This window comes from Cryptomeria japonica, chromosome 8, assembly GCF_030272615.1.
Source record: "Cryptomeria japonica chromosome 8, Sugi_1.0, whole genome shotgun sequence".
In the NCBI taxonomy this organism is placed as follows: Eukaryota; Viridiplantae; Streptophyta; class Pinopsida; order Cupressales; family Cupressaceae; genus Cryptomeria; species Cryptomeria japonica.
Window position 1 is genome coordinate 86413726 of NC_081412.1, and position 72089 is coordinate 86485814.

The 72089-nt window shown below is 37.2% G+C and overlaps 1 protein-coding gene across 2 annotated transcripts; it reads right to left on the reverse strand.

The window, feature by feature from the left end:
* Positions 1-21234: 21234 nt before the first annotated feature.
* Positions 21235-49088, reverse strand: LOC131038423 (uncharacterized). Of its 2 annotated transcripts, XM_057970857.2 has the most exons (7): positions 48909-49087; positions 48646-48787; positions 24549-24609; positions 24272-24407; positions 23794-24124; positions 22384-22515; positions 21235-22256 (listed from the first exon to the last, which is right to left on the reverse strand). In XM_057970857.2, exons 2-7 carry the CDS (start codon positions 48770-48772, stop codon positions 21700-21702), a joined length of 1344 nt encoding a protein of 447 aa, XP_057826840.1. In that variant the 5' UTR covers positions 48773-48787; positions 48909-49087; the 3' UTR covers positions 21235-21699. The 2 variants fall into 2 exon arrangements, with proteins under 2 accessions (XP_057826840.1, XP_057826839.1); XM_057970856.2 differs by having other exon boundaries at positions 48646-49088.
* Between the last annotated feature and the right edge of the window lie 23001 nt (positions 49089-72089).

The following is a 72089-nucleotide window of genomic DNA, read 5'->3' on the forward strand; positions in this document are numbered from 1 at the left end:
CGGGGTGCACACGGTCCTCGCAACTTTTTTCCAAATTTTCAGGGATGAAAGATATTGTGATTTTATTGTGGAATCCAAAGTTACAGCCGATTTGGAGGTGTTTTGATCAGTGAAATTATCAGTCAAAGGTTGAATCAAGAAGGTCTTAAAAATTAGGGTTTTGACATTTAACCACTTAATTTTCAGAATTAAAGCACAAATATGAATTGACAATTTGCAATAGAAGGGTAGATCTGAAACAAGCATTAACAATTAAACATTTCACAAGTTTAATTACTTAAAAAGAAAATTTTAGGGTTTTTATGCAATCAACCTCTAAAATTTGCAAAAGATCAAACATGGAAATGTAATTAAGGAAACAAAATTTTCAGATCTAACCATGAATAATCAGAATGAGGATGTTCACGTCGGGTTCACCAAAATGTAAATCGGAAAAATCGAACCCTAGTCGTTCTCCCCTCCCCAACTCCAAGGAGAGAGAAGGGAGAGTCACTAGGGTTGATGGTTTTCACTTAGGGGAGACTTTACATTCAAAAGAGGGGTTGAAACCCACAAGATCCAATCCCACGCAATGCAAGATTGGATTCTAAATGAGTTTCAAGGGTTAAGACATCAAGGATACCCTCTTTTGTAAAGAATATAGATAGAATGATTGAACTAGGAATGCATGTAAAGTAGGAAAGATTCGCTTATAAACAGAGATAGGGATATGGGATGAAGTTGCGGACCTGGAATTGGCAGTAAAATGTCGAGACGGTGCTGCTCTGCAAATTTGAGTGAAAGTTGATGGGACGATGGTGCCCGGCGTGCACACGGTCCTCCGAAAAATCCGCGAAACGAAGGGGGATCTATTCGTCTCTGCACAAGGATTCCAGATCTTCAATTACAGCCGCGTACCTGCAACCTACACACAGAAAAGAGAGGACGATTGGGGGGTTAGGGATGCAGGGTTTGCCTTTAGGTCAAACCTCGGTTTTGGAATTAACCAAGAAATGAGAATGTTGTAAATGTAAATGTTTGTAATGTAAACAAGTACTGATACCTTGTTGTAAGAATGTTTGTATTCTTACATGTGAAGGTGTAATGTATGTAGTATGTTGTATGTTGTATGTGATCTCCTCTTCAATGGTTGAATCCTTGTCTTGAATGCAACACTTAGCCTTGAATGGAGATTTAGAATGCTCAATTGCTTGAAGGAAATGCTTGAATGTCGCTTTCGCCTTTTTTTTCCATCTATCAAAATGGGAGAGGAAATGTAGTTTATATACTTGTCAATTAGGGCTGATAGACTGATTTTCCCGACCTTAGGCCAACCAGGAAACATTATTTTCCAATTTGCAAACTTAAAGACCCGAAGCCCCATAAGAGACCGGACCCAAAATAGGGCCAGGGACCAGGGCGCTGGGCGCCATGGTCCCACCTCCAAGGACAGCAGGGTGCAAGGAGGATCAGGCCAGGGTGCTGAAAAATGCAGTTTTTGATGTCATGAACAAGTTTCGGGGTCTCCATTCAGGTTCCGTGTTGCATCGCCATCGTGAAGACCCAAATGCAGTCAAAATTGCAAGTGTCGCAATTTTAGGACGCTACAATAGGAATAGAGTATGGGGGTTGATTGAAGATTTTGATGCTTTCAATATCCAGTTGGTGCCCAGGAAAGTAAATGGAATATCAGATGCATTGGTTGTAGCAGCAAGTACACTAGAACCAGTGAGTCAATCTCCTTTGAAGAGATTTTCATAGAGTTGGTCTCCACCCCTGTTGTGCCCGATAACATCAAACACTTTCAAGTCTTCAAGGATGATACACACATTATAGCTTTCCTTTCTAATTCAAGAGCTTTTGAAGAACAAATCATTGATGAAAAAGATAGATCAAATGATGTTGATGAAGAGGGTGATGAAGAAGTCATAAATTTGCCTACAAATGCCATTCCCAAAGGTATGGCACTCTAGAAAGGCTTTTTGACTCTGACCCCAGGATAAAGGAAAGGTTGACCACGGATTCAAATGATGGCAAATATGAACCACATAATATTGGTCCAGAAGGTCGGGAGAAGATAGTAGACATTGGCAAGATTTGCACTCCCACTAAAAGGGAGATAATTATACAAATCTTAAAAGAATACATTGATGTATAGCATGGGGATACGAGGACCTCAAAACTTTTGATACATCTATCATCACTCATGTTATACCTTTGAAACCCAATACAAATCCATTCAGACATAAGCAGCGACCGATCAATTCATTGATTGAACCCTTAATTTTTAAAGAAGTACAAAAGTTGCTTAATGCTAGGATTATCTTCCCAATCCGTCACTCTACTTGGGTCGCAAACTTGGTGCTAGTAAGGAAAAAGAAGGGAAATTTGGCTTTGTGTTGATTTTTGCAACCTCAATAAGGCATCAGAAAAGGACAATTACCCGATCCTTTCCTTGGAAGAGGTTCTACAAATTGTTAATGGTTCACAGATGATGTCATTCCTTGATGGTTATTCTAGATATAACCAAGTTTTGGTGAACCATGAAGACTGTATGAAAATAGCATTTACTACGAAGTGGGGAACTTATGCATACTGTAGGATGTCATTTGGGTTAATTAATGTTGGAGCAACATTCCAAAGAGAAATGTATACAACTTTCAAAGATTTGATTGGAAAATGCATTATAATATATATGGATGACCTGACAATATTCTCCAAAGTCAGGGGAGATCACCCGAACCACCTCCGCAAAGCCTTATAAAAATGTTGAAGATATGGGATATCCCTTGATCCCAAAAAGTGTGTAGTCGGGGTGGCTGAAGAGAAGCTCCTCAGTCATGTAATCTCTAAAAGAGGGATATCCATAGACCCGAATCGAGTAGATGCATTGTTAAAATTGCAGATGCCTGGAAGTAAAAAGGAGATGAGATCTTTCTTCGAGAAGATCAATTATGTCAGAAATTTTATCATTGGGTTTGCAGAGATAGTCAATCCATTAAATGAAATGGTGAAGAAGGATGCTAAGATTGAATGGACTGCAGAAGCAAGAGGTGTTCGCCCAAATCAAGAGGTGCATTGTAGAAGCCCCTGTACTGACTAGTCCTGACTATACTTTGTCATTTTATATATATTATTTTTCTTTGTTGCATTCAAGCGTTGTTGTTCTGACAAAGAGGCAAGCAAGGGACGAGAAACCCATCACATTCATGAGCACCCCTTTTAAGAGTGTTGAGGTGAGATATTATGCTCTTGAGAAACAAGCTTTTTCTTTAGTGAGAGCAGTCGAGAAATTCAGACATTATATCTTGAGGAGCAAAATATATGCAATTGTACATGATCAAGCAGTTAAGTCACTTCTTATGTAATTAGAGCTAGGAGAACGTCGAGGGAAATGGATGGCTATTTTACAAGAGTTTGATCTAGAGATGCATCCAGTGAGATTAGTTAGAGGCCAGGGTCTATCTCAAGCTATGGTGACTGATATCCCTCAAATCCAATGCCAGTAGTATACGTTGCAGTCGTTCACTCAGGACCCATGGTACACTGATTTGGTTTTTATCTTGTTGAATAACAAGTGTCCTGAGGGGTTGATAGCCACACAAAGATGAGCTTTAAGGCTCAAAAGTGCCAATTATATGATCAAGGATTCGGCACTTTATAGGAAGAACTACGAAGGTATTTACCTTCGATATCTTGATCATCAGGAAGCCCGTAAAATGATCAAGGAATTCCATGGGAAGTATGGTACAAGTCATAGGTCAGCAGATGCCACTCCACATCATATTTTGAAGGTTGGATATTATTGGCCTAGTATTTTTAAACATACTCATGAACATGTTCGTCATTGCCATACATGCCAAACCGCAACTTCCAAAGAGAGGAATCTCGCCTTGCCTCTCCAACCAGTGTTTGAAGTAAGACCATTTGCCAAATGGGCATTGGATTTCGTTGGTGTCATTAATCCTAATTCGTCTATAGGACATAAGTTCATTCTCACAGCAACGGATTATTGCACCCGATGGACGGAGGCTATAGCATGTAGGAATCTACTGTAGAGGTTGTTCTGAAATTCATTGAGGAACACACCAGGTTTGGTATGTCATTCGCTCTGGTATGTGACAACGTTCCTACTTTTACTTCTGTACAACTGATGCAATGGTCGTATGAGTATAAGGTGATATTTAAATTCTCGTCCAATTACTATTCGCAAGGTAATGGAGTAGTTGAATCCATGAATAAGAATATCTTAGATATTATCAAGAAGCTACTTGAGAAAAATCCCAGGGATTGGCACAATCAGTTAAGGTACGCTTTGTGGGCTGATCGAACTAGAGTTAAAGCCGCCCTGGCAACTTCTCTGTATTACCTTGTTTATGTCCAAGCCCTTGTTTTTCCGATCAATTTACAAATACCTGCCCTCCAGCTAATGAAAGAACTTGAAATTGAGGATCGGGTAGAAGTTCATCTCCTAAATCTATTAAAACTTGATGAGGAAAGGATTCATACCCTGCAACACTTTGCTAAGCATCAAGCAGTTGTTAAGCGATGGTTTGACAAAAGAGCCAAGGCTATGAAAGCCTTTCGGATCTCTGACTTAGTTTTGTTATGGTACAAGGCCAAGGAAAAGAAGGGTGATCACCATAATTTTGAGAAGTTGTGGTTAGGTCCTTACCAGGTTGCTGAAATTTTAGGGGAGAACACTTTTAGGTTGAACTCTTTGACTAGAGAACTTGTAACATTGCCCGTCAATGGTCAGTTCCTCAAGCACTATTTTGATTAATCCTCAATGGAGCTCAACCTATTGTACTATAGTAGATTAGTTGTTTTTGTTTTTGTTTTGTTTGCTTTGTTGCTTGTTTGAGTTTGTAGGTTTGTTGCATATTTTTTGTTTTTGTTTTGCTACGTTCCTGTTTCCCTTTCTATCATGTTTGCCTGTTTAGTTTGGTTCTGTTTCATTTTGTTGTGTTGGGACACATATTTATTCTCAAGGATTATGAAAGGTAGGTGTTCTTTGCATGACAGATATGAAAATTTTGGGAGACTTCGACTCTTTGCTCTTTACAGCTTCATTATTATTTGGTTAATTTTGAAACCTTTGTCTACACTCGTCCAAGGTGGTATATAATAGTTTAAATATGATTTGAGTTTTTGACTCTCACTTGGAAGAGGCTAACCTGATTACTCAGCACTACCATCATATTAAGTTACATCATAAAATTTTGTAAGGTATCAAATGAACTTGTTTCTAAGTTAAAAATCAGAAGTTAGGATGTTTCACGTTGTCCACCGTGGCTCCCAACCCAGTGCTTGGACTTCAATGTTTGAAATTTCTTTAAAGGTCGAAAAAAATAATCCCTTTATATTCTATGATGTTTAAAAAAAAAAGAAAGAGAAAAGAAATGATCCACTTAAAGCAACTAAACTTGGATGTATCAAGTAATCTCCACAGGGGCTATGGACGCCTGGTTGTCAGTGGAGCACTGCTTGATGGGAGCCAGAGGTATCTCTCTCGGGGCTATGAACGTCTGGCTGGCAGCAAACCTATGCCCAAGATAACCTTGCACGAAACGCATTGGTTGACTTCACCTATGTATCTTGGGCTCAATTTCCTTTGTTTGTCTTCATTATCGAGAATGATGGAATAATAAATAATGCGCACACACTTAAGAGTTAATCTCATTCAGTTCTAGACTTGGTTGTTTGTTCATTGGTTCACTCATCTTTACGCTCTTATACATCATTTTTGAATGATAGTAGCCTTAGGCGTCAGGTTATATCAAAGATTCTGAAGTTCTAAAATGCCTAGAGTCATTTTTCCCAGATAGTCATCATTTGTTATGCCTTGCATACCTAACCCCATTAGTTTCCTTGTCTTGAAAATATGGGTCCCTCTTTTTTTCTTTGTGTAGCTTTGTTTTTTAGTTTTTGCCTTGATTCATCGGAACCCCGAAATCCCGAGGTGTCCTTTGCCTGTTTTTGAAGAGCCACCCCAGAATCCCAAGGTGGGCACTTGTTTTTGGTTGTGTTTTGACCTCGGAACCCCAGATTCCCGAAATAACGAGGTAGGTTTTTGTTTCTTATGTTTTTCACAACCTCAAAATCCCGGAGTCTCGAAGTCGTGCCTTGTCTCTTTTTGTCCTTGAAGCCTCGGGAGCCCGAAGTCCCAGAATTCTGAGTTCTTCATGTTTTGCTGTTAGTCATTTCAAAACCCTGGAATCTTGAGGTGCCCCTGCTTGTTCAGACCTCGGAACCCTAAAACCACGAAGTCCCAAGGTTTGTTTGTGGTTTTTGGATTTTTTGAGTTTCACCTTGGAAGTCCAAAACCCCGGACTCTCGAGGTCGTGTTTAAGTCGACTATACGGACGGAATATCGGGGGTATAAATAGAGAAAATGAACTCTTTTGAGCTAATTTGTGCATTCAAGTTTTCCGATTTCCTTGCTCTGCCCCCTGACTTCGTGCCTTCGTATCGTCGAGTTTTCAAGGGATTTATTCCGTCAGGTTGGTGGATTTATTTGCCCTCTTTGTGTTTTCTAGTTTAGATCTTTTAGTTTTTTAGCTTAGATTTTGTTTTTCTCGTTTTACGTGTTCATTTTCTTCCCATGTCCATTAGGGTTTTCCAACCCCAGAACCCCAGATTTCCAGGCTTAGTAGTTGTTTCCACCTCGGAACCCCAAAATTTCGAAGTCTCAAGGTTGATTTTTTGTTGGATTGTGCTTTCACCCGGGAACCCTGGATCCCCGAAGTTTCGGAACCCTGGAGTCTAATATGATTACAAATCTTTATTTTCCAGCTTGAATTAGACTTTAAGATCTAGCCAAGAGAGCTAGTGTTATTCCCTGCATACCTAACCCCATTAGTTTCCTTTTCTTGAAAATATGGGTCCCTCTTTTTTTCTTTTTGTAGCTTTGTTTTTAGTTTCTACCTTGACACTTCAGAACCCCAGAGTCCTGAGGTGTCCTTTGCTTGTTTTTGAAGTCCCACCCCGGAACCCCAGAATCCCGAGGCGGGCACTTGTTTTTGGTTGTGTTTTGTCCTCGGAACCCCAAATCCCCGGAGTTCCAAGGTAGATTTTTGTTTCTTGTGTTTGTCAGAATCTCAGAACCTCGGAGTCTCGAAGTTGTGTCTTGTCTCTTTTTGTCATTGAAGCCTCACGAGTCTAGAGTCCTAGAATTTTGAGTTCTTCATGTTTTGTTGTTAGTCATTTTGGAACCCCAGAATCCCGAGGTGCCCCTGCTTGTTCAGACCTCGGAACCCCAGAGCCCCGAGGTCTATTTGTGGTTCTTTTTTGAGTTTCACCTCGAAAGTCCGGAACCCTAGATTCCTGAAGTCGTGTTTAAGTCAACTGTATGAATGGAATATCAGCAATATAAATAGAGGAAATGAACTCTTTTGAGATCATTTGTGCATTCAAATTTTTCGATTTGCTTTCTCTGCCTCCCGACTTTGCGCCTCCGTATCGTCGAGTTTTCGAGGGATTTCTTCTATCAAGTTGGTGGATTTATTTGCCCTCCTTGTGTTTTCTAGTTTCGATCTTTTAGTTTTTTAGCTTAGATTTTTTATTTTATTTTTTCTCATTTTGCGTGTTATTTTTCTTCCCGTGTCCCTCAGGGTTTTCCAATTCCAGAACTCGGTAGTTGTTTCCACCTTGGAACCCCAAAATTTCGGAGTCCTGAGGTTGATTTTTTGTTGGATTGTGCTTTCATGACCTAGCACAGTTGAATTACTATGACTAATTAGTCAATAAACTGTACCTAGTGGGATTGTAGTTCAATTGGTTAGAGTACCACCCTGTCAAGACAAAAGTTGCGGGTTCAAGCCCCGTCAGTCCCGATTAATGTTGATTGGATGTGTTGGTGTTATGTATAATAGATGTGTTGGTGTTGGCTCAGAAACTGTGTTGGTGCTCTATTCGTTAAGGAGTGCTATCCAGAAAGGATGGCACAATGGACAGATGGCCCGCTATCCAAAAAGATTCAATCAAGGACGGCAGGAGATTGGTAACTGGGATGCCCTTCAATCGAGAGAAGAAGATGGCCGCGATCAGATGGATTTTAATTGATGGCCTACCCGCAGACGATGCCTCACTGAAACAGAAGGGAGAGACAAGGATTTCTTCATTAAGATCCAAAGTAATCACTCCACCTTCATTTAATTGAAACATTGGTCTCAAGTCGGGAGGAAGAACTGGTAATAGGCATAGAACCATCCATTGTGGTTCTACATTTGTTCGAAGAAAATATTTAGCAAATCTCATACGTCTAACCAAAAGATCCTTTCTTCTTCGAAGTTTGTGAAGTTTTTGCTCCTTAAATTGAGCATATATTTTTCTATTACTAAATTGATTCTCTGGCTCCAAAAATAATATAGATATTACCTCATCTATTTCCTTTCATTCTATATATGAATGATCTATAATCATTTGCAAATCTAGACTAGCTAATTGTTCTCTGATAGCTTTTCCTCCAGTGGCAATTTCTCGCTCTTGAACTAGCCCAAAATCCCAAGAGAGATAATAAGCAATCTTTTATGCCCAGGATTCATACTTAGATGGACATAAACCCTGAAATTGCAATAAAGTTGGCTTTTTAGCTGTGGGCCTAGTAATACAAACATTTGGATAGGTTTTGCTAATCTATTTGCCGCCCCCCCCTCAAAATCGGACATGAAAGTTTCCTCTCATCCGGCTCAAGTAACTATACCGAAATGGAAAGTGATTATGTATCATTATGCAAAAAAATGTTTTTTGCTCTCTATTCAAACTAAATAGTTACTCTTTGCTCAAGTTCCAAGTGAATTCGATTATTGGTTTACAATTCGTATTATGACATAAATATGGAATTAGTGAGCAGTCTCCTCCCTTTTGAACGATACATTTCTTTGTGAAAGACCTTCAATTCATTTGAAATTCATAAGGGATTTACTTGTCTGTATCTGGTTATAATCGATCCTGTAGGTTTCTGTTTTACTTCGATGGTTACAATACTATTTGAAGCATATGTTCGATGAATAGACTCCTATAACCATATCTTCTTTTTGGTCTAGATATAAATAAAGGATAATAAAAATGAAACAGATTTTTCATTCCATTTTTTTATAATAAAAGAAGTATTTTTACGAAGTCCAATTAGCAATTTAATAATATGCAAGATATTAACCCTAGATTGATTCCTCTTTATCAACATCTTTTTAAGATGGTTTTAATTCTAAGCTTCATACTACTCTTCCCGAGGGGCGTGTCAGAGCTAAGGGCATCCCAATTAGATTGAATAGGATGACAGTTCCTACAGATCTGTATAATCGGAGCTTGTGATCAAGTCACACATCGCAGCGTTTCCATCTCCTCACATTAGGGTTGCGGCTTGATCCATGGATTCGGATAGTGATTGGCATCTATGTGATCGCTGTGTAGGCAGTGATGTTAGCAGCGAGTGACTGATCGTTGTAAGGTATAAGGGTGGGCTAGCCAACCCTTCCAATCCTACTTACTATCCAACCAATCGCAGTGATCACCAACGTCGTTTCGGTCACTTAGTCATCCAACATCACCACATAGAGTGAGGACCGGGCTCTTATATCTGAGTTGTTCGCTACTGCTCGCGATTCATTGGGTGGGTGGGCATCGATTCATTCAATTCGATCAAGCACATTCAGCATTCATATTACGTCGATTGATTCGGAAACACCAACCAATCGGTCACGATTCATTGGTCATTCGTAATAGCTGCACCCTTTCACTCGAATAGGGGTTGGGCCTCGATATGGCACTACTAGCATAGGTATGCATCCCAACCAAAGCTACTCCGGCCTGAACTACCCTTGTTGTGGATAGATACATTCGAATGATGCAACATAGGTGAGAATGGTTCCAATCTATTCGATTTAAAGTAGCCAGTACTTTCCTAAAATTCGTGATTGATTGCCAAGGACACAATTTAGTTAACCAAAAAACACCATGGAAATCCTCTTCGCCCTACCCCTGAATAGAGAGGCTCGTTATCTCACCCGAGAAATAGAGAGCTAAACGCACCTTCCCCACCAATTACTAAAAAGTAAATAGGAACTGCCTCCGGGGTGGGCCCCTACTATTCTATGGCAAGAGGATATAGTAGGTTCACCTTTGATAGATCTTTCCCAAGGCCTAGTCTCCTTTGACCATTTGTTAAGACTTGACACCCTGGCAATAGCATAAAGCACCATTGGGAAGAAGGTGTCCCATTGGGAAGATGGGACACCTAACAACCACAGCCCAACTGACACTAAAGCTTCTTGAAGCAAGGACTTGATGAAAAGCCCTGTGGAGTCCACCTTACTCAGGCTAGACTTTCCAGGTCAGAGGTGCTCCATCCCCAAGTAGTGATATATTTATTAAGTGATAGGATGTCCCATGATCGAATGACGGCTCTTGATTTCGGGTTTATCTGCGCCTGCCCGGGTAGGGCCATCAAGGGTGGGGTGAACAGGACCTCTATCTGTCTAATGTTTCGTTGCTCGCTTCGTCCCGCCTGGCTGCTTATTCAATAAAAGGTTGATCAGAAATCACAGGTTTTGCATACAGAAAGGAGATCGGTCTTTCGATGTGATTTGAGGGGGGGAGTCAAGTGACGTGAGTAGAAGGTCGAAGAATAATGGGAGTGAGTTTCAATGGATCAGTTAAAGCCTTGAGAGGGTATAGGTAGCAGTTCTCAATGGCCGAATTAGCAGGATGAAAGGGCGGCTATTTCTCTTTTAGCGGAGAACTAGCTTGTGTAGCCTCACTAGCCGGCACGAGTTCCGGAACCTTGGATCCCCGAAGTTCCGGACCATCCCTTTTGACCAATGGATGAACTACACCTAACCTCGGAACCCCGGAACCCCAGAGTTCCGAAGCTATTTCCTCTTAGGCCATTGTTTTAACTCAGAACTCCAAAGCCCCAGAGTTCTGGAGCATCTTTTAGGCCATTATTTAAACTACCCCGGGACTTGGGGTGCCCGAAGTTCCGAATGCGCTGCACACTTAGTCCACCTAGAACCCCGGAGTTCAGGGTTCCACAGTTTTGGTCCACCCCGAAACTTCGGAACCCCGAAGTTCCAGGTCATGTTTTTAGCCTATCCTTACCTCGGAACCTCGAAACCCCGAAGTTCCAAGGTTAGTTATTTGAGAAAGAGTTTTCCCACCTCGGAGTCCTAAAGTGGGTAATATAATTGATATATTTGATGATGTGATAGGCTAATTTGTGGTTCCTTCTTGCAGATCAGAATATTTAGATGGACCAAACTTCCAGCAAGAAAGGCAAGGAATTGGATAGACTCCCCACAACCATGAAGTACCATTAACAGGGGCAGGTTTATGTTTCAAAATTGGATGATCAAATCAAATGGGTAACTGATACAAAGGTAGGACATGTTTAATTAGAAGACATTGCAACACAATTGGATAAACCAAGGCTAGAGGCTCCTTACAGTAGGATCAAAAGATTAGGGCTGGTAGAAGCAACTGTTTTTCCTCAATCCATCCAAGCCCCCGAATTCATTATGACCGTGGCACACTTCTACAATACAGACACTAGGAAGTGCACCTATGCCCAAGGAAGGACAGTAATAGATTTATCTACTGATATGATAGGATATCTGTTTGGTATTCCTGCAAGAGAGGAAGAGATGTTGTTAACAACCAAAGAAGAAGCGGTCGAAGTATGGGACGAGGATGTTACTTTGAGCAAAAGGCATATGAATTAAAATTGGCTCAAGGAGGAAAGGAAAACAGGATTAAAAGCCAATGACATCCTAAGGGTGGATTTCTAGGAGCCACAACGTGACCTAATTATTATGTTGAGCAAGGCCTTCAGCAAGACAGATTGTTGTCACTTCCACCCATGGATGTTTCATTACATGACTACAGTTTTGATTGGCAAGAAATATTTCGATTGGGCTCAGATTTTATCAAACAATATACACAGGCAATTGGTAGATGTGCATAAAAGGAATAAATTCTTCTTCACTTCTTATGTTGTCTGGGTAGTGGCTCGAGTAGGAAAATTTCCAGGGTTACAGACAGAGGGCTAGCTCGGAGATGAGGAAGAACAAAAGAAGGTGTGGGAGTATTACACCCAACTCCCTCTAGGCAACACAAAGGCACATTACAAAAGAATAAATGATATCTTCATTTTCCCTATCATCATCAAACTCACAGGTGATACAGGTTATAGAATAAGCCCAGAAGCAATGGTCGTAATAAGGGAATGGGCATGTTGGTTTATTCAGAAAGAGTGTTACACGTATATTAGGGTCAGTGGATTCACTGGGAGCCCTATGCTGCTGGCAAGATACTAAAATGACCGCATTATATTATTAGAGTATATCAGGCAGATGCTTGGGTTGCAATCACTTTTGTCTTCAAAACATAAGACAGGTGTTGATTTCTCAATTTCTATTGGTTATTTTTCATGTTCCAAGATTCAGGTAGCTAAGACGACAGAGAAAGAGTTGCAAGATCTAAATTTAAAAGAATTCAGTTATGCTAGAGAGTATTACGACCCATATGGAAAACTAAAGCAAATAATGCCAAAGGCATATGAGGGACACAAGTCAAGATTGGAGGATTTTTGGGCCAACCTCCAAGACAGTTTTGAAGTCAGAGAGGAGGTATTCCAGGCTCTCAGTTCCGCAGATAAGGAATTTTGAAATAGAGACCAATCTTCCTAAAGAGTTAAGGGATGATGGTGATTTATTAGACCCTACATATAAGGAACAAGAAATTGACAAGAAGCCCCTATCTCCAATCAGATGGTCGGGGCATGAAGAGGTGGATATAGACATAGTAACTCAAACTATTATAGATAGAACTAGGCAGTAGCTAAGTTTGAGGGTTAGGTCGAGCGCTTCAAAAGGGAAGCAAAAGGAATCAACCTCAGGTTTTCCTCAGTCAAGGGGTTATAAGGAGTATGTCCGCAAGACAAGGTCCAGCTCTAGAAAGAATACCTCTACAGACCCAGAAGAGGTAGCGCAACCCGAAGAAAGTATTGTGCACCTCCTCAAGCAAGTCCATGAACGAACGAGGAAGGTCAAAATTCTAAAGAAGGCTCCTGATTTTGGAATCAGAGAAGGGTTAGGAGTTGTGCCATTGGTAGAGGTACTCCCTGTTAGGGCAGCAATTGGGCAAAGGTCAGGAGAAGGCATTCAGGATGAAGATGAACAAGGGAAAACCGATGAAAATACAAAACCTCCTCCTGATACGACAAGTACATCTACTCAACCCCCGCCAACTGCAACCACACAGGCTCCAATTTTGACATCAGCCACTACAACCCCTCTGCCAACATCATATGGTGTCTTTGCAGCAACATCAGTAACTCTACCTCAAGTAACTACAGTATTGTTTCCTATTGTAGAAAATGTAAGCATTCATAACATTGAATCAGATTCTAACCAAGAGGATGAGCAACCTATTGAACAACTGCTACCAAGATGGACCGGAGGGAAGAAAGAAAAGAAGTTTTCCAAGCTCAAGGAACAGGTACCAGTTGACCCCATGAACATTGATGAACAGGGTCTACTAGATGAGCAGCCACTTGGGGGAGAGAAGGAACAAAATGACCCTGAAGATTCACAGTATGAAAGATTGGTCTTAACTGCAAAAGACCAAGAGTATCTACTAAAAGAGATAGTGTCAAGCAAGGTATGGAGAAAAGTGATAAAGGTAGCAGGGAGTTTGAAGAAGAGATGAGTGATAGGTTAGGAGAGTTACATAAGCAACAGCAGTTGAATGTTGATGTCACTCTTCGAACTGCCGAAATTCCACTGGCTACATCAACCCTAGATATTCAAACCCAGGAGCAGGTTGGAGAGGAGAAAGATGAAGCAGAGAAGCAGTCAAACGTACATGTGGTGACCGCTAATATCATGCCACATGAAGGTGAAAAAGATAAGGATGTACTACAATGGTTAAACTTCACCTTTGAGAAGAAAAATAAAGTGGTGCTACCAAATGTTACATTACAACAGGCCATCATTGAAGAACCACGGAAAACAAAGAGAGTAAAGACAATGCATCATTTGTCAAGGGCAGATTCTAGTGAAGTGATTGTTGATGTAGCAATTCCAACACAAGATGAAGGTCAAGACTCCCTAAAATACCAGGTTTCACAAGTCAAATTGGGTAAACAAACCAAGTGGGGAGAGCTAGATACATTAGAACTTTCTACTAGTGTCATTTGGGGCCGAATATAAAAGGAGCACATCTCTCATTCAGAGGTCAAAGCACAGTTGGGACAATATAAGCAATTGTTGGTACAGATGGGTAAGCCTTTAGATACATGTATAGACAATAAGCTACCTTCAACCTCGTCACTCCTAGAAGGAGATATAAGGGCACTGGTTGAGGTGAGACAGGTGGCAGCCATGGCAAAGGCATGGGCACGAATAAATGCCTCTAAAATTAGACTATTCTTGCAAAACACCATGAGGGAATATGTAAAGGCCATGTAGGTCGGAGGAGCGTAAGCTTTTTATTCTCAGCAGTGGGAGCGGAAGCTCAACTTTTTTGGCAAACAATTTCAAATTTTGAATAAAGTTTTGAATCTTGGGGAAGAGGTTATAGTCAAAGAAGACCTCTTAGGCAGAGATAGTTGTAAAAATTTACAATCCTACATATGAGTTGAATATTTAAATGCTTCAACAGTATGGGAAGGATATAACAAGTATTCGGTCTCCCCTTCTTAGTATGGTAGAGAAGTACGAGAAGTTTGTGAGGCAATTGTTAGGAGTTTTGGGGCTTAATATAACAAATGTTGGATATATGGAGGAGGGCCAGTTACTCTGCCAGTGGGATGCGTATGAGGCGCAGTATTTTGCATCTCTTGCTCTGTTTGATGTTGCGTTGATGGACAGGTATACATATTTGATAACTCAGTGTCAGCAGGCCGTGGAAATAATAGAAGAGTTTGAAGGTGGAAGAAAGAATGTGGAGGAGATTTTGAGGAAGTACAAGTTCAGGATTAAACATGTTGATCCTCCTGTTGAAGTGATTACATGTATCATTAGCAATTACAAGACCGATAAAAAGAAGTGAAAGATAAACATATAGTTGCTAATGATAGCATGACATTTTTAAGGAGTTTTGCATGACACCACATTGGGGCTTCAACTCTACCTCCAACTTACACTTTAGTTTTGAGCAAAATTTTGCATGATTACAAAAGCTTAGCTCATGCAGCATCGTTTTCATAGTGCTCTTTGAGTCACATTTTTGTAATAGTTAACTGGAGTCTAAGGCAGAGACTTGCATGTCAACTGTGACTCTTTGCTTTTTAGTTCTTAATTTAGGTAGATTTATTTCCTAGAAGGTAGGACAAGAAACTCTATAAATTGAGGAGTTTGATTCATTTGTAAGGGTCCACAAATTGATGATTTTAGGCCCACTTAGAGATTTTAGATTATTTTTTGTAGATTGTTATGAACTAGATTATTTTTTGTGATACATTCTTTGAATTTAATACATGAAGCAGCTTATAGATTACCTGATCTATGCGTGTGTGCTATTAATTTGTCCTTTGCAATCTAGTAATGTCTATTGTTTGAAATCAGCAACTGGTTCTGGTCTTATGTTTATTTCTTTATGAATCATATTGCGCACGTAAGTGGTGTATGAGAATTACTGGGATAGACGATATTGTGATGATATTCTTTCCATGAATTTGTGAGGTTGCTGACTTTGCAGGTTTATTGGAGGTCCATTATTGAATATTGATTTGGATGATATTGATGGTTTTTGGATTGTAGGGCACTTACTAAGTAGCTCATTAAGTTGTTATTGAATTAGTTTCATTGTTATTTTCTTGTTTCCCTATCTTTGCAGTTTATTTCGAAAGAGAATCTTAAACCGTAAAATACAAAAACAGTGAAGTTATTGGAAGTTATTGGGATTCGTTTAACCAGCAGGCCCCTTCACAGGTACAATCTTATCAACCATCGAGCTACCCATCATCATCGAGACCCGACTATAGAGACCTTGGATTAGTTAGTTTTTCAGAACTTATCTTTTCAGGAGAGGTGGTGAGTGTTTACACAAATTACCTCACTGTTGGTGAGTGTGTCAAAACACACATCAATAGCTAGGTCTTAGTCTTTTGAAGAAAAGAATAGAAATAGTATAAACCCCATATTTGTGCAAGGAACGCTAACATGGGGCAATCTTGACAAGTGATCACAAGACACCACCATAAGGAATGTTGGTTTAAAAATATCACAATTCAAAAGACAAGTGTCATTCCAAATGAGTCATGGCTTGATTGCTTTCCAAACATGATACATGTTCTTAGCAACAAAGGTATCTTGAACTCTCATTGATTCCTTCATTGTGAGGATGGTATGAAAGCCCAAACCATGCCAATCACTATAGCCAAAGGTAGTACCAAAAGTAATGCAATGTCAAATAAGATTTTCCCAAGCTTCTAAACCCTACAATGCATGGATGGTCCATTTAAAACACAAAGTTAGTCTCTTCCTATGAGTATCAATAATACCAAGGTCACTAAAGTCTCATGGGAGGCAATGGAATTCCTAGTTAACTCAATGGAAACCCAAAGAAAATCCTTGAAGAGCCACTCCAAATTTTGATAAGAGTCCTTGAAAGGGGCTCAGTAAGATGAGTAGTAATCATGAGTGGTAACAAGCACTTTGGATAAAATATGGAATTTTCTAGTAAGGGAAAGGGTGTTGGCAATCCAATAGTGTAACTTCTTTTATGCATGTGAAAGAACAACTTGCTACAAAACAACAAAGCAAGATTAGGAAGCAAAGTGGATCTCTGAAAAATGAGAAGTATAACCAAATGATAAGTAGAGATGGATGATGAATATGAAGCATAAGAGTTTTGGTTATGATCTTGTAAGAAGTGTTTTAAGAGAATAATTAGTTGCCAATTGTCAATCTTGATAAGATCACCAACCTTAGGTATGAATTTGATATTTATTTTGTTTATGAGAGCTCCTGGTGAACTAATGATATAAGTTTTTTATTGTAGATCTACAAAAAGTCAAGACCAATTGTATATCATTATATTTTATAGAATTTGTAGGGGAAGCCATTCAATCCAAGGGCCTTATTATTGGCCATGAAAAAAATTGCCTCGCGAAAATCCACTAAGTAGAGGCGTTGATCAACAAAAAACATCATGTGAAGCAAAGAGTCTAGTGGAGACAATGCTCACGCATTGATGAAGAGCTTGTTTCAACTTAAGGGATGGAACTAAACCTAGCAAATATATTGATAGTGGTGAACAAAAGCTTAAAGAATGGTGAGAAGTTCAAAGAGAACTCATTCCCCTTCTTTGATATGTTTGTTCCTTTGAGAAGATTGGTAACCTTAAAGGGATTGAAGAATTCCTTAGAAATTCTATACCCAATTTTGAGCCAATGCAAGTGAACCTTCAACTAGGGTACCCCAAGCTATATGCACACGACCAATCTATTTCTACTAGTGAAGCTAACTTACAAACAATTGTAAGGAAGAAGAGAAAGGCGATGCTTCTAACTTGACAAAGGCTCAACCAAGCTCTAAGGTGGTGGTCTCGTATGAGTAATAGTGAAAAAGTGCCAAATGGTGCCCATAGACCTAAAGGAACTTAGGCATGCATTTAATTGTGTCATTCCACTAGGGAATCCAGTGAACCCTAAGGGCTAGTCATCGTTCAAGGTTCCATATATGTGAAATATGAGCTACCATGGGTTGATGGTTTAGCAATGGCATGTTCAAGAAGAACTACATCTTAGGCATTTTGGGACCCAGTATTTGCCATTCAATAGAGAATTGGATTAGGAAATGATTAGAAAAGATGGCTATCTCTATCAAGGCACTTAAGAATTCTTTTTGTACCAGCCTGCAAATTGTTCTATGTAAACCACAAACAATAAAAGCAATGGTAGCCAACATTAGGATTGAAAATACATAATTTATTGTGCATGTAGTACCAAGCCTTCCTTTTGCCAACTATACAACCGCATAGGCAAATGGTTGCATATATCAAAAGGCAACTCGATCATTGAAATTTCCACACACAATACAAGAAGCAAGGGGCAATGACTGCACAATCCATTGCCAAACATGAGATATTTCCATAGCATCATTAGAGGCATAAACGTTAACTCCAAGAAAGTGGTTGTTTATATTAAATAAAACCAACATAGCACGATTGGTGGGATAATATCCATGGGCTACCATATGAAGTTACATGTAAGCAAAATGAAAGTGACAAGGCCTCCACATCTGACATTGGATTCACTATGGAAAGAGTGACTTTTTTGACAAATAACAAAACATGCAACAAAAAAACATGAAACCAGCAATTTTCTACTCTATTGTAAACTACAAAACATCGAGGTCAAGAAATCATTGACAATCATACATAATATTTTCTTTTGGGATCCATACAACCATTCACATTCCACGAATGCAATTTATGGAGAATGGGAATCAAGGGTCATGTTATCGTCAGGAAGTCTATCAAGAGTTTGTTAATGCTTATTACGCAAAAATTTATCTTTTGTGAGTGTCCCCAAAATTGGAAACCAAATATGAAACATAGAGATCAAAGAATTCCTTGTCTTCTCTAGCATAAATTATTTCCTTCAGCTCACAAACTGGGTTGTGAGAACAACGAGAATGTGAAAGAGATGAAGATCTTTTCTCAAATTGAGAAGACATAATATTAGTTGCCATGGGATTCAATTGAATTTTAGTTTTGTAACCACCTCAAATGATTCCTCTGAGCGATGAGAATCTGCAAACTCAATTGTCTTCATAGGCTTTGAAATTTGTTGACCACAGTGGTCCAACCATCCCCATCTTTTGGGGTGGAAACCATAGACGTTTGCTTGGGAGGAGACTTGGTTCACTGGATGACTAGAGGACAATCACGAACTTTATGGTATGAAGACTAGCAACTATGACAACTGTTTAGCAAGTTGAGGTAAGTATTCCCTGTGAGAAACTTTGGATACCCACTTGCAATACCCACTTGCAATAACTATGGACTATTTGAAATATTTGAAGAGATCATAGACACAAAGCTTATCATGGGGACAAGCAAAGAAAAAACACTCCTTTTCTATTTGAACAACCTGCCCAGACTAGGAAAGGCCATAGATGCAGGGGCAAGTCAAGGAATTCGACCTAGTCTAGAATACGAAGAGACCATTACTCAAGACAACAAAATCTCAAGTCCAAGAGTAGATGATGGGTAAAGAAGACCAAATATACCAAAGGCCATGCTTGAAAATAGAATTAGCAAACTTGACCATAGGGAAACAAAAAAAGGAAAAAGCCCTTGGTGAGATTTTGAATGGCCTCTACACAGCCCCTATGCAAGACCCGAATAGAGTTGACCTAGCTACATAGCATGCTTTCAAAGAGGATATGACCTGCCAAAATATCCAGCAAGGGTATAGTTTTCGAGTTACTCACAAACAATCTCAAAATAATAAACAGATAAGACAACATCAAAAGCAATGGCATTAACCCATACCTTTGGAATGAACTTTCAGGACTATTTGGAAGCCATTTTCCTACTGTACACATCAAAATCTGAAGCAGACCCAGCATTAAATATAGGGACATTTGGGCTGGTCGCCACATAAAAAGAAATAAATGCCAAAAGGCAAAAACCAAAAACACCCACAATTAATATAGACTTATCCAGCTTTAAAATGCAGTATAACACAAAAGGGTGAGAAGAACAATAGAAAGACGCAAGTAGGAACGTGCAGACCAAGCTAAGCCAAAACCCTAGCAAAGCCTTCTTCCACAAGAAAATTTTCCTGATGGTTTTTCAATGTCATGAAAAGATTGCTTCTGGATTTGCTGTACATGTTTTCAAAATGGACTGTGGAAAACTTATACCAACTTTCCAATGTCATATCGTTACTCAAACAGGCTGAACAGTAAAATGTAGAATGGATATTCTTTTTGACCGAAAAAGAAATATACCTACATATATGCTAATTTCATCTACTTTGAAAACAACATTAAACCTTAATGTATAATTCCATTAAATTAATATTGCATTTTTATTCAAATACGGTTTTATTCACATTTGGAAAGTTCTGTATTTTCCAGACTGAATATAGGAAATGAATTTTGACAATTAATTTGAGCCATGCCCATTGTTCATGCCATCATAGCACTTGCTTGGCAAGAAATTATGGGGAAAACATTAAGGGTCTATTTGGAAAATTGCAAACATCTCTGTCCAAGCTTTCAACATCTGAATACAGCTTTTTTGCCTCTTTACTCATATAGAAACACAGCTTCTTTCCGGATATTCACATCTAGTTGTCATATTATATAGCTTATATAGTGACAATCTAACCACTCTTTAATTCTACCAAACAATAAAATAAGAATCTTTCTAGTTACCCTCAAGAATTGAGCACCATGCTTCTCAAAGTAAAATATGAACATCCAGAACAGAAAACATCAGGAATTACATTCCAATTCATGCAACTAGAGCGTGCTTAATGCTTATAATGCTAAATATTTTGAAACAGAAAAGCTGAACACTCTGAAAATAGAAAGAGTAAGGTTGGTTTTCAATGGCACTTAACACCCATTGCTTTGAACCAAATTTGAAGCTATCAAAACATCTGAGAAGACCCATATTAATGGCAAAAGCCTCGCAAGAAGTCAAATCCAACCCTAGCTAAAGATTCAGATCAATTAATATGTCCAGCCTCAGCATAGAAAAATATTTTCCAGTCATAACCCACCGCCATCCTATTCTTATTTTGTGTATTTCCCAATCAAGTTCACTCGAATGCTATGCTTTTATATTGATTCCTGAATTTGGATTGTTTGTGAAATGAGAAATCACAAGATTTCTCATCAATTATCTGCCATTCAAAAAAAATTAAAATATCCTTCCTCACATAGCCCAAATAGAAAATAAAATTGTTAATTATTTTAATATACTACAATAATCAGCGTCATTTCTATGATTTGAAGTGAAAGATGCCATATATGTCAACCTACTGGAAAGGGATTCTGTAGGACCCAGTTTTGTCAAATTCACGTAACACAACCTTCATTATCAAGGGTTCTTAACACATTGCATGACCAGTTTTGAGAAGATAGATTGTTTGTATCTGATACCGTCCACTAGTCATCATATAATAGCCAATAAAACCCACTCTACAAAACACACATTAGTGTTTTAAGACCACATACCTCCCACAATTGAGAGATCATAAACTGTGGAATTGTTAAAATACAAAGCCACAACTTATCCAAAGATTTGCTAAAATTACTCAGAATTCAAATATACATGAGATTTGTCTCCTTGCCCTGAAAGGAAAAGTCACATAGTATATTGTTCATTCCCAGGGTACATTAACATGATTTTCTATAGAAAAGAGAAATACATTGAGGAAAATAAAAAGCCTCCAGATCTTCTAGTTTGCAGCATAATGAACAAACATGAGAGACAGTCGTTTCAAGTAACTTGATTTTCCTCAGTTTTCTTGTATAGATTTGTCTCCTTTTGCTGAAAAGGAAACGTTGTGCAATATAATATTTCCTATAGAACACAAGAAAGTCAGAGGAAAATAAAAACCTCTAGAGCTTCTAGTTTGCAGCCTAATGAACAAACATGAAAGACAACTGTTTCAAGTAACTTGGGTTTCCTTGCTTTTCTTGTTCCATTGATTGATGTTTATACACATTGCCATCCAAAACTTAGGACATCATTTCAATCGGAAATGTCATCTAATTCTTCCTTGTCAGCAAAAGTAGAGGCCATTTTCAAGGCTAGTCTGGCAGCCATTTCTTTCCTTTGTGTGTCTGGCATCAATCTCAAGTTTTCACGCATGTGTGCCATTTCAAGCATCAACTGTTCAAGTTCCTCAAAGGAACGTTCCCTCCTTCCTCTGGTTTCAGCATCTTCTATACCCTGTTTAGTTTCAGGAGCCCCAGACAGATCTTGTGCAGTAATGATTGAAGTCAATGAACTACTTGCTTCTGATTTGTTATTGTCATGTACGGATACAACAGAAGTATGAGATGCCAAACCATCTCTTTGTGGGGGAATTGAGGTGGCTACATTTTGCTCTTGGACTTGCATTTTGTCAGCTTGGCCATGAGGTAAATCCTGAGGCTCATTATTTTCCCCCTCCTCCCTTACAAGAATTTCATTTGTACAATTATCAACAGTCATCCAAGGCTCCTCTACTCCATCCCAAGGTTCAGCCGAGCCATTCGATAGAAGCTCATATTCAATTTCAAATTCAGAATCATCATCAGAAAAGTCTGTAGTTCATATCAGTTTGTAACAAAAATGAATATCATTCTTGAAGTTCAGATGGTCAAATCCTTTACATTAGTCAAACATTAATAGGAAAGCATTGATCTTAGAAAAATCAAAATCACAACCTACCATCATTTTTGGGAGATACAGGGGTAGCAGGGGATTTGCTCTGTGGCTTCATTACCATGCCAGGCCACATGTGAGCAGAAAGAGCTTCCTGAATTCGCTTAACTCCTTGGGAATCCCCATTGATTGATATGCCTGAAAAGCAAGAGGATCCAAACGGATGATCAGGAATTTTGTACTTTATAAACTATCAGGCATGTAGAAGAACTTTAGAACTTATCCATCATATAAATCTGGCACATAGATTTGGACACACGAGAATTGCATTTTAGACAAAATTATTAATAGTTCTTAGTGATCAATTAAATTATCTATATATATCACCATGAAATATTTGGGATCTTTCATCTTGACCATGATGTTAGCATTATGTTTTCCTAGTACAACAAATATGTTGGCCTCCTGCAACTACAATAGGAAATATGCAGTAGAATCGACTGAATTATGCAGCACTTCTGATTCATGGCAAGTCCCACAGAATTATAATTTATTATCCTGTGTCTTAACATATTGATTTGGTATAAGTCCTCCCCGTCAACTAGCTACTAATCATCCATTGTAACAATGACAGCTCTAGTAACATTTTCTTTCTAAAAGAATATTCCTTTCCTCATTGACAGTAGTTCTGCATTTAACCAAAATGCAAAGGAAATAATCATTTTCACAGCATATTGTCAGATACATCAGCAATTATGCTTATACAGACCAATCATTAGAGGGCATTCCTAGAGTAGATATGGATAAATAGAATAAACAGCAAGAAAAGCTAACCTGAGAATACAACAATGTTTAGAAAACTGTTTGTTTGCAATTTTATTATTTGGTGCTGTTATTAAGTTTTAAACTCTCAGGCACTTCTTAAACAACTGCACTCTAGCTTTTCCAAATGTCTGAGCTAGAAATTACTATCTGATCCACAGCAGTGTCAACTGCAACCAGAGCAATGTTTGAAAGAACATCTTCATAATTTGCTACCAGAAAATACACAAACTTATAGTTGCATTTTTATTAAATAGCCCTCTTGGTAAGCAAAAATAGTGTAGATCATTAACAGCAGTAATTTGAAAAATCTTGTAAGGCAGCAGGAGTTGACAATTTCATAATGTCAGGCCCTATGTTGAAGTGAGAGAGCTCACAGCCTACCCAACTACTTTACCAACAATGTGTAGGTGTGCATTCACTCTTGGAATGCCGCCATAGTATTCAAGACTGGAAAAATGGCATTTCCATACATGAGTCTCCTTGAATTATGGCATTTCTAGATCCTGGGGATTTCTTAGCAATGTTGATCACAAAACCAAACCAACATTGTTTGTATAGCATGAATAGTACAGAATAAAACCATAGAAGAAAAGAAAAATGTTGAAGCAGGGAGTAAATGGCAAGGAATGACATCAGATGAAAAATTCTCACATTTATCAAAGGCATCATTGATTGCACAAGCCTCAATATATTCGATATTGTTTTGATTACACCATTCAATAACAGACCTCTCCACCTCATATGAAGATTCTTCCTCTTCGTTCAACAAACTACTACCCTCATCACGATGAATTCCATAATCCCAAAACTCAGGGTGAGGATCACTTGAGGATTCTCCACACTTTTTCACCTGCCGACGGTACTCTGCATGAGCAAAGTGACCAGGAAGAAGATCTGCTTTGTTTCCAACACATAACAAGACCTCAAAGTTTTGGATCTCAACTCCAGAAACCCAATCTTGAAGAGCCTCAAAGGATGATGACTGTACAAAAAAAATTCAGTGTTGCAGTGAAATTTCAACAGAAATGCATGCAAAGTATGATGTTAGTATAATAGTGACTTATTTATTTTTGAGTTCCAGCTTGCAATAAAATAACTTTCAATGAAATGATGCAAAGGGAGCTCTCACATTGCTCAGGTCAAACACCAGCACAAGTGCATCACAGTGTTCAGATAGAGAACGGGTACTCTCTATAGTTTTGTCGCCAACATGTGCAACCCAAACACAAACATCCGCAGTATAATATTTTGTGTCAATAGTCCAACTGGTTTGTTCAAGACAAGAAAATGCTCATAGATTAACTTGGTAAAACAAAAACTGCCAGAATCTCCATGCAAAAGAATCATATATAGAAAGTGCATTCCGATTTAGCATGAAAGTAAAAAAAGTAAGGGCAGTTGCATACCCATGACATGTAATTTCGGATGATGAAACAGCAATATCTTCTGGTTCCACAGAACGCAGCCCTGCAATTAATAATAGAAAATGGTTAATGATTCATTAGGAATCGAAATATAGTCAAAATCCTCCAAAATATTTTTGCCATCAAAACCTTATATAGAATACTGTTAATTACAGTCAAAGCATTTGCAAAACCAAAAAAAGTTATGTTCTTGTAAATCATAACATACTAGAAAGAATGAAATGTGACATAAGAAATGTCAAAAAAACCGTAGCATGAGAAATAATATAACACACATTAGCCAACTTATGGCAAAGAAAATGAAAAAATAATACCTCTCTCATCCTTGGCTAAGATCAAGTGTAGCAAATGAAAAAATAAAAATAAAAACTTATGATGCAACTTTCCCAATCAATACAGAATTTGGATGTTGCATATCATTTAAGTTGATCATCAAGCTCAAAACAACCCAGGGCTTCCATTGGCCTTCTATAGATAACGATTAAAAAGGAACAAGGAATGCTTGTAAACTAAGAGATAGGCACTAGAAGTATCAAAAAGCACAAGAATAAACAGAAAGGAGCATGCTTGAATCTACTGAAGATATTAGCAGGAGCTTCTTACCAACAGATTTGTTGAAAACTTAATATCATGAAACAGAAAATAGGTTTTTTTAACATTTGTGAACCTAATTGTCTCAAAGATATCATTAGTGTCATTGAAGCATAATGAACTTTGATGGTTCAATAATTATACTATCAATACTAGGAAGTGGATAGCAGTTCTTCACCATGACTGTGTTAAGTGTATGGCAACCAGTGACTAAATGCCACCCATTATGCTCCTTTGGCACAAGCAGAGCAAGAACTTTGCAAGGAGAAATACTAGGATGCACTTTGCCCACTTTGAGTGTTAGCTTGATTTGTCGCTTCATCACAAGATTCACAACACTCTTAATTGATATAGTGCTGTGAGGGCTCCTGCAAGTGGACACCAACTAACCCTATATGTGCAATCTGATACCTATCAATCTACATTGGCTCCTCTATGTTTACATCCCACTGTGTTGTTGGACTCTCCTTGTACTAAACATTTTATGATCCATGTGATGCAAGATACTATGTACAGCCACAAGATTCTTTGCTCTTGATGGAGTGGAAGTTGTCTGTAAAGCAATTCATCTTAGCAGTAGAGGAACTACAAACTTGTCATAAGAGGCAAATAGCTAGTGTGTTCATCAATGGTGGAGGCCCATGCAAATTGTCACCATAATATCAGGCCCTATGCCAAAGTCTCCCTATCTAGCTTTTTGAAACTCAAATAGCCCTTGACTTTGGCAAATCTGATCCGCTCATGTCAGATCGATGAGGACTCCTTGCACTGTACATATTCTTAATGGTCTCCGACTCTCCATGAAGCCTCTCTTCACCTCAATGTCATTCATAAAATAAAAACTCTACCACAAATATGAACATATCACTTTGGGTTTAATGAATAGGCTGCCATGTACAAAGGAGTTTTAGCTCTGCCTACTTCTCTCAAATGATAGGTTGAATGTACTCATTGTAGAGCCTTAAGGTGGAGTCTCTTTGTTGTACAACAAGTTTTATTTAACCAACCATGCCACCAACACATTCCCATATCACCCCCGTCCCCTATTGTGTCTTGGACTTAGCCCACAGATCCCACCCCTATGTCATGACCATTAGTTGCAAATGCTCTTACAACTTAAAAATTCTATCCAATAGAATGAAGTAGGATGCATATTTAGTTTCAACAGGTTTGATAAATTCCTTCTTGGAGATGGACCAAAATAGTGCATGACATGTGGGATGCTTACATATACACATCTCTCACATCAACATGTTTGATCTAATCAATTTTGTCAATGTCCACAAGTGGCATGCACACAAGATCTAGTATATGTGTTTGTGGACAGCTTCAACCAGCTCTCTTGTTCACCTGCCCATATATGCTACATCTAACACAACCTGCACCATATTATTAAGGCCAACTTTCTCAATAGTATCTGCAGGGATTTAAAATGTAAACTTGCATCTTTTCAATGCCCCAAGCAATCAATAGCACGTGATTATGATATTAATGAATAGATGATGTCTAATGTTCATTCATCCATCAATAATAATGTTGAATCCATGTGAGATGCATATTGCCTTTATTCTCTCCATAAGTATATTTATCTTGGAATAGTTCGTATTCAAGATAGTGGTCCCTAATTTTCTCTCCCCTAGTGGCACATATGAAGACTTGCCTTTGCAATATTAGACATGGATTCCTTAAAATATAGAAAGCAAACAACATGGAATAGAATGCCACTAACAAAGAAGAACTCGTCAATGGCATCTCTAACTCATATTGGCTTGTAGATTGAACAATTCTGCCACCAAGTTGGGAGTTTGAGCCAAACCCATGGCCTAACATTTCCCCTTAGGGCTCTACTAAACTTAACACAAAAAGAGGAACTTGTGGTTGTCAAGGAGTTGTTATAGTTCTAGAAGAAAGTCTTGGCGTCAAGGTAGCATTAACTATGGACCACTATACAATTTCATTATCTCATCCCTCTATTAAAGTGTGAGTTAAACACATATCCCAGCCCCTTTATCGATGATGTGAAGTAAATACACATACACTCTTGTAATGCTACCACAAAGCCATCAAAAATGACATTTCCATAGGCAAGTACCCTTGAATTAGGAGCTTGATCTTTGTAGAAATTGTTGTAAAGGAGGCTTCTTATCAAATGGGCCCTAGGCATAATATTCCAATGGCTTAGAAAGCCAAGTGAAATTTACAACACTCCCAATTGAACTACTTTGAATGTGAGCCTTTTATCCTCCCACATATTATTGCCAGTTTATAGATTCCCAAGCTCCTTACCATCATCATTTACATTATAGGAACTCAAAATGACACTATAAGAAAAATAAAAATTATTGCTTAAATTGAGCAAGACTCAACACAAGGATTTTCCTTCTATTTTTCACGTTGCATGAAGTACAAAAGAAGAGGATACACAAAATTTTGCAATCTTTGTCCCTTGCTGGTTTGATTAGCCCTATGCAACTAAAAATTAACTAGTTCTTCAAAGTTTAAACAAAGATTTTCATTTTGTTCTTCTTACTTCGAGACACACTAAGCACAAAAATAGAGGATACACAAATAGCAATTCTAGTTTGAGTTTCAATTATTTAAGACTTCAAATAGGTTAGGACATTTTTTATTAGCCTCCTAGTAGCATAGAACTCAAATAAACTCCTAATTAATCGTAAGTAATCATAACCTACCACATTTGTTGTGTTGTTTCCCAATTTTTCATTAAGTACCTTTTTTGGCTTATTTTTATACTTGTGGCCAAAAAGTACAGAGCACAGGTAGACTGAAGTTCTGAACAATTTATTTTATCATTAGCGAATTTTGAAATTTCTTTTACTTTGAATTGAATAGATTTTTTATATAAGTTTGTTGGAAAGATTAAGGTTTATATTTTTAATAAAGTCACTTTAGTGACTTGGGATTAGATTTAATAAATTAGTTGGGAAAATACATTCTTGTAGGTTAGTTGGTTACGGGAAATTAAGACTTTATAAGCCATTCAATTGTAATGTGAAAAGTTCTTGAAGAATCAAATAAATATACCTTTTTATTCTGTAATAATGATTTAACCTTTGCAGTTAATTATCTTTATATGCTCTACCATTTTTCAACAAAGTTCAGTTCTAAACCAATGAGGATTTTCATTTAAGTTATACCCTAATAAGAATTTAGTTAAAAAACATAGGGCTGCCTTTAAAACGGTAGGTTGTATTGAATGACTAAACATCCAACTATTTTAGGACCAACTATTAATTTTTTCATAATTCTCTTAGGTGAATAAAATAATTTATATTATCATGCATAACTTTTAATGATTAGCATTTTTATAAGGTATTGTATCCAATTGCATCCCTACACACTATATTTGACATTAAATAGCAAAATTCATTGTTTTCTGATTCTCTATTTTTTACTAATACTTCCTTTCCAACTCCTAATTTTTGCCATGATTTTTAAACCCAAGTAATTTAATTTCAATTACACTTTTTCCATACCATGTCAATGCCATGTAAATAGAATGTAATGTCCCCTTTTTGGCATTCAAGGCACAAGAGGGTCCACTTCTCAAGTTTGTGGCTAGGGTGAATGGACAGGTAATGTAGGAATAGCAGATAGATAGGATTATAGTTACTTTCAATTAGGGTATTAATTAATAATATAAGGTGGATGAGTTGGTCTCAAAACTGTCAATTAGTTGTTAGGATTGTTAGAAATAAGCCACACTTAGCCCAATGATGGGCTAGCCAAAGAGGGACCAGTAGCTTAGTTGGTAGATCACTCTAGCAATAAATGGAAAGTCCTAGGTTCGAGTCCTAACTGGTCCATATGAGTTGTAGCTCAACATGTGGTATCAAAGTCAAGCTAGGACCCCAAGCACCTACAGTGTGGCTTAAGGGGGGGGGTGTTGGAATAAGCCACACTCAGACCAACAATGAGTTGGCCAAAGAGGGACCAATAGCTCTGTAGAGCACTCCAACAACAAATGGAAGGTCCTAGGTTCGAATCCTAGCTGATCCATATAACCTGGATGAGGAGATAGATGCAATAGAGAGGAATAGAACATGGGAGCTAACTAATTTGCCTCCGGGTAAACAAATTATTGGTTTAAAGTGGATCTATAAGACCAAATGCAATGCTGAAGGAAGCACAAAAAGGCATAAGAGTATGCTGGTTGTTAAGGGATATAAACAACAACCTAGAAGAGATCATGATGAAACATATGCTCTAGTTGCAAGGATGGAAACTATGCAGGCAGTCTTAGCAATAACAGCTCAACACAAGTGGAAAGTGTTTTAAATGGACATGAAGTCAGACTTCTTGAATGGAGTGCTGAAAGTACAAGATTATGTGGAGCGGCCACCTAGTTATGAAGTTCCAGGGCAAGAAAACAAAGTGTACAGACTAAAGAAAGCTCTTTATGGGCTGAAGCAAGCACCATGGGCATGGTACAGTAGAATAGACTCGTATTTGTTAAGAAATGGCTTTAACAAAAGCGATAGTGAGCCCACTCTTTACATCAAGGCAAGTGATGATAAGTTTTTTATTGTTGTCTTGTATGTAGATGATTTAGTTTTCACAGGAATGTTTTATTTCCTCATTGTTAGTTTTAAAAAGGCCATGAAAAGAGAGTTTGAGATGTATTTTCTATGCATAGAAGTGAAGAAAATGAAACATGGCATCTCTCAAGCAAACTCTCCAGCAGAAATTTTGAAGAGGTCTAGAATGCAAAACAGCAAGCTTGCACGGCATGGAAACAGCTATCTAGCCCTTAGGATGCACCAAGATATTAATACCCTTCATACATTATTAATACATTGTAGTAGATGTTTGGTGCATCCAGTGCTGTATAGCCATTTCCCAACAGCAACAGCCATTAGTTTGAAGTTGTGCAAAGAAGACTGCAGCAGCAAGGTGAATTTTTCAGCGTTCTGGGATCCTTGCATGATGGATAGCAAAGCTCATTGATTTCTTCACCTAGAGTATTCAGATCCTTAAACCAAACCATGCCATCATGCTTCAAAGTAATGGTGCACAAGGGGAATCTCTATCCTTGCCAGCAAAACAGAACATCCCATTGAAATCAATCACTATTACTAGACTACCAAGAGTCACTTTCTTGAAAAAAGAAGCCATGCTATAGAAAGATGATATGGACAACTAGCAGGAGGGCTTGGATGCTCTCCATGCTAAATCTGGTATAAAAACTGTTGAGTTTTGGGCAAACATCTCCTTCATGAACTTTTGTACATAGAAATCAAAAAAAGAAAACAAAAAAGAAAGGAGACCCACCTCAAACCAACCTCACAAAGATTTGCAAAGCAAATCATTCAACCCATCATTTGATGGATCCAACAAAGCTTTAGCTCATACTTGGATTCAAATGCTAAAAAGCCACTTTTCCTTGAGTCCAATGTTTGAGGAGGAGGTGATTCAATTTGCTACCCTTCACTTGAAAGGAATCACTCACAAGTGACGGTATCGTCATTTGATTACACAAGGGTACAGCTTTGTGTAGAAATTTGATGTGATTTCAGTCAAAGATTTTTGGACCACTTTCAGCAAAAGGACAAAGAGGAGACCAGTTATTGAATTGTTGAATCACATCTATAGCAAGCAACAAAGGAGCAAATTGTTGAGCATCAGCCTAAGAAATTGTAGAAGGATAATACCGAAACCAGCAAGGTATGCTTGAAGCTCTTTCAAGAGCACCACAATATCATCCATTTGTGGTTTGTGGGAGTTATCCGAACAAGGGTTTACTATGCTCATTGATAGTGGGGCTACCCACAATTTTATTGATGGGACCTTGTTTCTAAGAGGAGATTCAAGGCAGAGGACTTCTCAAGGTTCAATATGACCATCACTGATGGTTTCACCATCCCATGCATCAAGGTAATGAGCACATGTGGCTTGTTGTAGAGAAAACTCCAAATGCATCATGCCAAGTTGGAGACCAGATTGATGGAAATCTATACAACTAAACTAGGTGTAGTCCCCTATTGGATGCTTTTCAAACATTTGCATTTGAAAATGATAAAAACTGCAACCAAGCAGATAAAAGAAGCAGTTCTTTGAAGTTTGAGCTTGACATGAAGGCTATTTGTGATAAGGGCATCCCCAAAAATTCAATAAAAAGGTTTTTAATCTCAAAAGGAGGTACTATCTAGATAAGGATACTTTCTTTGCAAGATTTCTGTGCTGTTTAAAAACTTATAGAAACCAAGGAACAGCAAACAGCTTATGCAAATCAAGTAAAAGTGAGAATGGTAAGGAGGAAAATAAGTCATTTGGGGTTTTTCCTACATGCTTTTGTAATGTTCTTGTTGACATATCTCTAGTACCAGCTCTCTTACAAATCAATATTAGCAATAAAGAACTCTCTATTTTAGGAGGAGTTTCAATTTTGAATTTTATGCTACTGTTTAGGGGCCAGGGCACATAGAAACCTTCCCCCTAGCTATGGGCTCATCTGGCACTGTAAATAATAATTTAATATTAAGATAGTTCAAAAACATATACATCACATCTATTCCAAGGATGTATTCAGTCTAGTGTCATGCAGTCACTATCTAGACTATCATTACATGTAATTCCAAAATGGCCATAGCCCTATGTCAAATTGCTTAGCTTTACATCATATACAATATAGAAGAAGTTTTATATAACAAAATTGCCTCCTGTGTCAGTATACATATATCCCAAATTACTAGTCAACGAGCACCAACAACATTCTCCCCAATCCTAGGAGAAGGACCATCTACATCTTCAATCTTGAGTCTCTGCATATACTGTACCAATGCATCAATTTCCTTTGGGTGTAACATGTCCATGTGCTTCTTGAAATATTGAACAGACTAGATATTCGCCTTGCAAATCTGAAGAACACCCTCCCGAACCAGGATCATGAACCTATCTTTTGAGATCTCTAGAACCGCAGAAACCTGAGACATAATGAAAAAGTGTATGAGTTTAATATTAAACCCAGTAAGCCTCCTCCTCTTGTTTTGAAATACCTCTCCATTTCTTTCTTTCCAGAGAAACCAAAGGATTGCACAAGACAAGACAAACCAGAATCGGTTCAAACTAAGATCAAAGGATTCCACAAAGCCAGCAAGGATTTCACTCCAAGAAGGACCAAGCCGATAGTTCCAGACAATGGAAGAACCAAGGAAAATGGACCACACACCTCGGGCAAACTCACATTCAAAAAACAAATGTTCAAAAGACTCCTGAACATTGCAAACTCCACACCTAATAGGTTCAGGACCCACAGCAGAAAGAAAAGAACCTACTGCTAACTTTTTAAAAAGTAAAAGCCATCTAAAACAAGATTTCTTAGGATCAATAGGGTAATGCCAAAAAAAATCAAAATCAAATTGCCACCTGAACTTAGGCCAGTCGAGACCCCAACACTGATTGACTTGAGTGAAGATAGAATAATCATCCTTCAACATCATGTAGATATGCTTAGTAGATATATCCAAAAAAGGAGAGCCATCCAACCATTTTAGTTGCTTCAAAAAGGAATCAGTATCCAAAACCTTGCCAAGAAAAAAACCAATAGCTTTAACAATAAGAGAATATGTTTTTTTTCTAATGAAGAGGAATCCCATATTTAGAACTGAGCTCGGCCCAAGACCCTAGCCAGTTGTCAAATGATACATTTCTAATCTTTATCATTCCAAATTTGAGCAGAGCAACTTTGAGTCAAAGCAAGAGGTTTATTATTTAAACTCACCCCCCACCAGATAGATCTGTCCATAACAGCATATGAAGGAGAATTACCTATAGCACTCTTAGAAGGAAGTCAACTCCTTACCTGTGACCATGCCTTCCATAGTGAAGCAAATACAATAGAACCAAACACCTTCATATTAAAGTCCCCCAAAACAGTATCACATAAAGGGATAGTCTTCCATTTTTTGCCCTTTTTAATAACAGACCTTTCAATATTATTTTTGATCAGCACCTTCCATGGTTCATTACCATTCAAAGCTTTGACAATCCATTTAGAAGCTAGAGCAATGCCATGGGCCCTGAGGTCTTTGATACCCAATCCACACCCATACTCCTTGGTCTGCAACACCAATCCCAATTCACACAGTGTCTCTTGTTATGACCCATCCCATCAAACCATTAAAAGTCCCTCATGATTTTCTCAAGCTTGTTGGTTTGATAATTAGCAAACAACAAAGCAGAGGCACAGTAAATGTGATGAGAGGAAAGAATCTTTTGCACAATTTGCACTCTTCCAGCCAAGGAGAGAAGATGAGTCTGCCATTTTAAGTGCTTCCTCTCAATTTTAGAATATAACCAAAGCCACATATCTTTAATATAAGGGTTAATAGCAAAAGGAATACCAAGATATCTAACAATAGAATTCAGTCCAACCCATTGCCAGCCTTTGCAAGTAATCCAACTTGGAAGAACATCAAACCAACCAAGAACTATAGATTTGTGAGGAGCTACCTTTGCACTGGAAGCCAAACAGAAAAACTGCAACCTATTCATTGCATTGTCAAAGTTTTCCTCATTCAAAACCAAAAATAAAGCAGTATCATCGACGAATTGGGCATTGATCAGATCCTCAGAATTAGGTAAGGTTAGACCTCTGACAGGAGGACCGAGGGTAGGAGCTCTCAGAATGTTAAAAAGTGCATCAGCAGCAATGACAAACAAGGTTGGGGCAATGGGACAACCTTGCCTAATAGACCTCTTAAGGGGAATAGGTTCTGAGAGTTCACCATTAACCTCAATGACTGTGGAAGAGTCCTTAAAGAGAATATCAATCCATTTGCAGAAATATGAGGGAAACCCAAAAGCTTGCAACATCCCTCTAATGAAGGGCCACTCAATTCTGTCATATGCTTTCTCAAAGTCCAGAAGAATCATTGCAACATTCTGCTTGTCAGCTTTAGCCCAATGCATGGCCTCCCAACCAGTAACCAAGTTTTCCAGGATATATCTACCTTTAATGAACCCAGTCTGAGTGACAAAAATGAAGTTGTTTAATAACCCAGCAATCCTCCTTGCTAAGACTTTTGCAACAATCTTGTAAGAGATATTCAGTAAGGTAATAGGCCTCCAATTTTTAACCAAAGTCTTATCCCCACCCTTAGGTAGCAGTTTAATGACAGCTCTATTGATGTTTTCTCCAAGTGATCCCTGTTCAAACACATCTTCATACAGGGCAAGCAATTCCAAGCATATCCATTCCGAATGCAGCTTATAGATTCGACAGGTAACCCATCGATCCCTAGGGACTTACCATTGGCCAGTGAACTGATAGCAGCTTTAATCTCCTCAAGTGAGATCTTTTGGCCCAAAGCATTGGCCTCCTCACAAGAAACTTTCTTAGGGATTAACAATAAGCATTTCTCAAGAGCCTCCTGGTTCATAACACCATGTTCAAAAGAAAATAAGCCATTGTAGAAATTGAAGAAGGCCTCCTTAATGGACACCGGATCATTGGTGAGAATGTTATTGACTTGAATATCTTCAATAAGTTCCCTTTTATTCTTGGCTCTAATAAGATTGAATAAGTAATTGGTTCCCTTGTCACCACCTTTAAGCCAATTCATTTTAGCTCTTAGCTTCTGCCCTTGGATCTTGAATTGTTGTAACTTCCTTAAGTGATTTTTGACCCAAGAAAGCTCCCCCTCTAAAACCAGGTCATACCCCTTACTCTGAAGCTCCTTCTCAATACCATTGAGCCTATTTTGTAAGTAGGACTCCTCCCTGGACCTATCCATAGCATACTTTTTACCAATGATCTGAAACATTTTCCTCCAAGTAACAATGAGAGCCTCCCATTGCTCCCTAGGTCTGAGATCAAGATTACAAAGCTTAGCCAACTGGGAAACCATCTTAATGGCATCCCCAGAATCCTCATCCTTAAGTAAAGAAACATTAAGCTTGAAGCCATTCTCCCTCTTAGGCCGCATAACAGAAGAGGGGTCAAGATCTAGATTTACAGTGGCAGAGATAGGGGAATGATCCGAAATACTAGCAGGAGAAACACAAATAGGGGCATGACCCCCCTGAGGAGAAGGAGAAAAGAGAAGCATTTGCATAGCATCTATCCAATCTACAATAAAGTCTCTGCCTACCACTTTGATTATTACACCATGTGAACCAAATATCAAAAAAGGAGCCCTTCTTCCTCTCCAAAGGGTCTGCCAGATTAAATCTCCTCTTGAACTTGGCCCAGAAGAAATGTTCATTACCCTTCCAACAATGCTTATTGCCACCACTTTTATCTTCACCATGCTCAATCATGTTAAAGTCTCCCACGAAGATCCAATGAGCATTCGGGAGGCCGGTTGTCAACCAATCCCAAAAACTGGCTCAATTCTCTATAGTCATTAGCAACATATATATTACATAAACCAAAAACACAGTCCTTCTCTTTGAAAGTGACCCACAAAGCCCTTTGGCAAGGAGAGACACCATTAGCAATAATCCTATCTGCCCACTTAGGACCAACCAAAATGGCAGTGCCACCTTTACCCCTATCATGATTAGAGTGAAACCCAATGGTTTGACCCCACAAAATTTTCAACATAGTATATGCATGGAACCCTACCACTTTGATTTCTTGGAGGCAAATAATATCTTTCTCCTTGATACCGTTACACCATTTCCTAACCACATATTTTCTGTCAGGCATCTCCAAGCCCCTAACATTCCAACTATGAATGTGCATCATCATAAATCTATTTAGTGGAGGGTTTTCGGTTCTTGTACAACCTATTAAAACATTCTACCACTTCATTACCTTTTTTACTATTATCATTGGAGAGAGAATGTCTGTCTGATTTTTCCTTTTCTTCCTAACCTTTTTACTAACAACCTCTATAAACTGTAAAGAATTACTATTAGCCATACCATCTTCTCCAAAAGGCACAATCTGTTTATCAGAAGATGCATCCACCATGGAATCCATGATACCAGGTAAGGAGTTACTCATATTCAACTCAAAGGGGGTTTGGTAAGCATTCCTTATTAAATCAGTTTTCTCCTTAATACTTACAAGAGCAAGTTGTTGAGCATTCAATATGGGGGGGAGGGGGAGATTATCAACCTTGTCTTGACCACAATTAGAAGGATTAGCCTGTACTGAATGACACCCGACTAGGGTGTTGGGAGGGGCATCCATGGCAGAGGCATGAACAACATCATACTCATCCTCAAACAGAGGATTAGAGAGACTGACAAATTTATTACCATTACTTATATCAGTTGGGCAATCAAGACCCGATTTGACCTTTTCAATGCCAATGTCAGAGGTGTCATCCACTAAAAGATTATTACCTTCTTTAGAATTATTAACATAGTTTTGCACCTTAGTAGGATCACTTCTCATACTTCCTTTCAAAGCAATGTTAAAGTTAGCACTGTGAGAATTTTTAAGAGATGGGCAATCTTTTCTCATATGCCCATTAATTTTGCAGTAAAAACAAGCCCCCAAATTGCCCAACATGGATAGTTCCCATGAAAAGCTCTCATCTTCAAAGTCCAAAGAAATAATGTCAGGAAAAACAACCTCTAGAGCAAGAGCTACAAGAGCCCTAGCATTAAGATGAGGGAGAGTGGTTCTCGATTCCTCAACTTGCAAAACTGAACCCAAAGGTTTCAAAATCTGAGGAATGAAAGGCCAAAATTCGGGCTGTAAGTTTTTAATTTCTACCCAATTAGGGGAAGAATGGGCAATAACCTGCTCGACATTCCCTTTAGGGGACCAAGGAAATGCCCTAAACAAAGAATGTCCCACATTCTAGAAATTTTTCTTCAAAACTCTATCTTGCATATTATGGGATTTCAAAAAAACCACAAATAATCCCTTTTGAATCATTCTGCAAAAGTTAACATGAATACCTAACTTCTTACCCCAGACATTAGCAATCCATTCATCAAAAAAAAATCGCGAGGGCAAAGACTCTTTAGCCATACAAACAAAGAAAATTGCAATATTTCTTACACGCGACTGCTCTGATCTAATGGCTTTAATCATGTCTTCATTAGGAGACAAGGAGAGGGTCTTCAACCCAAGAGGAAGAGACTTACCATTTCCTCCCCCTCCGGGGTCATCGGCAACGCTGCCACCACCATTTCCGAATCTCTCTCCATCAGCTGAGGACCCTCCCAAATCGTTCTCTGTATCCATGTGCTCCTGCCTGCAAAATCTTCCATCAAAACAAGCAGAGGGTGGGCAAACCGGGGCCGAGTGATCTGAAACCATTGTTTTGTAGGAGGGTTTTTCATGTTTGTCCTTTTGCGAATTAATATTCTCATTCTCCAAACTCCCACCATTATCAATGATATGCACCTTATCATTTTTGCAATTGGGTTTGCCATCATTAACACTACCCATTCACCTTCACACAAGCGGCTTCAGAGATGGGTCACGACCGACCAAGCCCAAGAGCAACCTAGCGAAAACTAGGGTAACATGAGAAAACACAGAGGCAAGAAGAAAGAAGGAGAAAAAACACGAGCAAAGCAAGCACAAAATCAATCATAAACTAAGAAAAGACACGGGCATAGTATCAATCCACACAAAAAGAGGGTGCAGGACACCAAGGAGAACACACGAGCGCCAGCAAACAAGGTCCGAACAACAAGGAAGGTTAATAGACAGCCTCCCTGGAATCGTACCAGTTGCAAAGCGCTCTTAGGTTTTTCCAATGCTCTATTGCATCTCACACTGTAAATAATAATTTAGAAAACTAACTAGGAAACAAATGCAAAACAATACTTCATATTCTAAACTATCACAAACCTCAGATAGAGCATGCAAATGGAGTTCAAACAAAAACATAAAACAAAGTTACCGTGAGTCCTCCATTGTAAAGTAGATTTGTTCCAATGATTGAAGTGTGAAATTGATATGTGGAGCTCTTTGCTCCTAAGTTACCTATTTTGACAACATATAGTTAGCACAAGATTGGATGATCAAAAGAGCTTGTAGTATAGATTTTTAAGAGGGCATACAAACAGTGGATAAAAAATGAGTAGATTTTCCTAGGATTAAATGAAGGGTCATGATTAAGTTTGTTTGAAATGAGAGACTAAGGTTGCATTTACTAAAAAAATTGTTGCAACCATAAGAATTTGGGAGGAAAATGCAATTAAATAAGAATTAATGACACATTTACTCTTAGAAAAGGTGGAGGTAAAATAGCCTATTTAAATAATAAACGTATTTAATTACTTTAGCAGCTTTGCCATGTGAGGTAGATATGAGATTATTAAATAATAAACTTATTTAATTATTTTCGTTGTGTGAGGTGGAAATGGGATAATTAAATATTAAATAATAAAATTATTTAAGTGTGACATGGAAATTACTAGCTAAATAATTTGATTAGATGAAGGATACATTACGTGAGCCAAATTAATCATTTAGTCAAAGTTGTACTAGGATAAATTTAGGTGTCTACAGGCAGCACTTTGCATGTGTTGCTTCTCCTCAAGTATGCAATATTGGAAGTGTTGCTGGAAACTTGATGATAGCATGAACATCCAGATTTTGTTTCAGAAATTGCAACCTTTCTGATGGCTGCTGAAACAAGAATGAAACATGTTCTACTTACTGCAATAGATTGCCTAAATTTCTTAATCTTGAGCAATTTTTCAGGATGGACATCAATGGGAAGGTAAAACATAGTCCAAAGAGTTATATCTGTAGTAGACTACCTTGGCTCATTTGTTTGGCCTATGATTGCATAAATGAAAACACAAATGCAGCCGAGTCTAGAGTCTAAATCTCAAGTGCAATATACAACAATGACATTTCAAGAGAAAAAATAGCTATGGGGGTCCTTAAGCCTATGTGTTCATTAGAGGATTCTTGCATCTTGCAATGCCCTTGACAGAGTTGATTAAGAAAAAAACCTTCCCTTGGGTCCATAGCAGCTAACTGTTAGGATTGCCATCAATTGAGGAATGGACTTGTTGGGAGTTTCCATTGATTGAGGAACGGAGTTGTCAGTTAATTTTTTCGGATTGCCTATGATTATGAAATGTAAAAAAAAATAGGAGAGCATGGTATATGGGAAGCATTGGGGGAAAAAGAGAAGGCACTACCAAAATTAACCAAACCAAAAAAAAAAAAAAATTGACTTTGCTCACAAGAATATCACACTGTTTATAGCCGCTTGTGGCAATTGGGGATGAATAGGACTAGAATGAATTTCATAGTGTCATCAAGATCGTTAAAGGCATTTAAATTTCCATGTTGGGTGTGCCCGGTAATTTGTATTAGACTAGTAAATTTCAATTTTTATGTGTATTTGAATTAAATATAAAATTCTAAGAATATTTATTGCTGAGTATTTCTTGATTTGCTGGAGTACTTCTATGTTTGCTATTATGTGGGCATTTAATTGAAGTTTTTACATGGAATGTTACTATGATTAGCCCAATGCAACTTAAAAATAAAAAACTAACTAGTTGTAACTAAAACTTACAAGGATTTACCTCTTTTCTTACTTCAGATTGCACAAAACACAAAAGCAAAGGATACCGAGAAGGCCATTTCTATTTAGCATTATAATTTATTTTATTTAATAGTTAGTATTTATGTTTAAAATTAAAAGGGTTAAAAACTTAAGGATGAAAAAGCTCTCTTTTATACAAATAAAAAAATCGCTATCTAATTTTAACTTAACTTTGAACTTTTGAAATAAAAAATTAAAAAACCCTAAGCTTGGGAACAAGAAGAAAAGGAAAATCTGAAAAAACAAAAAATAAAAAAACAGCTATCTATTCATTTTCATTTATTATTTATGGAACTTTCAACTCAAAATAAACAGCTATCTAGATTCTAGTTTGAAGTTTTGAACTTACATTGAAGTGGAGATTCTTCCTCTTCCTCATTTGCACTTGTGACTTGTTGGGGATTTAAAATGAGGGCGGGCAAACACTTATAGTTTTCATAGGGTGGGGACCTACCTTTAAGACTAGGTTTAGAAATGTTACTTTTCTAAATTATGAGTTTTTTAAACAAAAATAAGTGATTTTAAAGGGCATGGGCGCACCCTGCCCCTGTTATCCACAAGATGATTGAGGGATGTCTGCCTGTCCCTTGAGAAAAAGATATTTTATAAAGGGGGGAAGAATTCATTTGAGAAAAAGACGAGGAAGGGGAAAAAAGAGTGGAGCATAGGAATTAAGTAAAGATAAATGAAAGAATGAATGGGAAGGAAATGAAGGGTTGTGACCCTCTCAAAGGGTGATAAATATGAAAGGTCGTGACCCTCTCCAAGGGCAGAAACGATGAAGGGTTATTGTCATGTCCCCTCCTTGATCGTTAAATATATATATATATATATATCTTATATGAAGTAAATATTATTATTAATTACCAATGAATGATTATTTGAAATTTATTTATTTATTAAATATTATAATTTAATTAATAATATTTATTACTAATATTCTTGAAATATTCAAATAAGAATAAATTAATATTATATTATAAACATTTTATATATATATTATAAATTATAAACAATGATTAAGATATTTTATGGAAGTGACCAGTTTGAAAGATGTTGAATGCTAATTGGAACAATCTGATATGTTTTTCCGAGTCTGATTTCTTTGACCAGCGGTTGGAATTTTCAATTTTGGTTTCTTAATGCAGTTTGAGGTTTTGAGGATAACTTGTGTGTTATTGACTTTTGGAATTTGACAATGCAAAATGAATAACAAATGCAATACATAAAATAATTGACTGAAAATGAATCTCAGACTTCTGATTTTATTTATCAGCAATGAACAAATGAAAATAAATGATTTATTTTCAACAATCCAAGCCAATAATGGCCTAACAGGAGTCCAGTGCTAGGATTGAAGGTGATTTATTGGCCTGAACAAGTGGAAAGATTGAATGAAGCACCACCAGCTGCAACTAATGGCTCCAATGAGCTTTATTCACCTACTGAATAACTATCTAAAACAAATTTGTGAAGAAATCCTGATTCCAATGCAATTTCCGAACTTCCCCCAGAAGAGACTCCAATTTGGTGTGCTTTCTACCCACTGATTTGCTCCTGTAGCTCCAGTATGAACTAATTTCACTAGATAACCATTCGAATTCTTCTTATTAGATGCTAACAATGAAATTTGAACAAAAATACTGCTGCAAAACCCCTTATTTTATTTTATTAAAAACTTCAGGCAAGATATGGTGGTACGGCTAGCCTGGGAAGGGTACAACCTGCTGATTGGGGTTACAAACTTGCTGGAAATTGTGACCTTCCTACTCAGATCTGAAATTTGTTCCCCTGAGAAGCTGAATTTCTCTGATTTGCTCTGAAATTTGGCCCCAATGACCTGATAGAGCCTCCAATGAAGATCAATATGCTGATAGGTGGAAGGGTTTTCGTCTTACACCTGCAATTTGAAGGTTTTCGTCTTCAAATCTGCTCCAGAACTCTGCCAAATTGCTGCAGACCTGCTGAAAGCTAAGTCACCAGGTTCAAATTCGAATTCAAAGTTCGACAACTTTGAAATTTGAAATGTATAAAATTCGAATTAAATTCACCATATGTAATTTTTAAATTGTTTTAATAAATATATGTAATATATCTATAAAATTGCCTAAATAGTTTAACATTGATAAATAGATTTGAAATTGTTACAAAACGATGACATATTTATAAAATATAAACCATAGGAAACATATGCTAGGGCACGAACGGCGGCAAAAACGGCAGGCAAACTTCTCTTGCAGGCTGCGACTATCACGGGTACACGACTACTTCTCCTGCAGGCCGCGACTCATGACAGACTGAAGATTCCCCAAAAGCTCTTTTATGCTTCTAGCCCTAATTCGAACCCCTTCTTGGCATCTTTTTAAGATTCCAATGGAATCTTCTCCCCTCATAAAAGTACGCCCACCTTGAGGGTTGCTTTCTCATGATTAAATTGACCACCTTTTAAAATGACTTTGTCACCTAGGGAGTTGCGCAAGGTGATATTCATAAAGTTATTATTAAAATTAACTTTTTCTAAAAATAGAAAAGTTAACTTTATAACATTATATTATAAAGTTTCAATATAAAAGCTCACCAAAGCAAAAATTGACTAAGTATTGGTCCCCTTTGGCTAACCAATCATCCCCTACACTGTGAATTGGCCTGCGGAGATGGCTAACAAGCAAATCTATGCATCTGAATAGCAACTAGAGAAGTGGGGACATTACACAGTTTATAAGATTATGTATGACAGCAAACATGATTCAAAAGAAAATAAAGTAGCAATAATAAAATAAAGCATCAAACACCATGCATCTTAAATAGTGACTTCATTGCAGTGACTCATTACAAGTATTATGCAAAGGTGGCGATCTGTCTTAAGACCATTACGGACAGGAACAATTATCTTATTCAATGCAGCGAATGAGAAATAAGCAGCTGCTATAAAGAATATGATCAGAACAGCAACTATACATAAATGAGGAAGTGATTGTCATTGGTGAAACAAGTATGATTTGCTAATAGTCGATTCCAGCAATACTGGAAACAACGATTTATTATTGTAATTAGCTTTGACTCATTCTAGTTATTAAGCAAATAATGAATGGCAATTTAGTAATAATTAGCATAAGATGCGATTTGTAAACATCAAAGGACGAGATTTGAAAGTGAAGAGACGCAATTCATGATAAGAGATGCAAGTCAGCGATTGAGGATGAGATTAGTTAAGATGTTAGAAAGAGACATGGGAAGAGTTACAACTCTTCACATCATGTCTACTTGATGACAATATGTGGAGGTTTGTGACTCACCCAGAAGGGGGGAATAGGAGGAGATCGAAGAATAGGAAGAGATCATTTTATCATCTGCAGATCCATATTCACTGACAGGCAGTAAACATCCTTATTCTTGGTGATGTGTTTAATATGAATGCTAAATATATGAAACCCGACAATGTTTTAATGCAGAATTTAATAATAATACTAAACTGCTATATGTATTATAGGAATACAAAATTTCATAACAGTGGCAGACCAGATCTGACATGTCAGATCTGTCTGCCTTTACCAGCCACTGAATATATTAATAATCAATGGTTTTTAAAAGCAGTAGTAGTATTAATTATTTATATAAAAAATAATTAGCAAAGACATTAATAATTAGTAATATAATTATATATACATATATGTAAAGATGTCTTGATCAGAAAAATGATAATATTAGAACAAATTCATAGTAATAATTAAGACTTAAAGGAAAGAAGTCTCTTGCAATTGATTTTGCAAGACAGTTGTCCCAAATTCACAAGTTATCCTAATAGGGGACATTACAGTTATGACTCTTTCAAAGGGTAATAAATATGAAAAATTGTGACTCTTTTGAAGAGTGATAATTGTGACATTACAGTTATGGATGTTCTCCTCAAATGAAACCTTCTCCCCTTTATAACTTCCAATGTGAGAGAGAGTCACACCTCATCATCATGTCTGCCCCATGCAAGGGAGATCAACTTGGGGAATCCGAGCACAAATATGTTGGATAAGACGTTGAACATACAACAAAGGAATTAACTAAGACAGTTTGGAATGAGTTCTCTATATGTGCATAACAAGTACTGTGACTGCATATTTATATTTCTGCACATCTATTATTATTAGTGACAACTATCACGATTGCTTATACATACCCAAATAACAGTCTGATTTAATGACATTCTGCAGTTAATCTTATGCTATATATTCCTTTATATTTTCTGAGTGCTGCCAGCCATGGTGGAAGGAGTGTCAACCTGCAAGAGGGGTACAGTGATGGGGAACTCCTCTATGGTACACCATCTCTATGAGGGAACTAGAGGGTTCCATGAGGCCAAGCGCGTGCAGAGAGTACTGCCCTTGGGCCTAAAGGACATGGCATTCCAGAGCACCCTGTTGCAGCCTCATTCCCCTACTATGGTGCAAGAAGACCAATCATAGAGAGAGGGAAAAGGTTGGCAAGATGAGGGGATAACGGAAAAGTGGACACCTCACTGGGTAGACCACCTCATATGGATGGCATAGGCCACATGAGGCCAAGAGGGATGGTATGTCCGCTCTTGGGCCTAGGATAGAGGGTCCAAGACACCCCATTGAAGTCACACCCTCCCTTGTTCTCCAATGATTGAGTCCTCCAAAGATATTTAATATTTTATGACTGAACTAATACTTCTGCTATGAATTCACTGATTATGATAATCTGATTGTTGTTGTAAATCTGATTTAATTTACTGATTATAATACTCTGATTATTGTTGTAATCTGGAATCATTGTTGTAAGGGGCTTCTAATCTGTTTGCAGGGTTTAAATTAGGGGAAAGGTATTCTCTAACCCACTTGTCTATTTGGAAACTGAGAAATTAGGGCAAATTTAGGGTTTTCCCAATTAGGGGACATTACAGGATCAGAACGGTAAGTATCGTAAAGGGAGGATCCTTCTTTCTGGACAACAAATCCAACAATGAAGCAGAGGAGTTAGCACTTTCGGAAAGCTTGAAAATATCAAGATCAGTAAACAATGAAATCTGGAGGTAGAAGGGGATTCTCTCCTTTTTTATGAATGGATGTAAAAAAGATTCGAATCTTAGAAATCTGACAGACGAAGTTAAAGCTATAGCTAAAAACTTTGAGGAGATTGTGTTCTTCCAATGTTATTGAGAAATCAACCAACCAGCTGATAGATTGGCCAACTATGCTATTGATCGATGTCACTTCTTGGCAAAGGTGAGTATCAATGCTTCAGATTAGCATATTGAGGATGTCTTCAAAAATAATTCTCTTTATGGTAAACCTCCCCCAAAATCATACTTGTAAATCACCTTTATTTTTTATTACTTGCTCAAGCTTGTGGAAAATAATTGGCTACTGCAAATGTTGTCCTTGCCATGTTTGAAGCACAAGAAGTGTCTTGTATTTTAAGTAGATGAATGGAGGGTGCCCTTGTTGATTGGTTTGCCTGTATTTGTGCAGTAGAATCTGGTGAATGCATGAATTTTTGTTTGTGCGATTTTATTTAGCATATTTTAGGTAGAGAGTGTTTAGCCTCCATAAGTTCCATAAAATGGCATTTTATCCCAGCATTCCTGGAATCCAACCTTTATATGCAGGTGGTGGATGAAGAACTCTGCAAGTGGGTCTTACAATCTCTTTCCCCATCTTTGTTTCCAGTGAATTCAATGAATCAGGAAAGGAAAATCCCTGCTTCTGGATCTCCAATGTCTGTGAATGAGAATCTAAGGTCGGAAGCTTTAGAGGGGCTAGGGTGAATATAGAAAAGCAGATGGTTAAATGTGGACAATTTTTGTATGGATACCTTCAGTAATAGATAATCTCCAGGTGGTATTGAGGTATAACATTTTGTGTATAAACAGCAACTTTAACACCTCATCTATTTCTCAAGATTAATTTCAAGAACACAGTTGTGCATCATGCTTAAACCAGGTATTCAATTAGTTGATAGAGAAAATGGGGCATCAGCAGCTCCTTCTTTTCTTTAGCACAAAGTTCTGTCTTTATTTTTTGAATTTCTTTTGAAAGACATTTTGGCTTTCTGAGTTTCATCCTTATATACCTTGGGCTGCCTTAATCTTTGTATTTGAAATCTTTATGGGTGCAGACCCAATAGAACCCATTGCTATTCTATCCAACAAAAAAGAAAAGAAAAAAAACAGATAAATCGCCTCATTGTCCTTGACCCATTTTCATAAATGCCACTGAGTTAAGTTCACCAACACTTAACATATCTAACACTATTATGCTCAACAGGCCGTGCAATAAAACAATTGTGACAGCATTCAAAAATAGGAAAACTTTACTAATCTAGGTATCATATACATATTTAAGTAGAAATTAGACTGTAAATGTTTCCTGCAAATGTCCATCATTTGTACTGTTAGAAAACAGAATTGAGGAACTAGCAGAAACACATTGAGAGCCTCTTCACCTTCATGTGACTCTTAAATATTGTGCAGGTGTCTCTAACTCTTCAACATATAGGAAAGCTACAGCATTTTACCAGCTTCCTAGAATGTACTTACACCAGTTCTATACACACTGCAACATTTTAGAAGTGTTTATCTCTCTGGTGTGCCTCTTGGAGAACATTCTCTTTTATATCTAAAATGCCTCAATTAAAATTAGCACTAACAACTATAAATCTTATTACAGAAATAGAGTTCTTGCATAAGTGTTCACCTGCTACCAATGAAGAATGTATCCCATGCCAACATGTCATGCTCTTGCATTTCATTAGTTCCAAATACGCTTTGTGGCAATGTATTGATGATAAGCTTTCTGATCTCTTGGTTTTGGGGGAAGGAAAACTTTCCTTTTCCCCTTTCCTTTAAATGGTTTTTTGACTCTACAAACTTCCCTCACAATAGGGCCCTTATTCGCCAATTAGTTTTCAATTTGCATACATCCCTCAAGGCTGGCCCTCTGGCCCTTTATTTGCCACTTAGTTTTTACTTTGCAAACACCCCTCAAGGTTGGTATTTTATTCACTAGTTTATAAAAATACTTTTTAATTTATCTTTGAATCTTCCTCCTTTAAACCTATTTTCACCTAGGCCTCAAATTGAAATCGACCATTCCTTTCTTAAGCAAACCTGATTCACAACCCCATACACAGCATACAAAATAAGGATCCATTACTTAGTTTTAAGTTTTAACTCGCTAACCTTATACATTAGAGTTGAATAACACTTTATGAGCTTGAAAGCATGATTTGTTAAATGATAAACTACAATAACACCTTTGGTCAGACTCATACTTAAAAACTAGGGCTGTAACATGGATAAAAGAGAGAAATCCATTTTCCACTAAATCGGCAACACTTGACCAAGTTATTGTTTTAATCCTCGCATGCAGGGGAAAAAAATTAACGTGATTTTGATCTATAGAGACAAAACTACATCTAAACAAGCTTGAGCTAAATCAGGTACTAAACACTCTGAAGTCCATTTTTTATTATTAGCTGATAGATAAGAAACTTACAGAATTCATGTTTCCAAAAATATGAAACTCAATCCCAAAATAAGTTGGGCTTTACAATTGTAGCTTTGCCCTTAATTAAATTGAACCAGAAATAGTTATTTCAGTGTCAATATGACTAATTTGAACAAACTTCTCACACATTTCATACTTTTTAACTGCCCCATCAGATTGCAAGACATTATGTAATTTAGTCTGTTATATTCACCTTTGTCCGATTTAGGTCCGTTTCCCATTAGCACACTAATGTCAGCTTACTGTTCCTTGTTGAATTAATGTCACTTGATCTGAGTAACCATCCATTTCACACAGAATTCTACCCAGCTATTTGTTTAAGATAGACAACACTTGCCTAAAATGTGATTCCCCTCATCTCAGAACGCTACACTGATCCAGATTTTATGGATCCACTGCTTCAAATAATCTTCATCCAATCTAGAGTATTCTAATTAATTAAATTGAAGATACAGGCTCTGGGCGAAGTGGCTGTCAAGAGATACATAAAAAGAGAAATGGATTAATAATATTGAACTTTCCAACCAAAATCTGCCAATTAGCTATCCACCAGATACTTTGTACCTAATTCCAAATATTTTTTGTTTTTTACTTAAGTTGTACTAAGAATTAGAAACTTAAGAAATGCAAGTATGGGATGTGTGGACAGATAGCTTGGGGAATCATAGAAATTTAGGAGAAGGCCTCTTAAGTAAATGACAGCAAAATGGGATGTGTGGACAGATAGCTTGGGGAATCATAGAAATTTAGGAGAAGACTTCTTTAGTAAATGACAGCAAACATTAAACCTTGACGAAATAGTATCAAAATGGCACAAACTTCTAGAAAATATTGGAATCAGAATCGGGAACTTTCAGAAACTCTTGGGAAATCTAAGGGAAAATTAAGTAACATTTGAAAAACTGAGTTCCAATGCAGGAAATTCTTGATAAGCGGCTAGAAACTGCTGGATACATTTCCAGAAGTTTTTGACCTCTCTCTAGGAACTTCTTAAAGTTTCTGAAATATGGAAATTTTAAGAAACCCAGAATTGAGGTTCCAACCTACTCGAAGCAACTTCCAGGATTCAAGTCATCGGATGGTTTTCAAATCTGCAAAACATCCCTAATTACTAAACTCCGACCTATGCAAAGATAGCCTAGATAAGATGGGCAAATTTACAGCACTAACTTATCCTAAACATTGAGGTCCTCGACAAGGACTTATAAGATTGGGGGAAGTAAATGAAAATTATAATTGCTGAAGATATTAAGAAACTGTTGACCAAAAAGGACAAAAACAACACTAATACAATCCGATTCGAATTCCTATTCCATAAAAAATTAAGGTGCCCTAAATTTTAGCCAGCTAAGAATGAACATGCACACACATAACTTAATTAAAGACACGTCCATGCAGGTAGATTAATCCAGTCTGTCCTGTCAAACCAAAAAAAAAAGAATTGAGGAAGGGGATGCTCACTGCCGAGGATGGCCCTCTTTCCAACATTTGGAGAACCAACTATGAAAATGCTCGGTTTACTGGAGAGCGATCCTTCTTCCACTTCGTCTTGTTTTCCATTCTGTTCACCTTCAATGTCCCTTCCCATTGTTAGATCTGTTGTCTGTTCAACATATAGACACAAATATTCTAGATCAATTCATGAGAGACTTATCGAGATTCAGCTTCCATTTTTTTAGTTAATCTTCATCTAGTCAATATCCAGTTTGTTTTTGTTTCTGTACCAATTAGAAGGTAAGAAGAGTGCAGTAAAATCTTCAAATATGACTCCACAAAACTCCACAATTGCAGTCAGCACGCCATCAAATTGTACGGGTAGATATGACGGAGGGAACGGGTGAGAAGTGGTTTAGATAATCTACCTGAGATCAGTTTTACTTTTTAAAAGGTGAGTGAAATGCAATATTAAGATTTTTTCCTGGCTCTTTATTATATTGGATTTTTTTTCCGTTGTGGATCTTAATCAAAAGGTTTGTGATTTTGTCTTGGTCTTTCATTTTTTATTTTTCAAACATAACAGATAGGTTAACAACTTTCAAATTGTCTTTATATTCATGTGAATGTCATTGCTCATCTTTGTCTTTCCTTATATTTTGTTCATATGAATGCACTTTTACTTTAGTTATGTTCTTATGATGTTGGTACACTTTCTTCTAATCAATTCCTTTGGTTCACATGGTAGTCTTAAATTTTTATTTCATATAGTTTTTTAATTTCTTATTGGTGTTTGAGCATTTTTGCAAGTTAATATATTTAATCATCTATTTATTTTTTATGTTACATCCATCAATTTAAATAGCATCCTCGCATGCATATATGTACACCATTGAGTAGTGAATATTTTGTTACTTTGCTATAATTCCTTAACAACTACCTAGTTGTGCCCTACAAAGCCATGCATCATGGACATTAATTCTAATCATATTACTCATTGTAACAAATGGTCCATGTTTGGAAGGGGATAAGTTATCTTTGACAAATTTAAGGTTAAGGTTTCAAAAATCAACACAAAACCTTATTTCTTCATTCTTCTTTCTTATCAAGACAAGATTAGACACTAGTTCAAAATGTCTAATGGTGATTTCCACTTCTTTTAACTTCATCAACTACTTTTGCATCTAAGGAGCCTAGGTGGGACTAATAGGCCTTTTCTTCTACCTAAATATTCTAGCATTATGTTGAAGCTAGATGGTATGTCGAAACAAAATCTCCCTATATGCATGAAGATATTCATATGAGCAAGCAATTTTTTTTTTTTGTGTCATTAGGGAAATCATTATTTTCTTCTCATGTGGATTTAGTTTCTTACTAATGTACACAATCTTGGAATTCTCATTTTCCCCTAGATTTTGTTGGCAATTGACACTCATTCGGTTTAGTTGTGTTGTCATTGATGGCAACACATATCATTTTGGGTTGGACACTTAACCAATACTCACCGGTATTCATGATTCGGCAACCGGCATTCAAGTCATCCGACGGACAAGGGAAACCGGCAAACTAGGAACCGGTATATGAGGCTGACATGGGAGATTGATCCGGCAGGTTTTCACTGCAGCATTCAGCGGCATCGGTCATGAAGTTTAATGTATTTATTTTTGTCTAGGCCGACATGTAAAAAAATTGTAATATCATTGTAAGCCGACATAAAGCATTCATGTTTATGTTTGGGAAGGGTATTTAAGTCAGTCCGGTTAGGATATTTTGGATATGATATTGAGATATATACATATGATACGAGATATAGTGATGTGATATTGTGCAGACAATATTGATCAATTGTATGCGAATATAATATTCTGTAATCGGTCTTGGTTATTGGTTTAGAGGTTTGGGATGCAAAGTAAGTTACCAGTAAAGGAAGACACAGTGAAAACCGGTACAGACAGTGCTTGAACCGGAACTCATCTAGCATAGTAGATGCATTCTCTAAGTTCAGAATTTTGTCTGTAAACCAGTATTTGGTGTTTGCAGTCAGTGAGACTCCTTTTGTGTTGAGCAGTGCGCTCTAGGCTATTGGCCTTCCTGCATGTGCAGGCCCCTATTGTAATATTTATTCATTTGGCCAGTGGATAGATATTGTGGGTCACCAATCCCACCGTGGTTTTTCCTCTTTGAGGTTTTCCACGTACAAATCACTGTGTTATGGTGTATGTTCTTGTGGTTGCATCATTTCTACTTATTGTTATATTCTTTTATGGTTATCGGTTACTGAATTACTTTGTTGATAAGGTTAAAATTGATCTCACCGGTAGAACAATGATTCACCCCCCCTCTTAGTGTTCTTGGATTCCAACATATTCACTCCCTAAAAATCATCGTGAGTTGGTTAGCTTTTATTCTTATAGTAATACCCATAATCGGACATCTTTTTTAAGACAACTAACCCTTTGGAATAGCATTTATTTTCAATTGCACCACCTCATTCCAAAACAAGGTTTATTTTCCATACTTTATTTCAACCATTGATTTCTAATCAATGACTTCATTGTCAAATTCATCCATACAATTCAAGAACTTGTAGATTTGTTGGCTATCATCTAGTACTTCCCATAACATATATTATCTTATATGGTGGGTCTTGCCAAGACTTCAATGTTCTATTGATATGAGAGATAATATGAATCCAGATTATACCTTGACACTACAACCATAAGAGCATCAACCTCTACGTTCAAGAAAACCAACTAAATTACTTGTCTCACAATCTTAAATATGATTCAAATGGCAACTTCAACCTCTCCACAAATCTACACCCTCTCCTTGATGATACTCTCCCTCCCTTCTCAAAGGTTGAAAAGGCTCCTATAACCACTTGGTCAAACAAATGTTGTTAGCCAAAAATTTATTCCCATTTAAGTTTCATAATAACAAAGCATTAGTTATCATAATTTCTCAATCAATGATATTCTTTCCAATGAAACCTTGAAACCATAATTCACATTGAGTTCATAGTAACATTTAATTTCCCATTGCAACAAAGCACAACAAAATTGCTAATGAAAAAGAGGGATCTAACATGTGTGTTAATAATCAAGGTATGTGTGACAGTCAAAAGCATATTGATCATGACCTTAGGTTTGCATTGGATATTTGTTGAATGAACATGCCAATACAGACACCTTAAACACTCTTGCCGCAGAACTTCATGGAGAATTCCACAAATAAAAAAATAAAAAAACGAGATCATGAACTATCATCGCTCCTCTAATCACTTGTGGATATCCCTGAGTAGAATAGGAACATGATTGACAATAAATCAATAAAGATAAGATGCATTTGACCAAACAAGTCAATAGTCATACTGATCTTATGTCATTGTTAAGTATTTGTGTAATGATTATGATGTTTTGTTCCAGGAATGAAACACCTCACATTAGACCCATTTGTCTATTTTCAAGTGTACCCTTCTCTATATAAGAGAAATGATAATTGATATGGTTTGGTGTCATTAATTAGACAATTTGATCGGTTTGATTGCAAACTAGGTTGATAGGTTGTTTGTTGTTGTGTGATTTGTTGCATTCGATGTTTCATGTATTTCATGCTTGTTTGGTGGATTGTTTGTCATCACCATGGATATTATTGTTAGTGGTTGAATAATAAATGTATTCTGTGTTTTGATTGTTTTTCAATTTATTTAGGGTATTTTGGTTGTTTTTCAAATTATTTAGGGCATTTTGGTTGTTTTTCAATTTTTAGGTCTTTTTAGGACAATTTTCAATGTTTTTGGCTTTTTTAAAAACATTTTTCAATGTTTTGGTTTTTTGGTAAGGGTATTGCCCCCAGTCAAGTGTGGAATCACTTAGTTGTAGAAGCACTTGCTCAAGATGAACTTATTGTGGATTTTGCGAAAGGTGAAAGATACATAACATAAACCAATTCCAAGCCATAAAATATTGATGGAAATGGATCAAGTGGATTTTTATTATGGATGGGCAAAAATTTATTGTGGTGATGGTTTTGATTCAAATAGAATGATGATAGATGGAAGAGCAAAGTCCTCTTACACATGGCGCCTATTTCCCAAGTTTTCACCATGGTACTTACCCAAAGTGCTTGATTGCCAGTTTTTCACCATAGGGCAGATTATTTCTCTTCACTTTTTTGCTATTTTTCAATTTTTTGGGTGTCACACAAGACACCTATTTGCTTGGTTTTCATCAAGGTGACTATTTTTTAAATTATTTTTTTGTTGGTATTTTTTAGAAATTCTATGAGGAATTCCTCAAGGGTTATATATGTTTTGACAAGATTCAAAGTACATATGTTGAGGCCTGGTCCTCCATCTATGAAGACTCGTCTAATTTTATGTTTATGGACGAAAAATTCAAGGTAGAGGGGATAGTTATGGTACGGTTTATATGAAGGGAAACTAGTAAGAGACTAAACGAGCAACCACAAACTTAAATCAATTACAATAATCTCACTCATAATCAATGGAAGGATGCAAACAAATTCAACAAAATAATAATTCGATAACAAATGCAAACCCATGTTGAATCCTTGCAAGAGGCCTCCATTGTTCTTCTCCCTTTTGTGTTGTAAGAAGTTGGTTCTCATAATTATATCACTTTACTTGGTAGTGTGATTGCACAAAAGTTTGAAGACTATGGTTGCTTATGAATGATGATTGAGGTTGCATTTATAGATTCTTAGGATATCAGTAGATGGTCTAGATCTGATGAGAAAACTAGGTGATCAATAATTGAGGATCGTTGAGACAACTTGATTGAGAATTGATTGCTCATGTGATTAGAATCGATTGATTAATCATTTGACTTGATTAATCTATTAGGAGAAATGACTAGGTTGTTAAGTGAATAGATTGGAGTGAGGTGGATTGATTAACTTAGTTTGGAAAAAGTTAATTGTGAGTGCAACTTAGAGTGAGTGGCAGTTAAGAGGAGGACATAAATAGTCATTTGAATAATAAAAATTATTTAAACACATGCATAGATGAAAATAAATGAAATTAAAATTTAATTTTTGACATGTAAGGAGAAATTAAATAAATTAAGAAATTTATTTAATTGTCAAGACATAATTAATAAAGTAAATAATTTGGTATAATTGTTTAGCTTGGGAAGATAATTAAAGTGGATTAATTAAATAATGTTTTTTTTTAATTAATAAGCTCATAAGATGGAAGTGATAAATTGATAGCCGTAAGTGTAAGGAGTCGATTTCACCAAATTGTAATGGTGAAAAATTAGTGTTTCCCCCATAAAAGGAAGAAACCACTAATTTATGACTTAGGGACCATTACATTAAAGAGGGAGGTAAACCTGATATATCAAGAACATGGCGGAGCGATGCGGGAGGTCTGGTTTCAGGAAGCATGAGAGCTTCCTCTACAAAGGAGGAACTGGGCATAGATGGCCGCTCAGGAAGAATTTTAACAATGGCTGGAATAACAACTATCGCAATTAGAGGACTCAAAAATTTTGGTCATGGAAGGCTCCGGGGATTTAGAAGGGATGGAACAGATCTGGGGATTGCAGAACCAACCCTCTAAGGATGCAAAAGGAAGGTTTTTTTCGGGGTTTTCAGGATATCAGCTCCGGTCCGAGAGTGGACTTCAGAACGGTTCAGGAGACGTTTTGGCGACCAAAACTCTCCCCGGAGGCAGCAAAGGTTCTAGAGGTAAACCCTAATGCTGAAGTTAGCAGAGTGATGTTTGTAGAGATTTCAAATGAAGCATGGAAGGAATCGCTTAGTTTTTTGTCTGACAAAGCTCTTTTTGTAAAATGGGGAGGAAGGTGGCTGACTTTTTCCAAATTTAGGGATTGGTGCAACAAAATCTGGGGGGAGGGAATGGATCTCAAAACACTTGGAAATGGTTATTACCAAGTAGTTTGTCCAATAGTTCGGGATAGAGATTAGATTATAGAGAATGGGTCATTATTCTGGAAGGAAAAGGATTAAATATCTCAGCCTGGAAACCTAATTTTAACCCTTTTGACGCTTTGGTTGAAAATGTCCTCATCTGGATAAAACTACCTAGCCTTCCTCAAGAATATAAGGATCGGGAAACATTGAAACAAATAGGAGATCATCTGGGTGACTTTGTAATGACCGAAGAATATGTTGACTCCTCTGATTTTAGTCTGGTCTCTAGGTTGTGCATCAATTGGCAATCGATCCACAATCTCCCTGACACCTTAGAGATCAAAATAGGGTTGGGGATATGGAAACAAAAAGTAATTTTGGAAGAAGATATGGAGTCATGCTCAAACTGCTCTATCAAAATCCACTCATCGATTTTTTGTAAAAAAGAAAATAAGGCAAAGTCACGATGCAACATCACTTAGAGGAGGAGATCATCAGGCTGTCAGAAAGTTATCATGGGGAACAACTTTAGAACGAAAAGGATTGGGCGATTCAATCTCTCACAAAATGCAAAAAGGAGTCAACAGAAGCACTCAAAATGGACAAATCTGAGTCGCAGAAATTTGCAATTGATGAGTCTTTTGTTACTGAAACACATTCATTCAAACTTTATAAAAGCAATTTTGGGACAATGGATAAAGGAGAATCTCTTCCTTTGAATCTAACAAGGTGTGTTGATGCCACTCAAGGGAGATACATTCAGGATGTGGGGTGGATTTTGGCGAACCTAAGGGTTGAAAAAAATACGCCTATTCTTTTGGAGGACATAAGATTTCTAGAAGAGGAAAAAATCCCAACAGTCCAGGAAAACAATAACAATGTTCAAGAAATATCCCAAGTTGAGAGAATGGAGGCATCCCCAACAAATCCTATGAATCAGGTGGAGGATCCTTATGTCCATAATTACTAGGAGACTACCATAGTCCCCAAATTTGAAAGTTTATCGATTGTCTCAGAAAGATTGGTTGCAAACTCAGAACCTCTTATGGAGGATCCGGTTTTTAAAGACATTCAAATATCATCGATAAGAAATCTAGAAAGCTCTTTTGAAGGTGTAAAAGATAGTGGAGGGGATCTTCTAGATTCAGAATATGATTTCGAGTCATCATGTTCACAGGACGGAGATGATGAACTGAGCCTTTCAGCTCTAGCAGGAACTCATGAAAAGCAAACTTTGGAGATGACTCTAGCTCTTCAATCAAAAGCTAGAGTGGGAGAGAAAAAGAAAAGAGGAGCCAAATCTAACAAGGCCAAGCTGGAAATGGTGGATAATGTTGCAGGCCAAAGCAAATTGAGATCGGGAAGAGGCTATTCCTTTTCCCAAGGGCAATGAGGACCTTATCGTGGAATGTCAAGAGCTACAATGCCCTTGACAAGATTCGCTTGATCAAACAATGCCTTGATCAAGTGAGACCAGACATTGTTCTTTTGTAGAAAACAAAGATCAAAGACAAAGATTTTAGTTCTTTTTCTAGGAAGTTTCAATCCTAGAAATGTAATCTGGTGGGAGCTCAAGGTGCCTCTGGAGGCCTTGCTGCTCTTTGGAAGGAATTGGTGATTGATGTGGTAGTTATTAGAACCACCCGGTGGTGGAAGTGGTTGAAAATTAAATCAATGCAGCTTCAAACATGTTTTTTCCTTATTAATATCTATGGGCCCAATAACTCAAATATGAAATTGCAGATGTGGGATGAGTTGTCAGACATCATGAGGAATGACAAGGAGAATTTATTTATTCTTGGTGGAGATTTTAATGCTTTGCTTCGCCCTTCAGATAAAATGGGTGGTGTGGGTTGGAATAGGCAGAGTCAAAGAGATTTCAATTCTTTTGTCATGAATTTAGGGCTGATTGAGATTCCCTTAAGAATGGGGGAGTTCACCTGAACTAATAGGAGGAGTGGTTTTCTAAACATAGCAGAGCGGTTAGATAGGTTTTTTATAGCTGGAGATTGGTCGGAGAGTCATTGGAATTGTGTTGTTGAGATTTTATATATAACGGGCTCAGATCATTACCCTATTTGCCTTAGAATTCAAGAAGACAGCATCCCAGAGAGATGCCCATTTAAATTTGAAGCAATGTGGCTACGGGATAGCAATATCAGAAATCTTGTCGAATGGTAGTGGAGGAAAACTCCGGACAGTCCAGGTAACAAAGCCTTTATTTTTTTCAAAAAACTTCAGTTCTTAAAGGAGCAATTTAAGAGCTGGAATAGAGAAACTTTTAGGAATATTTTCAATGAAAAGGTTGAATTAGAAGAAGAGTTAAAAGCTCTTCATGAACATATAATTAGCCAAAGAATGGATGAAGAATCTTTCAAAAAAGAGAAATTGTTGAGCAAAGGATACTCGGAGGTGTTAGCAAGAGAGGAAATCTTTTGCAGACAAAAGTCTATAGAAACATGGTTAAAAGATGGAGACAAAAACACAAAAAAATTCCACACTTCAGTCAAAGTTCGAAGATCTCAGATCAAGATTTTTTCTATAAAGAACAAAGAAGGAGGGACCGTTACAGACTTAAATCAGATAAATCTGGAGGCAGTTAAACACTTTTCAGATATCTTCAGTGGTGTGGGGAACCATGGAGGAGACATGCCTCAAATTTTGGGGGTTATCCCTTCAAGTGTGAAGGAAGAACATAATAAAATGTTAATGTAACCGGTGTCAATGGAGGAGGTGAAGATAGTTGTTTTTGGTTTAGGTTTGGACAAATCTCCAAGGCCGGATGGCTTCATAGCCCTCTTTTTTCAAAAAATTTGGGACATCCTAGCAAATGATATTTTAGGAGTTGTGGAGGAATCAAGGAAGGGAGAGTTTGTATTAAAGGACTTCAACAACACTTTTATAGCCTTGATTCCAAAGAAGGCTGAGTTCACATCTTTTGATGACTTCCGCATAATCTCTTTATGCAACACCACTTACAAGATATTATCCAAAGTCATGGCGAATAGATTAAAACTAGTTATGGATTTGGTTATTTCTAGTGAACAAAGTGGATTTGCCCTGAGTAGATCTATTTATGAAGGCATCATCCTTGCACATGAAGTTGTTCATTCCATTCGGACAACAAGAACAGAAAAGATGATGGTTAAGGTGGATATAAGGAAAGCTTGTGATGAGGTGAATAGGGATTTTCTTCTAAAATTCCTTTGGAGATTTGGTTTCAGTTAGGAATGGATTGCGTGGGTGAAAAGTTATATCAGCTCCCCTCAATTTTCAATCATTATAAATGGAATCCCACAAGGCTTTTTTGAGTCTAAGAAAGGTATTTGGCAAGGTGATCCTCTCTCCCCCTTTCTATTCATTATTATGGTAGAAGTGCTTGGGCGGTTCATTTCCAAGAAGTGGGAAGAAGGGGTTTGGAAAGGTGTTCAAATTGCAGCAGGAGTGAATCCTTTAACACATCTACAATTTGCAGATGACACCTTTCTGGCAAGGGATGCTACAGCAAGGGAAGCTCGGGTTATGAAGGAGACTTTGGATGTGTATGAAAAGGCTTCAGGCCAGAAAGTAAATTGGAACAAATCTAAAATCTTCTTTTTTAACACCAAACCTTGTAAGCAGAGGGAAATTTGCAGAATCCTAGGTATGAAAGTGGGGTCTCTTCCAGGTAAGTATTTAGGAATCCCCATTTTTGGAGGTGCAAACAAATATGATTTGTGGAAGAATCTAATTGATAGTTGCACAAATAGAATGGATGGGTGGAAAAGTAGATGGCTTACATCAACTGGTAGAATTTTAATGTTAAGAACTATTGTGTCAGCTATTCCTATTTACTCAATGATGTGTTTAAAGATCCCCAACAAGGTTATTAATTTAATTCAACAAAGGATGAAAAAAATCTTTTGGAATGGAGCAAATGATTAGAACAAAATCCCATTATTGGCATGGGATAAAATTTGTCAAGCGAAGATTAGGGGGGGTGTTGGGTCGAGAGACTGGCATAAAATGAATATAGGTTTAGGGGATAAACTGGTGTGGAGCATATACACCAATCCAAACTAAATGTGGGTCAAAGTGTTGCGAAAAAAATATTTGGATTCTCCAGAAGATCATAGAATTTTCACAATTCGCAACCCCCCTAAAGGGTCAGCCATTTGGAATTTCATAGTGAATTATCGTGGGGTGGTCACTGATCATCTAACATGGCAGATTGGTAAAGGGAAAAAAGCTAAATTTTGGGAAGACTCCTAGGCAAGTTTTGCAGCAATACGAGATATAGGAGACTTCTCAGAGATAAAGGATCATTTGGTGCAACTTTGGGGTGATCGAGTAAAAGATTATATGCGGTGTATTGATGGAGATTTTGGAAAGGAATGGGTTTGGAAGGACCTTTCAACAACTGGCCTATCTTCCCAGTCTCAGCGAAGACTCAAGGATGTGTTGGATCAGAGGAAGATCTTTCTTATAGGCACAGAGGATAGGGTGATTTAGTGTGGTGCTCGGGATGAAAACTATTCAGTTAAATTGGGCTATCAATTTTTGGAAGGAAGGGAGGAGAGCTACTCAAGAATATGGGACCTATTTTGGAGCAAAGAGTGCATTCTGAAAGCTGGTGCTTTTGCGTGGTTAGCTGCCAAAGGTAGAATTCTAATAGGTGAGAGAAGGAAAAGGCTTGGTTTTGTGGGGCCTTCCAAATGTGTGATGTGCAGCAAATCGGAGGAGACAGTAGATCATTTACTTTTGAGATGTGAGGTTGCATAGAGGTGTTGGTCTGATCTTCAAGGGAATCTAAATTGGCAGGGTCCTCTTCAATGCTCCCTCGAAGAGATCTTTCAAAGTTGGCCAAGGCAGCCAAGTAAGTCGACCCTCTCAAGTGTATGGAGAATAAGCCCCTCTTTAGTCATATGGGAGATTTGGAAAGAGTGAAACTGTAGAATCTTTCAAAATAAGGTTGAAGATGTAAGTAGACTACTGCTCATAATTAATAGGGATATTAAAGAGGTTGTAGGTTAAGCTGCTTCCCAATCCTTTTCGGTGACTTCCCCCTTCACCTTAATGGACATGAATATTCAAAAAGCCTGGTCGGGAATCAAAATCAGGCATGGCTCAGTGGCAAATAATAGGGGGCAGAATAAGAAAGCATTGGAAGATTGGTGGAAACCTCCAGAAAAGGGTTGGTTTAAAGGAAACTTTGAGGGGGCAGCCTAATCTAGCAGAAGTGTGGCAGGAGCAAGTTTTGTTATGTGGAATGATAATGGAGATTTAATTAAGTGTGGAGCCAAAAGACCAAGGAGATGCACGAATAATGAGGCTAAAGTGAAAGCAACTCTACTAGCAGTTGGATTGGCTAGAATACAAGGTGTTCGAAATATCCATCTCAAAGGGGACTCCCTGATTATAATTCAGACTATAATGAATGGGGAGATCAAATCATGGAATCTTCAAGGATTCATCACTCTGATTAAAGAGGAGTTGATTTTTTTTTTAAATTTCAAAATTAGCCACATCCGTAGAGAAGGTAATCAGACTATTGACAGACTTTCCAAATGGGCTTAGTCCTTTGAATTAGAAGGTGAAGCTAGACTGGAAGATTTCCAAGGGATCTCAACACTGGGAGATGTGACAATGCAATGAGTGGTTTTTAGGCGTGGGACGAGTGATGTCGGGAGGGTGATGTCATCTTGCAGAAATATTTGTGCGGCTCCCTCTCTGGGAAAGTTGATTTGAAATATCACATAGGAATTGAAATGATGATCCGATCAGAAATGAGAACTACAACTGGAAGTGGCGATGTTTAAGGGATGCCCAATTTTTAATGATTAAGTTTTTCTTGGATATAACATTTAAAACCTTACACAAAGATTGGTGAGCAAGTTAAGATAGGTGGCAGATGTAATGACTACCTAAGGATAATGGAAGTGTGATGACATGATTAGCACGATGGTATGTCAAATCAATAATTAAGACCTGAGAATGGCCTATAAAAAGATGAAGTTAGTTGGGTTAATATTGACAAAGAGCAAAGTGATAATATTCATGAGCATATTAGGGTAGGGAGGAGGCGAATTTGTAGAGTGGAGGTGCTCGTAAATTTAAAAACATAGAGGCAAATTTCACAGTTTCCACTAAAAAGCAACAAAAGGGTTTCAAAGGAGCTGTGAGCAAAGATAGAATGTCGGGGCTTTTAAGATTCAAGGATGCAGAGGTGGTTAACACAGTGATGGAGGTCATGGGGCCTTTATTCATGGAAAATTCTTCAAGGTGGAAGGTGAATTTGGATATTATTTGAATGGTTATAGCTTGGGGTCTGGAAATTGGTAAAAACACAGAAACGGTAAAATGGGTAGTTACATCCATTTTCGAAGATGCAATGCTCCAGGGTTTGGACTCCATCTTGGAGTGGGCGGTGCCTGGGGTTGGTTTTGACTACTCAGAGGGTTTTGAAGAGGCTAAGGATGCTGATGAATTTGGCATAGTTTCCTTCGTTCGGTGGATGGGGAAGGTAGATAAGGAAGCCTATGTTTTGGAAAGGGCGTGGGCCTAGGAAAAACTCAAGGGGATAATTCTGAGTCATGAGAAGGAAGACAATGAGCTGACATGGGTATGGTTGAAGATGATTCCTAAAGGCAGGCGGTCAGGGGTGAGGAAATGAAGAATGGCTGAGGCAAGCTTCACAGACGACGCTGGGGTTGCTCTGGATTAGACTGAGTGGAAGGTTTAATTATATAAACATGTCTTATAAAGTGTCGTAAGATAGTTACAGTTGGTTTTTACAGTGCTTAGTGCAGTATGGCGGTTTATAGTTGGATCAATTTTCTGCAAGATGTAATAGGGTTTGGGTGGTTTTTGGTTATAGAAGGATAGGGAATGCAGTTCACCCTATGTGAAGAAGCGAGAAAGTTTATCAGAATGGGAAAAGGTATGTTGTAAATTATGTTTTTTGAGTCTAAGGGTTTTGGTGCTTAGGGGTTAAATAATGTAAGGATAATATCCATAGTAGGCCTATTTTGCAGTCAGGAAGCCCAAATTTTTGTTGTAATTTCTCTATATTATAATGCAATAAAATAAAAATTATTACCAACCCCCAGAAAAAGATGGAAGTGATAAATACAAATAAATAATCATGGATTGTTATTTGATTATGTGATCAAAAGATATTTAATTGCATAATAAAAATTATTTAATCAATGTTAAAAAGATGCTTAGAATAATTAAATAATTAAAAATTAACTAATTGTTGAAAGTGGAAAAGAAAAGTGATTTTTGAATTTGAATTAGAAGAATAAAATTAATATAATTAAATAATTAAAATTATTTAATTAATTAAGAGGAATGTTAGTAAAATGTCATGTCGTAGGCGTCGAGACATTTTTAGGTGTCTACAATACGTACTAGTCCTCTTATATGTAGTGTGGTAGGCCCAAAGCACAGCATGTACTTTTATATCCCAAACTACCCTATTTCCATCACACATCTTGGTCAATGCCTTCCCAATTATCTTGGTCGGTGCTTCACTTGCCCCAATAGCTTGCAAACAATATGGTGAACTCTTGTTGTGCATAATCATGAAATTTTGAAGTAGCTCCCTGATCATGTTATTGATAAAATACTTCCCTTAATCATTGGCAATGATTAAAGGTCATACATACCTTGTAATTATGTTCCCATATAAGAACCTTATGGTAGTATTGGTCGTGCAATCCTTTTTTAGTTCTACTTCCACCCACTTTGTCAAATACTCCACTCTGGTGATGATGAATGTTGTCTTTAAATGCCTTGTTGATGGATCAATTGGTCCAATCAAATCTATCGTCCATTTCTTAAATAAATTCTAAGCTATTAATGACCTTAGAGGGATCTCATCCCTTGCAATAGGTCTTCCTACCCTTTGACAAATGTCACAACATTTTGCATACTCCTTTGTGTCCTAGTTCAGCGTCGGCCACCATAATTTGACAATTAACAATCTTCTAGTTGTAGTTTATTTGTTATTGTGTCCTTTGATAATGTCTTCACAAGCTTCCTTTGAAATGTATTGTATTTCATGCTCGTAGACTATTCTCCTCAATATGTAATCTCTTCCCAAATGGTATAACTCTTCTTCAACTAATGTCTATAATTTTACCCTCTGCATTGGTAATCGCCTATCTTTCAATGAGATAACCTTGGGAAATTCTCTTGTGGAAAATGGGATAGCAATGTCTCCTAGTTCCTCTAATACCGCCTTGATATAAAACAAAAGTTCTCTTGGTAAATCCTCACCTTGGACCTCCATTTCTTCTCTAATCTCTATTCTAGGCAAGTAGTCTAGACCTTGATTGTTCTTCCCTAGCTTTACCATGATTTTGAAATTAAACTCTTAAAACAACAACAACCATCTGCATATTTGTCCACGTGTGACCAATTTTTTTAACAATTACTTCAAATGTTCATGGTTAATGAAGAATTTAAATGGTGTAGATAACAAATAATGTTTGTACTTCTACAATGCATATATCATAGCCAACACTTCTCTTTCAATGAAATTGTAGTTTTTCTCGACAGTAGATAGCTTCTAGCTGGCAAATGAAATTGGATGGTCTTTTTTCCCATTAGGTTGGGCTAACATTACTCCTATTGCTATTCCAAAAGCATAAGAATGAACATGGAATGGTATATTCTAATCTAAGAATGTCAAAATAGGTGCCTCTACAATCTTCTACTTTAAAGTATCAAATGCCTTTTGTAGTTGATCATTTCGGGCTATACTCATGGCATTCTTATTCTTCAACAATTCCTCCATTTGTTCGACAATGCTATAATATCACTTAATACATTTTTGGTTGTATCTGGTATATCCCAAAAATAGCTTTACTTCTAATGCAGTCTTTGGTGGCAATAGGTTCGGTATCAAAGTGACCTTCATTGGTCTACCATTAGTCCTTCCTTGCATATAATATGGCCTAACAACATCCCAAAAGGTACCACAAACATGTGTTCCTTTGCATTCAACAATATCCACATATTTCTACACATGTATAACATAATTTAGAGCACCTAAATGTGATCTTTCACCAGTCCATATATTGTCTAGTCATCCAAGTAAACCTCCTGAAAATCATGTATAAAGTCTGAGAAATTATTGATCGTGATCTAGCTAATTATTGGATGTGCATTCTTCAATCCAAAGGTCATCTTTATGTACATGTAGGATCCCCACTCTATTTCCAAATTTATCTTTATTCGATCTTCTTCCCTAACCTTCACCTAGTGGTATCTAGAAAATCCATCTGTGAATGGATATATTTCTCTTCCAGCAACTGATTCCAAGATTGATTCTATGAATGGAGTATGAAATGGATCGTGAATGCAAACTTTATTCAACTCTCAAAAGTCTACATGAATCCTTGTCTCTCTTGTCTTATTATTTTGAATCACCGTGAGACTTATTGATGCAAGAGCGTCCCTGGTCGATGAGCAATCTTGCATCAACCAAAAATATTTGCTTTCAGTTTTGTTCTTGTTCTGTGTTGCAACTTCTGTGTTTCTTCTAGAATTATTCGATAGTTGTTCATTTCCTATTGCAGATCATATTTTTGGCTTCCAAATGTGTTCTTATTCTTTATTCTATATTTATAGTTCATTTGGATAATTTTCCAACAAGTTATCGCTTTTGAATTGTTTGTTTCTTGGTTTCGGAGTAGTTTTGATCTTATCATCTACGTTGGAGATTTCTTCTTATGCAGAGTGATTTCTTGTCTTGTGGATCATTTTGGCACCGCAAACAATTTTCTTCGATCCTTGGCCGACCTTCCTTGGTGATTCATACTTCATTTGGGTTCTTGGCGGAGGAGATCCTCACGTTTTGGGTCTGACCTATCTTACACGTTTCATTTTCCTTAGTAGATGTAATCTTTTGTGGCCAACCTAGATATGTTCTGGATGGTATATATATTGTTGTATGTGATCCTTTGAGAGACAACTAATTATTATGATGATATAGATTAATAATTTGTAATTCAATACTTCTTGGAGGTTCGGATGAATTGTGTTTTGGAATGTAGTCTGCAACTGGGCATGTAGCCTGCATGTAACCCATATGTTACCAGATGTTCTATGATGAATATATGATGATGTGAATGTATGATTTTCCATTTTCTATGTTATGTGTTGTTGCTTTCGTTGTGTTACTCTTACTGCATGATCTGGATTGTTCTCTTTGAGGATCCTTTGGATCATGGCTGTGTCACTTATCCATTCTAAATCATCTACTAGTTTTATAATTTTGGCACGTAGCATCTTGTCCAACTTTACCTTTACTTTCCTCTTTTTGAACACACCTTAGGACTAAGAGGGAGGAGTGAATTAGTCTAGACATTAAAAAATTCATCCTTAAACTTTTATCTTTCCCAAAAATAATCAACTTATCTTTCACTTTATTAGTAACAATGAAGAATAAAGCAAATTAACATAATGCACAAGAGAACACCAAATTTATATGGAAAACCCAAACAAGGAAAAACCATGATGAGAGTCAACTCACAATATATGAAAAGATTACAAATACGTTTTAGGCTCACTTCCAAGGAATCACACTACCACCTAAAAGACTTGCATGTTAAGATACACTATCCCAGGGCAAGATACACAAGGACTTGGAGGATGAAGCTCATTGCTTGAGAGCAAGATACAAAAGGACTGGCAAGATGAAGCTCACTGCTCCAAAACAAGGTACAAAAGAACTTGCAGGCTCAAGATCACTTCTCTAGGGCAAGATTCAATATCACAGCATATGAATCAACATGATAATGTCTTCTCCAAAATGAAGCTACACTTGAACCATTATCACAAGTAGTCAACTCCAACAACAATCACCAACACACTGTCACTGTGTTCGTATCACACAATTTTGCAAGTGATATGATCATCAAAGCATATTCACACATATTCTTGTTTACTTTCTTACATCACAACACCCACACACATAATTCCAAAATGATTAATATATACCACCTTCTTCATTACAAAAATCAATTAGGTTGGCTAGAACAAAGGATAACCATAGGAGTTATTAATCTAAACACGAACATCATTATGATGAATGCAGTCCAATTCAAGAGATAGAGAGGACCTAAAAAATCATATTACACTTCTTTAAGTAGCTCCAAATAATACACATGTTGATGCACATCATCCAAGGATGGTAACAAGGTAATGTGTAGATATACAATATAACACATAACCAAATGACCCAAAACATAGCATCCAAAATGAATAAACTCAATGAAACTCCCCATATGCCAAACGTAGGACCCAAATACAACTTAACAAACTCTCCAAAGTTGGAATAATACCATAGCACAAACTAGAAAATGAAACTTTGTCATCCAAATTACAATAATTACCTAGAAGACTTGATATCAAACACAATGTAACACCAACTATAACATTCAACACCATGCAAAGCACATGAGGACATTCCCAAAACATCCAATATCATTCCCAAATATTTCTTTCTCACTATCACATCTATACATGCTAGCGCAACACAAATAGACATAGAACACTTCATTGATAGAATGCCAGGAACACTATCTTGAACATAACATCCATAAAAAATCTTCCATAACACTTTAATACCTGAAACTGGAACTGAGACAATGCACAAACATCACAACCATGTCCTCCAAGTTGCAACACTTCAAACATAAATATGAAGAAATGTAGATCATTTTCTAGAGCAACCAAATCCACTTCTGACAAATAGCCAAACTATCAACAAACAACAACCACTAGCCACATCAACTGCAACAACATGAACCTAAAAATATAACAGTACAATGTCCACATAGAAGAAACATTATGTCCAAATACACAAGATAAAGTTATAAAGTGTGAAAGAATGTAAAGAATTCTCCCATATATACTTTAAATACTCCTTGCACATAAAATCTCCTCATGCAAAGAAAATTTAGAAACAACATTAACCTGAGCAAGAGTAATAGAGGAAGGCAAATACTCACCACCATCATCACATAATCATCATGCCACGAATACACGACATACTATCATCAACACTTCATATAGACTGTAGACATTAGATACCGAGAAGGTGGACATCCATAACCCAAAGCAACTGTAACCACAACCATATGTATTGTATAACATCTTCCTCAATCATGACAAAATCAGCCTCAAAAAACCATAACAAAACAATCTCCACAACTTCAGTACTCATCAAGGAAAAAACATGTTGTCAGGCATTAGGTTGACATCAATGATAACATATATTGCCAACACCTCATCTTTGGATTTAGCCTATGAGGCCTCTTTTGGACCGGTTTGATTCTATCCTTCCGTTGGAAATTCATTGTGCCTACTTCCTCCTTAATCTCTTTCGTCTCTATGAATGTTCTAGGGAACATGTATTTATATTATGAGAGAGTCTATTAAACTTGATCTACCATATTTTCATCCCAATAGTCTCCTATTTTGATTAGTTTATGGTCTCCTTATGAGCTACAATATTTGTCTCCTTCGATTTAACCGAATTACTGTAGTATTTTCCTTTATTCTCAGTGGATTCCTCTATCTCCTTTTCACCCTGATCAATCTTAATATCTAAATCCTTTCTTTCCTCATCATCCCAATGAGTTGCAATATGGATATATACATCTTCGCTATAAAAATAAAATGCATGGAGAAATTTTTAGTTACATCATCTCATGTTTTGGTTTCTCTCCTCTACTCCTGGATGATGTACCATGCTTACAACAATTGAATGTATAATCTCCTATTATACTCATACCATTCCTCCTAGAATTGAATGCATATGTCTAAGTGATCTTGTGGCAATATATCTCCATCATACTTTGGTATGTTTAAGAATTCCCCTTTTTCTAGTAGGTATCTACCTTTGATTAGTATCTTGAATGCTTCGCAACACCTAACAATCTTCTTGTGTGTTGAACCAACATGCAACATTTCTAATCAATGTATGTTTTAGGATCTCCAATCTATGGCCTTCATTTATGAAAGTTATTTCAATCTAAGAAATATATGCCCTTAAATCGCCAATCCTAAAATATTTTGGTAGTGAAATGTGAGACATGCCTCTTGAAATTGGACCAACTTGAAAAGATACCTCGTCCTGATCACTCCTACTATTAGTGCAAATGTCTTCCAGTACTTCCTCTTCACTAGAGTATTTCTTGGTGGAATCTTCTTCGAGTGTATTGTCTTCACTAGAGTTTTCTTTTAGCAACTCATTTGTGGCAAGCCTTTTGATCATGAACATCCTCCAAGAACCAACGATCCTACTAGACTACACCTATGATTATTCATTCATCCATGCTTCTAGTACTACCTTTCTATTTGTAGTCCCATCAGTCTCATTCATCTCAATTTCTCCTTCAGAATTATGTTCTTCTTCACTTCTAAGTAGTGAACAATCTGGCTAAAGTATTGATCTTCCTATCATCATCCCCACAGTATGTTGCATTTACTTCCTCAAAATAAGTTCCTTTCAGACTTTTTCTTAAAGGAATATGCCCCATCCTTTGACTGTTTGCTCAATAATTTGATCATTTTGTTTCTTAGTTTGTCAGAATTGTTCTTCCTCTTCAAAGATTTCCTCTTTATTTGTGACTAATGATTTCTTCTTTGCCTTGGCCTCTTATATAGTTAGCATTGTGACCTTCCCTTTGTTGTTTAGTTCAGAGTCCATGTTGGATTCCTCCCATTCTGTATTTCTTTCATCAAATATATATTTGACATCTCTTCTAGCCACGTGACATATCCTTATTCCTACTTGGGGTGTCTTTGGTGTTTTATAAATGATACTCACCCCTCTAGGTGTATTTTAATTCTATAGATCATCGTTTTGTATTGTTGGTATCACATTCTTGTAGTGTTGTCTTGCATTTTCACAATTGAATAGATCATGGTCCTCTTAACCACAATATCCACACACATCCCTTTTCTTTCCCCAACATTCTATTGCATAATGACCTATTTTATTGCAATTGAAACAGGTTGCATTAGATATTTGTCCTTTACCTCAACCTCAACCTCTTCCTATATGATATGATACTTTGTTGAAAGGCTACATATTTTAAATTGCATTATCGCTTCTCTAGTTTTGTTGCCATGGTGGTAGTCTATATCTAGCCTCCTCAGCATGTAACTTTCTATCTACCAATCCCTTCACATATGCCGTATCTTTGTCATAATAAGTGGGAAGGTCAACTTGCTATCTCATGATCATCCCATTGTCTGAAAATCAACTTTTTCGTGTATTTGCCTTCTTCTCTCCAATATCCTCAGGGCATTCATTCCACACGTGACCTTCTTTGCCACTGTCTAAACACCAAATGCTCAAGCTCTAAGGTCCTATTTCTTGCTTCATGATCTCTTATCACAACCATAGTTGTTCCAATTCTAATTGCAACTGTTCAATCTTTTGGTTTTCTCTATCCTTCTTCGCCAGGTGCCATGATTGACTTTATATCTTGCAAGCCAATGTTACTAATTCTAAATATATTGTAAAATAATACCTTCTAATTCTATTTGCAATTTTGGTGTTACCACTAAAATGAACCATTCCACATCTTGCTTGTCATTAAGGGATTTCTCTGGTCTCCTTGTCACTTCCTTTAATCTTTTGACATTCATTTGATTGGCTCATTCTCCCACACGGACAAATCCCACAATTTGGTCACTCCTTCTGTTGGAAGTTTTGGGCTACCAAAATTATTCAAAAACATTGTCCTGACTCCATACCATTCCTTGTCATTTTGTGGTTATGCTTCATGATACCACTTTAGTTGTTTGTTCTTTAGTGATCCAACAAAGTAATTTAACAGTTTGATGTTATCTCAAGTTTCATTATGGCTCTACCATATTGAATCCAACAAGAAAATATGTTATGTATCATTGTTTGTATCCTTCTCAAAGATGAGCATCTTCCACATACTACCCATGGTATCTTCTTCATGGGAGGTATTCCCTCCTTGACTTCTGAAATTATTTTAATTCGTAGGTGTGTTGTTTCCTAGGTTAAAACCCCACACAATCACTTGATTGTCACCTACAAAATTATCCCAATATATTGTGTATGTTGTCCACAAATTATCTATATATTCATTTCTCTCATATTATTCTTCGCTAGTTGTATTTGTAAAGATGTATTTGGCATAGGGGATGACTCCTGGATTTGGGTGGTGACTATTCAAGGTACATGTTCAGTTCTAGAGACGAAGTTTGAATGATAATTGGTGTCTATTTGTATACTTCTAATATTCTCTTAGGATCGAGACTATTTTCCTCCACAATTTCATTTTCTTCTTCTACAATTTTATTCTTTTCCTCTATGGAATTGTTGGCTTCCAATATCTTTGCTTTCCCCTTTCCATCATTAGTTGCACCCTCTTTGGCATGCTTAATCTTCCCCTTGAATTTCCCTCTTCCAACTTGCCAAATTTATCTTCATATCTCTTTTCCATTTATTTCAATCTTCTACGATGTCTTTTCTCTCTTTCTTGAGTTTGTCTTTCTCTCATTTCATCAGTATTCATGCCCATTTCTTCCACAATCAATTATCTAGTTTCTCTTTTGCTTTTATTATTTCCTCTTTTTAGAGTATTTTGTTCTGGTCTTCTCTATATATTCATAAATTTATCTTTTCATCCTCCCAAACTCAAACACTCGTGCCTTTTTAGGGGTCTTTTTGGATCCTAAACCCCTTTCGATTCACCCTCCCCCGATTGCCTACCCCCTTCTCACACAAGTGACCTTAAGGTGTGGCACAAATCAATTTTCAACCACTTTACTTCCTTTTATACTAAATATTTCCTCATTGTTCACTCTAGGCTCCTGACAATGGAACCAATGTTAGAAAGAAGAATGGGAAAACTATCATGTAGAGATTTGTATCCCTGATATATCATATTGTATTTTTTATACCCAAAGGAAACAACAAAGGAAATCAGTATATGTAGAAGTAAATCAAAACAATAAATCATTCATATCTTAACATTTCATAAAGCATAATCAAAATACATACAATTGCACTGGCAACAACATCATTGTATTATATCTTTTATCTCCAAAATACATTGCATGTTTTGAATCTCAATCTTTATATCTCCTATCTCTTATATATCTCTATCTCATCAGTCATTCCTACCTCTTCTGGATATCATTTACAAGGCTATTATATACAACTGTCGAGATGGGATATTACTCTTATAGTCAACCTAAGGTCTATTTCTATACCATAGACCAAATGCGGTAGCTTGAGTTGATTTTGTTACTGGTCCATTTTCTGTGAACACAAATCTTAAACTATTACAAAATAAGAAACGCATACAAAAGGATATATACAAAATGCAAAAATATTAACAATAAACACAAGATATATCATGGGGAAAATTCTTTTGGGAGAAAAATCCCACACTCCAAAAGCCACCCAATATATTATTTAAAAATCAACAATGAAACACAATATACTTGCAGAGAAAGCTTCTCACATGAGTATCTGTTAGTCCCAACCAGTACTGAGAGGGGAGGGGTGAATCAGTACATTACCGGTTTTTACTAATTGATACTTTTACTTTAAGTATGAAATAATTAACCATTCACCAATGTATACATTTACTACAGAAGATTAAGCATACATGAAAAGATTCATAAAGACACACAAATTTATCTCGTGGAAACCCAATAGGGAGAAAACCACGATGTGAGTAGGAACTCACAAAATTTGTATTCTTCTGGATTACGCCCGATGAAGAGCCATCCCTGTTAAGAGATTACAAAGACACTGGTTAGGTGCCACCCAATTAAGGGATTTTGATCAAGGTCGGCTAGTGCCTTTACCCTGTTAAAGGTAGCCTGGTTAAAGGACTTAGAACATCAATAAAGATGTTACCCGGTCAAGGGATTTATAAAATAGGACCTGTTAAATTCCACCCAGTTAAGGGATTTATGTTGTAGTTATTAGAAAGCAACATATGGATGATCAAATACAAAAAGCTACACAGTATCTCGATTAGATCACAATTAAGTATCACTCTAGGTCTACATCAGTTGTGCTTGTTCTCCACAACTCTGTCTTCTGTCGGTTGACTGGTACTTGAATTCTACACTGTCAGTCCTCTGTCACCTGAGTCACTACTCAATGAAACCCCCACTCTACCGGTCCTGTGTTCACTTTCACATTGACTTCATTCACCTTGACAACAACCATCTCAAGAATGAGATATGTGAATTTATAGACCCTTTAGTTTATTGCCAACTTGTCTCTCCAAAGCATATCTTTCAAAATTTTGTTGTCAGGCCTTAAATTGCACTTCTAAAATCATGTAGGAATCTCTATCAGTCTATTCGAATATGTTGATAAGTCTGCCTGTTGATTGAGAGAAGACTCTTGATTTAGCTGGTTGTAACTGAACATTACTAGTCTGTCAGTTACTGACTCTTCTGGTGTATCGATTTACTCATCTCTACCTGATCTCCTTACTGCTTTCCAGTCTTTTCATTGCTTGTTGGTCTACTGCATGTCGATTTACTTAATGCCTGTCGGTCTACTGCTT

Excerpts from the sequence above, each read along its gene's own strand:
- LOC131038423 (XM_057970856.2), bottom strand. The coding sequence starts at position 48,772 with ATGGGAAGGGACATTGAAGGTGAACAGAATGGAAAACAAGACGAAGTG. Across the intron at positions 24,610-48,645 it reads AAAGAGGGCCATCCTCGGCA|GGCTGCGTTCTGTGGAACCA; the intron begins GTGAGCATCCCC and ends TATTAATTGCAG. Across the intron at positions 24,408-24,548 it reads TCCGAAATTACATGTCATGG|TTGGACTATTGACACAAAAT; the intron begins GTATGCAACTGC and ends TGAACAAACCAG.